The sequence below is a fragment of the Ostrea edulis genome, chromosome 2 (assembly GCF_947568905.1).
Source record: "Ostrea edulis chromosome 2, xbOstEdul1.1, whole genome shotgun sequence".
In the NCBI taxonomy this organism is placed as follows: domain Eukaryota; kingdom Metazoa; phylum Mollusca; class Bivalvia; order Ostreida; family Ostreidae; genus Ostrea; species Ostrea edulis.
In genome coordinates this window covers 77,989,669-78,061,757 of record NC_079165.1, presented here as the reverse complement: position 1 = coordinate 78,061,757, position 72,089 = coordinate 77,989,669, and the positions used below count along the sequence as shown (strand labels likewise).

Here is a 72,089-nt window from a genome sequence, read left to right as displayed (position 1 = left end):
AGAAATGGTGCCATTCCTTTTGGGTTATTTTTTTTCCATTGGGGATGGTACCATAGGGCCTACTATTATTATTACAGACAAAAATACCGGTTCCTGTGAATATTCACACCTGACGACCTGTAAAGGGTTGTAAATAGTGAATGTGAACAGCTGCATGTAAATAAGTTAGTGTTCTAACTGCATAATTTAATACCGTTCAATTTTATTTTGATATTTTTGTGATAGGGTTATATGTATACAATTAAAATTGCATGGGAAAGAGTTTAGTAATGCAGAGCTCTAATATAATTTAATTTCTCATGTTGTTTAGACATTTATCCATTAACACATGTATAGGTCTACATAATTTAGGAGTGTAATTACTAGATATAAAGTTAATGTCATTCCTTAGCTTGCAAGTACATTCTTAAGAATCATGACAAACAACACTCTTTAAGATACAATTTTCTGCTTTATTACTATATGCATGGGATAAAAGTCCCCATCCTGTGTTTTATTTGGGATATTTATTCCCATTCATGCTCAAATAGGATATTCACTGCCATTTCATGTTCATTATGGGACATTTCCTCCTATGGGACATTGTATCCCATTTTAAATTTAAATACAGGAGTTAAAATCCTATGGGAGAAATTATATTTTTTTTCCCATGGGATTTTTGGTGGGAGTGAAAATCCCCCAAGTGGGATTAAAAATCCCTCCAAAATCCCATGGGATTTTTTGATTTCAGGTGAAATATCTTAAAAACTGCAATAGTTACAAGTGTAAATGTTGGTGCATGTCTTGTGGACATAAAATCCCATCTTTTTTTGTAAAGGATTTATTTGTATCCTTAATAAAAGGGTTGGCGAAACTCCGGACTTTTGTAAACAGATCAGTATTGTTAAGCGGTACTAGGTTTGGAAAGGTTTTTAATATCTTATTAAAAAATTCTCCCCTAGGATTATTATATAGTGGACATTCAAGTAGAAAATGCAATTCATCCTCTGGTGAACTTGAGATACAGTGTTGACAGACTCTTTCACATCTAGGAAGAATTTCATATTTACCATGGTTATCAATTTTTCTTTCATATCTGCCAGTTTCTATCCGTAGACAATGATTACTAATTCTAAATTTAGTGAGAATTACCCGATTGTCTCAAGTTTTTAAATTCAGGTATTTTACAAAATTGAACAACCTTTTGTACTAAAAGCATAGGCCTAAATTTGAAGCCCCCTCATCGGTCTTGGTGACGTCTCCATATGAGTGAAAAATTCTCGAGCGAGACGTTAAACAAGATATAATCAATCATTAAAATCATCAAACGAAAGATCAACTTCTTGAATACACTTACGTATTTGTTATCACGAGGTTTCACCTTAGAAACCTGTTAAGTACGCAGATTTTTTCATATGGATTTTTTTTGCATATTTATTCTTTAATAAAATGTTCATGGTCCTATTTAGGGAAGGGCGATATTTTTGTATTGCTTCAAATCATGATTTGATTTTGCAGAGTATGACTTGATTTTGCAGCGTGTTATTCAATTATACAAAGTGCGATTTAATTCTAAGAGTGTGATTTCATTTTACAGAGTGATTTCATTTTATAAAGTGTAATTTGATTGTACAGAGTGTGATTTGATCTTACAGAGTTTGATTTGATCTTACAGTGTGATTTGATTTAACAGAGTGTGATTTGATTTTGCAGGGTGTGATTTCATCTTACAGAGAGTGATTTGATCTTAGCAGAGTGTGATTTGATTTTACAGAGCATGATTTGATTTTACGGAGTGACTTGATTTTACAGAGTATGACTTGATTGTACAGAGCATGATTTGATTTTACAGAGTATGATTCTATTTTGCAGAGTGTCATTTGCTTTTTCAGAGTGTGGTCTCATATCACAAAATGTGATATGATTTTACAAAGTGCGATTTGATTTAACAGAGTGTGATTTGATTTAACAAAGTGTAATTTAATTTTTTAGAGTTTGACTTGATTTTACAGATTGTAATTTGATTTTACAGAGTGTGATTTGTACATAGTGACTTAATCTTACAGAGTGTGATTAGAGTTTAAAGAGTGTGATGTGAATTCACAGAGTATGATATGATTTTACAGATTATGATTTGAGTTTACAAAACGTGTTTAGATTTTACAGAGTTACTTGATTTTAAAAAGTGTGATTGATTTTACAGAGTGTAATTTGATTCTACAAAGTGTGACTTGATTTTACAGTGTGTGATTTCATTTTACAAAGTGTGATTTAATTTCAGAGTGTGATTTCACAGAGTGTGACTTCATTGTAAAGTTTGTGACTAGATTTTACTAGGTGCTATTTAATTTTACAGAGTGTTATTTGATTTTACAGAGCGTGACTAGATATTTTAGAGTGTGATTATGTATAATATGACTTGATTTTACAGAATGTTATTTGATTTAAAAGTGTCTGATTTTATTTCACTGTGTGTGATTTGATTTTGAAGAGTACGATTTGATTTTACAGAGTGACTTGAATTGACAAAGTTCGATTTGATCATACAGAATATCATTTTATATTGCAGATATTGATCTGATCTTTCAGAATTTAAGTTTGCCTCACTGTGGGAGGAATTGTAATTTAATTCGAAATAAATGTTATTCAATTCATTTCAAATAGCTGTAATTGTAGATAACTCAAAATCAGTTGTAGATATTTATAGTAGAAGTAAAACACACAAAGTTACATTATAGAGATGTGTAAAACAAACTTAGCACGGGCCCCTAAACATAGCCGATGATTGCATGAGTGTGCTACACAATTGCACAATATAAAGAATTTCCTCCAATAGTTGGAGTGCGTCATGAATAAAAATCCTATGTGTGTTCTATCTAAATATTCACCATCAGTTGGGAAAATCCAGTGAATGATGAGACGATTTAACACAATGCCCGAATTATATTACTAATGCATTAAATGTCGAGATCCATTTTGATCGAAAAATTGAAGTATATAGATGAAACATTTCAATATATCTTGAGTTAGATATACATTGTGTGCTGTCTTTGTCATATTGTAACAATTTCCTGTGTACATCTTCTGTTTGGACACAGTAACTTCCTATCGGAGGATGTTCTGAAATATTTACATTATGCATTTCTTATCATATCGATTATTTGTATACATGAGCACGGCTGCTGATGAATTAATGAACCATTCTGTCCAGTGTAAGATGAGATATAATAATTTCAATACAGGGTTAAATGTACAAATGTAGTATGATATCAATTACGTTTAAAGCTCTGTTCTTCTATCTTTCTTGGTGCATTTATTTCAACAATTAGATATTCGATTTGAAGTTAGCTATAAAGTGTTCTGTCTGGGGTCTAGAAAGTATTCTTAAACCAATTAAATCCATCAAAAGTAATTAAATCCGCTAAAACGACTTTCATACTAGATTGATTGTTGAAATGAAAATGAAGTACGACCGATACAAGTCATTAAAAATGTGATCTCTATGGAAAAGACATTGATATACTGTAACGTTGTGTCATTAAACGACACCATAGACATCACTTGTGTATATTCAAATATTCCACATAGTCCTCGTTACTTATATTGCTTAAATGACTTGATTGACTATTCCATTTAAAGTACAATTGTTGGTTGTTGTTTATCAAAATTGTATGTACAGTGCAATAATATGGGGAAAGGTCTCCTCAGAGAACCCCTCACATAATCTTCGCCAGGGGTACCAGGAACCCGCTGAATTAGACACGTGCATTATCCATAGAACATTTGATAGCTTCAATCCACTTAATTGAAGCGAACAGCAGTGTCACCTAAGTGCACATTTTAAAATTGCTAGAACTGGCTGAAGCTGAAAGTAAATTTCCGGACATGAATTATGAAGGACTGCTCCGAGATTCGGTGAAGGCGTCATTCGAAATATTCAGCCAAGTCGAATCTCAGCAGAGATTAGACTTGATTATACAGAGTGTGACTTGATTTTACAGACTGTGATTTGATTATACAAAGTGTAACTTGATTATATAGAATGTGAATTGTTTATAATGAGTGTGACTTGATTATATAGAATGTGAATTGATTATACAGAGTGTGAATTGATTATACAGGGTGTGACTTGATTATACAGAGTGTGAATTGATTATACAGAGTGTGAATTGATTATACAGAGTGTGACTTGATTATACAGAGTGTGAATTTATTATACAGAGTGTGACTTGAATATACAGACTGTGACTTGATTTCACAGAGTGTGACTTTATTATACAGACTGTGACTTGATTATACAGATTGTAACTTGATTTTACAGAGAGTGACTTGATTATACAGACTGTGACTTGATTATACAGAGTGTGACTTGATTATACAGAGTGTGACTTGATTATACAGAGTGTGAATTTATTATACAGAGTGTGACTTGAATATACAGACTGTGACTTGATTTCACAGAGTGTGACTTGATTATACAGACTGTGACTTGATTATACAGATTGTAACTTGATTTTACAGAGAATGACTTGATTATACAGACTGTGACTTGATTATACAGAGTGTGACTTGATTGTACAGAGTGTGTCATTTAATTGTATAGAGTGTGACTTGATTTTACAGAGTGTGACTTGATTATACAGAGTGTGACTTGATTTACAGAGCGTGACTTGATTATACAGAGTGTGACTTGATTATACAGAGTGTTACTTGATTTTACAGAGTGTGTCATTTAATTGTATAGAGTGTGACTTGATTTTACAGAGTGTGAATTGATTATACAGAGTGTGACTTGATTATATAGAATGTGAATTGATTATACAGAGTGTGAATTGATTATACAGAGTGTGACTTGATTATACAGAGTGTGAATTGATTATACAGAGTGTGAATTGATTATACAGAGTGTGACTTGATTATACAGAGTGTGAATTTATTATACAGAGTGTGACTTGAATATACAGACTGTGACTTGATTTCACAGAGTGTGACTTTATTATACAGACTGTGACTTGATTATACAGATTGTAACTTGATTTTACAGAGAGTGACTTGATTATACAGACTGTGACTTGATTATACAGAGTGTGACTTGATTATACAGAGTGTGACTTGATTATACAGAGTGTGAATTTATTATACAGAGTGTGACTTGAATATACAGACTGTGACTTGATTTCACAGAGTGTGACTTGATTATACAGACTGTGACTTGATTATACAGATTGTAACTTGATTTTACAGAGAATGACTTGATTATACAGACTGTGACTTGATTATACAGAGTGTGACTTGATTGTACAGAGTGTGTCATTTAATTGTATAGAGTGTGACTTGATTTTACAGAGTGTGACTTGATTATACAGAGTGTGACTTGATTTACAGAGCGTGACTTGATTATACAGAGTGTGACTTGATTATACAGAGTGTTACTTGATTTTACAGAGTGTGTCATTTAATTGTATAGAGTGTGACTTGATTTTACAGAGTGTGACTTGATTATACAGAGTGTGACTTGATTATACAGACTGTGACTTGATTGTACAGAGTGTGACTTGATTATACAGAGTGTTACTTGATTTTACAGAGTGTGTCATTTAATTGTATAGAGTGTGACTTGATTTTACAGAGTGTGACTTGATTATACAGAGTGTGACTTGATTGTACATAGTGTGACTTGATTATACAGAGTGTTACTTGATTTTACACAGTGTGACTTGATTTTATAGAGTGTGACTTAATTTTACAGACTGTGATTTGATTATACACAGTTTGACCTGACTATAGAGAATGTGACTTGATTATACAGAGTGTGACCTGATTATTCAAACTGTGACTTGATTATACAGACTATGACTTGATTTTACAGACTATGACTTGATTGTACAGACTGTGACTTGATTATACAGACTATGACTTGATTATACAGACTATGACTTGATTATACAGAGTGTTACTTGATTATATAGAGTGTGAATTGATTATACAGAGTGTGACTTGATTTTACAGAGTGTGACTTGATTTTACAGAGTGTGACTTGATTATACAGACTGTGACTTGATTGTACAGACTGTGACTTGATTATACAGAGTGTGACTTGATTGTACAGAGTGTGACTTGATTATAGAGAGTGTGCATTGATTATACAGAGTGTGACTTGATTTTACAGAGTGTGACTTAGTTATACAGAGTGTGATTTGATTGTACAGAGTGTGACTTGATTATACAAAGTATGACTTGAGTATACAGAGTGTGACTTGATTGTACATATTGTGACTTGATTATAGAGAGCGTGGCTTGATTTTTACAGAGTGTGACTTGATTTTACAGAGTGTGACTTGATTATACAGAGTGTGACTTGATTATACAGAGTGTGACTTGATTACACAAAGTGTGACTTGATTATACAAAGTGTGACTTGAGTATACAGAATGTGACTTGATTGTACATATTTTGATTTGATTATACAAAGTGTGACTTGATTTTTACAGAGTGTGACTTGATTTTACAGAGTAACCTAGTTATACAGAGTGTGACTTGATTATACAGAGTGTGACTTGATTATACAGAGTGTGACTTGATTATACAGAGTGTGACTTGATTTTACAGAGTGTGTCATTTAATTGTATAGAGTGTGACTTGATTTTACAGAGTGTGACTTGATTATACAGAGTGTGACTTGATTTACAGAGCGTGACTTGATTATACAGAGTGTGACTTGATTGTACAGAGTGTGACTTGATTATACAGAGTGTTACTTGATTTTACACAGTGTGACTTGATTTTATAGAGTGTGACTTAATTTTACAGACTGTGATTTGATTATACACAGTTTGACCTGACTATAGAGAGTGTGACTTGATTATACAGAGTGTGACTTGATTATAGAGTATGACTTAATTTTACACAATGTGACTTGATTTTACAGAGTGTGACTTGATTATACAGAGTGTGACTTGATTTTACAGAGTGTGACTTGATTGTACAGAGTGTGACTTGATTTTACAGAGTGTCATTTGATCATGCAGATATGGATTTATATTGCAGATAATGATCTGACCTTGCAGAATCTTAACTGGCTTCACTGTGGGACAAATTGTAATTCAATTCTAAATAACTGGGATTCAATTTATTTCAGATAGCTGTAATTGTAGATAGCTGCAAATTAGTTGTATATATTTGTAGTAAAAGTAAAACACAAAGTTGCATCATAGCGGTGCGTAAAAAACCTAACACGGACTCAGAAACATATCTACACAATTGCACGATATCAAGTTGGGGTCTGTTGTAAATAAAAATCTTATGTGTGTATATAGGTATTCACAATCGGTTAAGAAAACCCAGAGAATGATGATATTATCTAACACATTGGCCGAAACATTTTAATAATACATGAAAAGTCGAAATCGAATTTGATAGGACAAACAAAGACAGAGATGATAGTCTTTGAGGTGTAGAGATGAAACATCCCAATGTCTCTTGTGTGCCGTATTTATCATTTTATGACAATTTCCCGTGTATATCTTCTGATAGAACAAAGAAGTTTCCTATCTGTTGATGTTCGAAGATTGTCACAATATGTATTGTTTTTCACGTCAATCATTCGTATTTATGAACACGGCTGGTTAGGAATTGATTAACAATTCTTTCTAGTGTTGGATGAAATATATTTATTTCTATGCGGTATTCACTCTAGTAAGACATCAATTACATTGAAAATACTGTTTTTCCCTATCTTTGTTTTGTAGTTACCTTAATTTTCTATGGAGGTCTTGAAAGTATTCAACATGGCGAATTTTATAATTAATCCAATTAAATCCACCAAAACTAATTAGATTCGTTAAAACTACATTTATACAAGATCAATTATTGAAATAAAATTGAATTATGACCGATACAAGTACTCTCCATGGAAAATTCATTGAAGTACTATAACACTTCGTCAATAATCCACACCATATATTTCACTGGTACACATTCAAAGATCACATTCACTCCGTTGTTATGGTGTTTAAGTGACTTGATTGACCATTTTCTTTTAAAGAACAAATATTTCAGTTTTCCAAATTGTATGTAGAGTACAATAATCAGGTGTAAAGTTTCCTTACAGATCCCCTTACATAGTCTTCTCCCCTTACCTAGTCTTCACCCCTTACATAGTCTTCTCCCCTTACATAGTCTTCTCCCCTTACCTAGTCTTCACCAGGGGTACCAGGGGCCCGCCGAATTATACATATATCTGTAGAACGTTTTACACCTCTGTCTAATACTGCATAAATTTTTAAGGAACGTCAGGCGTACAAAGTAATCCGACATACATACATCTGTATGAAAAAGTAAAGATAACGAACAATTGATCAATCTCATCACTCCCACAAGGAATACAAAATAAATACTTGGACAAACACGGACCCCTCGAAGAATATTTTGATGGTATAGAGGGTAATATAATTCTTTATATTCTAAGAAGAAAAACATAAAAATATCGATCTATAATCGTATTTTTGACATTTTTGAATAACCCGTATATATACAAGACATTATATAAGTTAACGCAAGAGTCCAAGAGAGTACCCTCTCCTTCTTCCACCGAGGGACGGTTCCCCTCAGAGGATACCAATACGAAGAATCTAGACCATGGGCTAGAGAAGGTAATGGGGGACCCCCCCCCTAGGGATTTTTCCAAACAAGTATTTTTTGAAAGTACATAGTACCTTGATTATAATTCAGGTTGTTTAACATTTCTACGTGGGGGCGTTTACGAATTTTGGGGCAAAAAACATGAAATTTGTAAAAATGATAGCCGAAAACTGGAAAAACTCTTCAAATTCGATATAGATGTCATTGACATTTTCATACAAGTATTTTGTGAACATGTGTAACCCTTTGAATATATATAAAGTTGTTTGACATAAATAGAGGGATTTACCAGGTTTAGGACTAGAACATGAATTTTCCTTTAAAAATCGCCCAAAAATGTAAAACTTCTTCAGATCCTATATAGATGACAAGGGCCTTTGAAAACAATTATTTTCTGACAGTATGTAATCCTTTAACTATACATCAGATTGTTCGCATGGAAACCTTTTCAATATTTGTGTCAAAAACCTCAAATTTGTATTGAAAAAAATAAAAATGATAGGCGAAAACTGACAAAACCTCTTCAAATTCGATATAGATGTCATTGGTATTTGCAAACAAATATTATGTGCTCTTATGTAACCCTCTGATTGAAAAGATGTTCGACATAAATATTTGGGGACATCAATCCAATTAAAATTAGATCTTCCATCCGCTCCCCGGTTTTCGATACGTAGCGAAGTATCGGAAACCTGGGAGCGGATGGAAGATCCAATTTTTATTAGATCGTGGGGACATGTCTATATGACTATATATCATTAGATATATATTCTGTATGTATTCTGTCTCTTTGCTCTCTTTCATTTTTCTTCTATACCTCTCATTCAAGCCGATATTTGAAGCGTGTTATTTTTTTATGTTTAGGAAGGTTTTTCAAATACACGCACTTCAGCGCACTTCACTCTTTACTAAAGATTGAATTACTTAGGGGTACTGGTCAGTCTCGGTTAATTCCCTACGACAATGGTTAATCAAACATATGCATATGAATTAAAAATTCTCACAGTAAACTGTCAAGGTCTAGGAGACACGAACAAACGAAGAGATGTTCTAAAATATTTAAAAAATAAAAACTACAATATATATTTTATTCAAGACACACATTTTATTGACATAGATGAAAATATGATAAAGACACAATGGGGATATAAGGCCTTCTTTAGCTCCTTTAGACCAAATTCAAGAGGAGTTGCTATATTTTTTAATAATAACTGTGAGATAGAAATTCACAATCAATACAAAGATGATAGTGGGAATTATATCATTTTGGATGCCACAGTAGTTCCTGTTTAGTTTATAATGTAGAAAGCATTCCTTCAATTGATAATGATTTAATACAGTTTACGGTTAGTGACCAGACATTTCTTGATATTTTACGTATGGAAATTAGAGGAAAATCTATTTCATATTTAACATTTAAGAAAAAGAAAATTTGTGAAAAAGAATTACAGTTAGAAAGAGAAATTTCCAATCTGGAACAAAATACTAGTATGACACAACAATCAGTTGAGGAACTTACTATCAAACAGAAGAAATTGAAGATATAAAAATGAAAAAACTTAAAGGTCAATGTATAAGGTCAAAAGTCAAATGGATAGAAGAAGGAGAAAAACTTTCTAGGTACTTTGTAAGTTTAGAATCAAGAAATTATATTAGTAAGCTAATACCAAAAATTGAAAAAGAAGATGGTACAATTTGTACTGATCAATTTCATATACTAAATGAATCCAAACTTTTTTATGAAAAGCTATATAAAAAAGAGAAACTATAGAAAAAGAAAATATTCACAAAAGATTAAAGGATTATAATATCCCAAAACTTACTAAGAAAGAATCAGATAGTCGCGAAGGTCCAGTAACAAAATTGGAAGTTTTAAATTTTTTAAAACAAATGAAAAATGATAAGAGTCCAGGGCCAGATGGCTTCTCGTGCGAGTTTTTAAAGTTCTTTTGGAAAGATTTAAGCTGCTTTATCACAAGAGCCATTAATAATTCTGCAGATATTATGCAGTTTACAGAACCTAATAAACTTGGCATAATTACATGCATACCAAAAACTGGAAAGCCTAAACAGTATTTGAAAAACTGGCGTCCAGTAAGCCTCCTAAATGTTCTATACAAAATAGCTTCAGGATTAAACATATTTTTAGACAAATTAATCAATAGGGATCAATCAGGGTTTTTTTAAAAGGAAGATTTATAGTGGGAAATATTAGGCTGGTGTATGATTTAATGCAATATACAGAATATAATCAAATTCCTGGTTTGTTAATGTTGATAGACTTTGAAAAAGCCTTTGACTCAATCTCCTGGGACTTTTTCAATTTTGGTATATCAATAAAAAAAAAACTGGATAAAAAACTTCTATAATGACATAAAATCTTGTGTCATACAAAATGGAATAACCTCAGAGTATTTTCACCCCAAAACAGGCTGTAGGCAAGTTGACCCCATATCACCTTATCTTTTCTTACTCTGTGCAGAAGTCCTTGGAATAATCAAAAGAAATAATAAAGATATAAAAGGAATAACAATTGAGGGTGAGGAATACAAATTATCACAGTATGCTGATGATACCTCATTGTTCTCAGATGGATCACCTGAATCCATGGACGGTATCCTCAGAGAACTAGATTACTTTGCCAATATCTCTGGTCTTAAAATAAATTTCTCTAAAACTAAAATGGTATGGATTGGCAGTAAAAAAAATTTCAGATGACGTTTTCCATCATTCCAGATGGAAACTTGACTGGAAAAATACAACCTTCGAGTTTTTGGGGATTAAATTTTCTGTATACCTTAATGAAGTAGTTGAAATGAACTATAACACAAAACTATCTGAAATTAAGCACCTCATAAATCAATTGAAATTAAGAAAGTTAACTCCTATTGGAAGACTAGTTGCGATAAAAACTTTGATTATACCAAGTTGAACCATTTGGTACTTACTATACCAAACCCTGACCCAGAATATATCAAGAAATTTGAAATAGAAATCTTCAGCTACCCATGAGATTAGAAAAATTCTTCACTCAAATTCAAAATGGGTACAATTACTTGAGGCAGAGTTGAAAAAAAAATATTAGTAATATATGGTCAAGAGGGACTGACTACGTCCTCACAATATGTAAAACAATAAATAATAATTTCTGGAAAGAAGTGTTTTCTAGTTGGATCAAAATTATTGAGCCCCTAACAAAGTGTTAGATCTCTTTGAGCATATATGGTATAACCCAAACATCAAAATAAACAATAGTTCCATTTTCTTGAAGAGTTATTTTAAAGCTGGTATGATATATGTAATTGATCTTTTTGTAAATATACTGAATATGAGAAATACTGGCAGAATATATGTGATTTGCTATAATTATGTACAGTTAACAGATAACAATTGCTTTATATGAAATGATTGAGACTGATCAGTAGACCAGGCAAAATTCTTCCCCTTACTCCCTTTATCTCTCTCTCCCTGTCTCTCCTTCTCTCTCTCCATCTTTCCGAAATTGAATACCTTTCACATTATACATGTACATATGCACTCCAAATATACACATATATGTTTGTACTTGCATGAAATATGTATATACTATATTATCATGTATTGTAAATATGTAAATGTCTATTTATTGTGAAAGTAAAAAAATAAATGAATTACAAAAAAGATTGTGGGGACATTTACGACTACTGGGGCTAAAACATGATTTTTTCCTTTAAAAATTGCCGAAAAATGGAAAACTTCTTCAGGTGATATATAGATAATATGGAACTTTGAAAACAATTATTTTTTGAAAGTATATAACCCTTAAATTGTAAATCAGATTGTTTAATATTAATGCGCGGGGACCTTTTAAATTTTAGGGGGCAAAAACAACCCTTAAATTGTAAATCAGATTGTTTAATATTAATGCGCGGAGAGCTTTTAAATTTTAGGCGGCAAAAACATGACATTTGTCATTTCAGTATCGTTAAAAGTGGAGAAACTTCTAGAATCTTACAAATATAATATAGACATTTGCAAACATATATTTTGCTTTGTAGAACTTAAACCCTTGTTTAATATATCAAGTTGTTTGACATTAAGGCGAGATGTATATATGAGTTACTGAGTTATTTGTAAGAAATATGCTTGCGGGCAGTATTAATCCATAATTTGTAATCGCATTGCAGATAACAGTTTCAAGCTCCAGCGTCTGTGAGTAAGTTCTACAGTGACTTAACATGTTTGATAGTGTAATTAATTCAGTACTTTTTGTCAGATTGTGCAGAGTCATTTCAAACATGAGGTGCCTAGGTAATATATATTTGCTATTTATCGCTGAAGCACATATGTCCCGAGAATACGATTTGGCAAACCTTTTTGACCTTGAAAAATAGATGGGTTGTCTGATTTGACCTGAGAGAGAAATGCAATAAAATGTTCTATACACATGTATTCAGAGATGATGAAGAGTTGGTCATGATAGGTTATTGTATGACAATTTTATGGCAGCCAAAAATCAGCCTTTTGATTATCTTAGCAGATTCTCTTACTTATCGTTTGGCTGAAAGGGCTAACGCAAACACAGACTCAATTATTTGTTCAGTAGCAACACAATGACATGCAGAATATATCAGTTTTCCAAAAGAACTTTTTTTCTACCAAATTTCTTTCTGTTTTTGATTTCAGATTTCATGTCTTGTAATCCCTGCTATATGAGTCGGGATAAGGTATCTCTCTCTCTCTCTCTCTCTCTCTCTCTCTCTCTCTCTCTCAGCATTGTCATATTCTCAACCAAGTAATTCTACACAATATCCATCTCCATATATTCGGATAAAGTCAAATGCCTGTCCTTGATGCTCAAGAATTATATCATCTTTAGTTTCTGTCTTGTTTTAATTGGTCATCGGACCTAGTTTAGGTTTTCCTACAGGTTGGATAAACATCACCACTTAACAACCAAATCAATATATCGAATTTTACTTACAGGTCTCCCGTGGGGACCCGGGTTAGAATTGGTCCTTGGTACCCCTTGCTTGGCGTAAGAGGCGACTAAATGGGGCCATCCTTCGGATGAGACCGCAATTATCGACGTCTCTTTCACAGTGTGGCACGATAAAGATCCCTCTCTGCTCAAAGACCGAGCATAGGCCTACATTTCGCAGCCCTTCACCGCCAATGGTGACTTTTCCATATGAGTGAAAAATTCTCGAGCGTGACGTTAATCAATATACAATCAACCAAACAACTATTGTGTCATAGTCAGTTGTTCTTTGCAGGTTTTTTAAAGGCTTCTTCTACTGTTTATGTCGCATACTTTACTGGTCTGTTTTTCCCTTGAACCTGAGTTTCATTATTACAGAACAGACATTTATGGGTGGGGAAAAGAGCTGATAGTGAACACAGGTTGAGTGAACGTCTCTTTCAGTTCACTTAAACGTAGAAAAATCCCTAGAGGGGGAGGTAATGTGTTACTGGCCCATGATCTAATTACAGTTTTGGAAACAAATCTTTGAAGTAATATTTTCTTCGGTTCTATATAAAAGCAATATAATTAATAATAATAATAATTAATAATAATACCATATTTATATAGCACCCTTTTCATACACTATGTACGCTCAAAGGTGCTTTACAATGCATATATACCTTACAAGGGAATGTTATACACATAATACATAGAAAATAAATAAAACATTAAAAGCTGTACCTATCCTCATTGTACATATAAAACATGAAAACACAAGATACCATAAATATGCTAGATAAGAATAAACATCAATTAAACACTTTGATGTCATGAATTTCTTAACAGAAAAAACAAAACCTCGTGTTTCATCAATATCTATAATTCTACAATACATTTTCAAACATTTATGAATGTTAAAAGCAATAAAAGACAGAAAGTGGTTGTTCATCTGTGTCAATTCAGTATTATCTAAATAGAATCAAACAACATCTTTCTAATTAATGATATTCACACAAATTCCTCCAGTCATCCATGTATGCTGAACATTGATGCTATAAACTATGTGGTGTTTAGTGTTTTCGATCTGTTTAGCTGTTATAAAGTTTAGATTTATTACTTACTTTATCACTCCATTTCCTAATATGAAGATTATTGCTCAGTAGGTTGTTTATTAGTTGATGATTAAACTCTGCTTAGAATTTGTCTTCAATATGTTTAATTTTCATTAAAAATATTGATTCTCAGTTCCTTTTGTCTGGTATTTGGAACTCCCTATTTCACTTTGTAAGCGAGGGTTTTTGCAATCTATATTTTATTAAAGTTGAATAAAACGTGTTGTTTTTTTTTATTTCCTGTGAAAACAAACCTTTGGATTTATTGGGATTTTAAAAAATTCATATATGAATTCAATTTTTTAAAAACATATGTTGCATCATTTCATACACACACATCCAATTCGTTTTTCTGTGTAAGGCTATCATGAATATGTTTACCAGATTTTAACAACCTAACCTTATTAAAATTGTCTTTAGCATGTACATGTAAGATGTCACGTTTCATCCAATCATCAAAACATCGATTTGCCTCTACAAAGGAGATTGTTTTACTTTAATGGTTACAGGAGGAGAGTTTCTGTGAAATTTAGAATTTGATTTTTATTGTTGTCACGACATAGGTTGAAAGAAAAAAAAACCTGTTTATAAAACATTGAAAATATGAAATACCGTAATCATCAGCTCATATTTAAGAAGTTTTTATTACATGTCAATATTCAAAACTTTGTCGAAGGTCTATATATACTGTTCAATGATATGATTAATTGTGAGAAGGTGTGGAATCCACATTGCTTTTAAGGCTTTCAGTTTAGACTCTAGATCAACTATACCTATACCGCCAACCTTTATATCACCTTTTGTATCTCATATCAATGTGTTTCTTTTAATTCTATCTGTTTCATTCCATGAAAATGTAAATAACCTGTCCATGTCTTTTATAAACTTAATATTGGATATTTTGCAGCATAAATCAGTTTTTGATAAAGCCAGTTACAACTGTCTTGGGCTCACTAGTTACCGACCAGGAGGCACGTTCCATCGAACATATAAACACTATTCCATATAAACTGGCCAACAATGGATCTATTAAAACCTGTCTATTTAAAGTACATAGACCATTTTGGATCTACTATGAATTGTCAATTGCGATTAGAAATATAATAGAAGATTTAAAATGCGTCAAGAGTTACACTCGCCGTGGGTCTAAAACATTTTAGATGACATTGGCCTTGTACAGGTTCTGAGAGGAATTCCAAAAATAAATGCGTGAAATTGTTAATGTAGGACGCACACTGTCCTCAGAGAGTTTCTGGATAACTGCATAAACGAATTCAAGTTACTAAATTAAACCATTAAATTCAAAATTATCTCTGATACTTACGTTTACTTCCCGAGCGCTGATTTAATCTCTTCACTCTGTAACGTCCCATGGTCGATTGCTTTATTTGAGTTTTTTGTCAATAATTTAACGTAACTGGCAATAGCTGTGTAGCCTAAAACCCAACTGTGAATGCATCGACCGGAAAGAAATTAACCTGTTGTGGAAAACTATCTATTTCTCTACATTATGCCTTTAGAAATATATTTGCAGATACACCATGAAACTGTGATGTAGAAATTCTTGAACTATCATAAACGATACTGTAATACCACTGGTAATGAATAAACGGATGTCTCGTTTGTGTGTATTATGGAGATATATAAATGATATTGATTCATTGAATATTGTTTTACGTCCCTCTCGAGAATATTTCACTCATATGGAGACGTCACCACTGCCGGTGAAGGGCTGCAAAATTTAGGCCTATGCTCGGCGCTTATGGTCATTGAGCTTGGAGGGATCTTTATCGTGCCAAACTTGTTGTGACACGGGATGAATGATCTGCATGGTTCACAATCACAATTTTAAAGTATATCATGTACAATAATGATAGCGGTAGTGATAAAAAGGTGAAGATAGCTAACGGTGATCATTCTCAAAACGATATGTAGGACAAACATGGTCCCCTGGATATCAGAGGTGGGATCAGGTGCCTAGGAGGAATAAGCAAGATACTAATGCAAGGTGAAGATAACGAACAGTGATCAATCTCATAACTCCTACAGGCAATACAAAATAGATAGTTGGGCAAACACGGACCCCTGGACACACCAGAGGTGGGATCAGGTGCCTAGGAGGAGTAAGCATCCCCTGTTAGTTTTCAAAACAATTTATTGAAACAACCTTTGTAGTCGTTGTTTCTTTTAAAGCGACCCTGTGGTCGCTATTTTGTCTTTTGTAACTATAGCGACCTTTGATGTCGTTGTGGTGGATTCTCAAAAATTCTAAAGAACTTTTATGATAGTAAATTTGAAGAATTTTTTTTTTAAAAATCAACATCAAAACGTCCTAAGAATCAACATTTTACACACCATTTCTCATGATGAATAGAAACCCTTTTCCTTTAAGATCAGAAAGCTGTTTCTTCGATAAGAATGGACATGAGGTCTTGTGATCAGTTACTAGTATCTTATCATTACTTTTTAAACACCACTCTAATTTTACGCACAATTACCCTAAAATTGATATAAGAAAGATGCTGGAGTTACGTAGTGTTTGGTGTTCAGGCCCGAAGACCATAAACTGAGAATAGACTTAAGTCTAAATTTCAAATTCAGCTAACATTTGAAATGATTTTCATCAAGAAATATAATTTTCAGTATATTTTTGCATTTTATTTTTTTATAAGACTGCCGTTTTTAAACACCTGTGATAGTCAAAGTATTAAGATATAAGTAATAAAAATTTTGACTTAAGTCTACTCTCAGTTCATGGTCTTTAGGCCAGGTCTTCCTACAGTTTACTGGAATTCGCATGAACACGAATTGTGCTCCTTCCCTTTATGATTTGACCTGTTTTTGCTTTCTTATGAGACGAAATTTATTTAAAAGCTTCTACATGAGAAGAAAAAAATATATTGCTGTAGCCTTGAACTCGACATTTAGATACATCAACGACGTTTTATCTATATGTATCAACGATGCATATTTTAATTCATGTGTCGATTCTATATACTCCAATGAACTCGGGGGAAAAAACCACCCAGACACCACATAGTCTTCCATATCTGCTTTATATGTAGATATTTTATTGAACATGAATGTCAATGGCAAACTAACAAAACTTTATGACAAACAATATTTCAGCTTCTTCATCGTCAACTTCATATATGTATGTAGTAATATTCCATTATCGCCTGCATATCATGTTTATGTCTCTCATCTGACTCGATATGCGAGAGCATGTTTTATGTATGATAAGTTTCTAAATTGAGGCAAGTTACTGACAAACAAGTTGATGTTACAGGAGTTTGAACAGTCTCGTTTAAAGTCAGCATTTCGCAAATTATCTGGTCCTCAACATCTTCGCAAGCCAAGTGTCTCTCATATCCCCTTTGGCGGATTTAGTTGTATTTCTAAGCCTTCAAAATATCGCGCTTTGACTTTCCAAGGCATCCAATCAAATCGCTCCATACATACAGTTTGGTTTGAGTAATGGCGACCCCGTGTCTAGCTCGTGTAGTCGCCTTTGTCTTGACATTTTGTCTAAAAAACAAAGACGGACGATTTTCGGAGAAAGTTTTGGGGTTTACGATCAACTTCAAGAGATAATCGATCTTGTACATGTACCTTATCCAAATAACGATAAAGGATGGTATGTGCTGGAATAAGGTGAACAAACTCAGCAAAATGGAGTACGTTATCAAAACAAAAATCTGAAAGGCATGCTTTCATACATGATTTACGCCTTAAACACAAAGGTGACATTGACGTACATCAAGACTTAGTATGCACATATAAATAACAAACAATTTCATTGTTTTCATCTGTCAACTCCATTTGGTTAACATACATTTGTACACAAATAAATGAAATTATAATGCGTTATCTGATTGGGTAGACTTTGTTTTCGTCAAGAACGATAACTCGCTCGATCCGTTAGGTGGCAGTTCAGTCGCAACTAAATCCGCCAAGGGGGATGCGAGAGTAAGCGAATCGGACACTTGGCTTGCGAAGATGGGTCCTCAAATGACTTAATTTAAAATGATTTATTTTACATTGCTCTTTAACGTGTGTCATACCAATTGTTAGGCTTTATACTGATTGCTCCATTTTCCTGATCAAGATAAAGAACTCACGGAGGTTGTGATCGGTCAACAGGAAATGATTGATCCTCCTAGGCACCTGATCCCTTCTCTGGTATATCCATTGGTCAGTGTTTGGTCGATTCTTAATTCTGTATTCTTTATAGGAATAATGAGATAGATCGCTGATCGTCATCTTCATATTTTCATTCATTTTATCTAGAACATACGTACATGTATACCATGGCATAGGAAGCTGAAATTTTCAAAAGTCTTTTGTAGAGGACTATTGAAAAATCATTCAAACAAAAAAAATGTTCAAGGGATAAAAGTCAAATCAGCTTTTTGTTGTTTTATTTCATGGAAAATTTTAGGACATTTACCTAAAAACAAAACGATTGAGATGAATAAGACAAAATATACAATTGTACATTTTTTAAAACTTCATACCGTTTACAACATACAATCATAATCATAAAAAAAAAGTTGAACTTTGATCTTACAAATTCTGAAAACATACTTTAACAGCTAAAATACAATAAAGTATAAACATTATAATTAAAAATATGTGGCATACACAAACATATTGTAGTAAAGTAAGACATTAATACACATGATTCTTTACATATAAGATACAGCTGATGCAGGCTGCAGAGATCTTCAATAAAATGAAAATGTACACTGTTCTGTTTGAACGATAACTTGCAGTGTATACTTAAAAGTAAATCAGGATTACTGGATAGTACTAAATAAATTACAATGTTGCAAAAATCAACTCAATCCAATGTGCATAAGAAAATCAACTAAGTCCAGTAGAAATCCAATTGAATCTTTTTAGAAAATTTAGGATATTAAATATTTACGATACTTAAATAATAATCATCCGAAAACGATAAAATACATAAGAAATATATAAGAATAGATTTGTACTACCACATTATTGCGTTGATTTCACACACATATTTTTGAAAGTTTAATATTAGTAATACAGTTCTCAGTTTACAAAATGAAAAAAGACACATCGTAAAAGAAATATTGACCATCTTCATTTGAGATGATTGGTTGGTTGGTTGTATAATGTTTAACGTCCCTCTTGAAAATCTTTCACTCATATGGATACGTGCAGGTGAAGGGCTGCAAAATTTAGGACTATGCTCGGCGCTTACGGTCTTTGAGCAGAGATGTATCTTTATCGTGCTACTCCTGCTGTGACACGGAACCTCGGTTTTTGCGATCCCATCCAAAGGACAGCCCCAATAAAGTCGCCTCTTATGACAAGCAAAGGGTATTGAGGATATACTCTAACCCGGATCCCCATTAGAATATGAAACCAATCCAGAAATACAATGTGCATGTCGTAAATGATTTTAGTTCTGTAAGCATACTTAAACACAAAATACAATGATTGTTCTCCTATTATGGTGGTTGATTTTTTCGCCGAAGAAAACAATATGAAGTACATTATATATAAAAGGAATTAGTGCGTCTATCCTTAAATGTATGACTTAATAAATGTACAGCTTAATAAATGAAGTAAATTAAACCAGAACCTACAAGTTTAGGCCATACATATCTTGTCGTTCCCAAGGATCATATCAACTGTATGTAAATACTTTTCAATGTCGACCAGAGCCACGTTTGGGAGCAGTATTCTCATTGGCGTTTTCATATTACTTCGTAATCTTATAATAATGATAAACGTACATACAGCGCCCTATCTAAACTCTAAAGCGCTTAACACAAGTACAACAATAACATACAGAAACAGAATTAAGAAAACTTAATTATCTATAAAAAGAGTCAGAGTCCTTTAATACAATTACTCAATAAAACCCTTAACGTATATTCATCTCATCTTTGCATTGAATTTGGCGCTCAAAATCCATTTTCGCAGTTCCTCTTTTGTTGTAAACTTCGCGAACCGAGTTTCTATTCCCCCCAATAAAACTATGTCCATTGCTCCTATCATACATTTAGGAATACTAGTATTCAATGTAACCATAAAAGAGTAAAATCCGCTATGAAGTGCATCTATAATGTTCCCAGGTCAAATAATCATTATATTAAAGATTTAAGAAAGGAGATGAAGCAGAACAAGTCACTAGCTACTAACGCTGTGATCAGTATGATTATCAGACAGATTCCTAGAACTCCCATGCCTGCAGAGGATGTTCTACTGTCTGGTGCCGACGTTTTCTTCCGTACTGTTGATGATAGGGAGGTTTTGTTAACGGTCAGTGTTCTCTTGATCTCGCTAATTTTCTGATTTAACGCTTCCGTTGTGATATTCCCTGAATTAGTTGAACAAATACAGTGACATTGGGAAGGATTGTCTGTGGTTGTGTTGTAAAACATCGGTGTATTTGCTGTGTGATTTGTAACTTTTTTCACCCCTGTAGTCGTCGTGTCGATAGTCGAGAATACTATTGGTGTGTTGGTAGTAGTGCTTTCGTACACACAGGGATATTGATCCGAGATGGTAGATGACTTAGTTGACACAATGTGATTGATAGAAACTGTAATAAGTTAAAAAAAATTCTAATTTGAAAGGCGAAGATAAGGAACAGTGATCAATCTCATAAATATACATTGTATGGAAAAGCACATACTGTAGAATCATTAGATTTCATGGAGGCTCAATTTTTGTGGATACCTGTGTCCCACGAATTTCAAACCTCAACGAAATGCACAATTCATACACATTTTCAATGTTTTGAAATCATATCCACGAATTTACATCCAAACGAAAAGGTAAAATATCCACAATTCATCAAAAAACTTTTATGAATTTTGAAGAAAAAAAAATTCCCGTTTTTTTTTTTTTTTTATCAAGTGCGCCTGATTTTATGATGTTTTACATTTTCTGGATCTTTGTACAAGAGGGGATACTAGTGGTATAGAAACTACATAATGCAAACTTATGAGGTAAAAAGGTAGTCGAATTTTTCAAGAGTATTATCTATCAAATTATACTATTCGGTAAAGAAATTTTTATTTGAAACACAAAAATAGCATATCATATATCTTGAATAAAATCTAAATTGGTAGACATGATAATAAAAATGTATATTGAGCAGCTTTACAAGGACTACTTCAGAAAAATTTCCCTTCTAACTATCATATTTGGATCATAAACATTCATAAAAACGAATGAAATGACTACTTACCAGGCGTTGTTTCCATGGCAACAGATTAAGAAAATATTTCATTTATGCGCCTTGTCACTTCATTTTAAAATTGTACAACTTTTGAAGGATGCATTGAACATTTTCATGAACAAAATGTGAGTCCAATCCAGAAATTATAAACTAGCTGTCTAACCCTGATTCATCGAAACAATTTTACCATCAATGGATCAAGCTGACAATCAGACCGATGAAGGTGAAATTTGAAGTTTATGAACTGATATTGAATAATATAATTGGACACAAAAACAAACATGATGAATACCTATGGTTGGTTGGTTGTACATGCATCCTCCACTCATATGGAGACGTCACCATTGCAGGTGAAGGGTTGTGAAATTTAGGCCTATGCTCGGCGCCTACAGCCTTTGAGCAGTGAGGAATCTTTATCGTGCCACGCCTGCTGTTACGCGGGACATCGGTTTTTAAAGTTTCATCTGAAGGACCGCCCATTTACATGTAGTAGCCTCTTACGACAAGCAATGGGTACTGAGGACCTATTCTAATACATGTGTATGTCTTTCTTAAAAATGAATTATTTAAGTCAATCAAGCTATTTTTAATTCAATATCGTAAGGACACCAATGAAATATCTATAATTTCAAATACCAGGTTTTCCACGGTCCCGTTTCGTCATAAATTCCGTGTTTCATTTGCCGGAAACTGTTTTACGTATTACATTTTTTAAAATAAATTTGCTCTTCTTATAAGGGACCTCCGTGGGCGAGTGGTTAGAGCATCGAGCTCAAAATCACACAGCCTCTCACCTCTGTCAGCGCTGGTTCGAATCCTGCTCGCGCCGGTAAGTGAGAAAGTTTCCCAGTTTACTTTCGGAAGGTCAGTGGTCTCTTCCCAGGTACATTGCATCTGGGTTCTCTCTTCCACCAATAAAAACTGGGCGCCACCAGATAACTGAAAAATTGTTGAGTGTGGCGGAAAACATCAATCAATCAACCAATCTTATCCATAGATTAATGTTTATTCACATGATTTGAAAGGTGACAGCAATGTTAATTAAAGCCCGGTCAGTGACGGATCTAGAGGGGGTGGGAATTAACGTAAAGTTAGTAAAAATGACAGTTAACAAATTAATTTTTATGTCGACAAGTTCTATGCCGTTAGGCAGATTAGGAATTCACTGATAAAACTCGAAAACCTTCTGTAACACTCACTTGTGCACCTGGAAGCCGTGACAACCCTCAAGAGAACTCTACCTGGCATCCCACATCTTGATTATGCACGTGTCCCACGCTTTCCGTTAGTACCGACATCAAACTTTGCACTTAATTCCAGTTCCAATCAATAAATGCCACCAATTTTCTCTCAACAGGACTTATCCCTAATTCATCCTTTTAAAACTGCATTCTTCAGTCCACAAGAAACCCGTTTGCTCAACAGTAAACAACAGTTCGTGAAGTCGCCATTAACGATTCATTTCTTTTTTTAAAGTTGTGTAATCACAAATCACAGCGCTAATCTCGAAATGACGTAGAATGTAGTCCAAGAATACTCGTTAATTCAACTCAAATCATATCATGTTTTATCATATATAGACTCAATGTTTTAAGATATTAAATGATAAGAATAAATTCATTATTTTTTGTTCGATGAAGGTATACCACAAAAATAAAGACGGAAAACATTTGCATTATACGCTAAGCGCAATGATGCAGTTTTCCGTCTTTGTTTTCGTGGTATACCTGCATACAACGAAAAAATAATAAATTAATTCTTTAAAGAGAAACATTTGTCAAGCAGATTTACACATACACCACTAAAGTCTTTACACTTGAAACACACTTTTCATTGTGACGTCATAATGTATGACGTACAATGAGGTACATTTCTGTACAGCAAGAGCTATCTCCCTGTTGTTGCAAACCTTACCTTAAAATGTGAAAAATAAATTCAAAGGATAAAGATGAAAGATGAAATCGTATGATTTTTTTAGCGTTGTCATTCACTTCAGCATACCATAACTACCTTTATTGTGGGTACGGAGGAGAACTGTGGAGTTGATAGAAGAGTTGACTAGGATAACCGTTTCCGGAATACTGGTCATCTGTGTACACTCAGCAACACAATATTCATCTTCCGGAAAATAAGTGGCAGCATAACAGTGAAAGACAGAAAACGAATTGATGGCACATTCTTCCTCCGATGATACATTCCAGCGCTTTCTTTTATATCCTTTCTCTACCACTTTCGACATGGGATAAACATCCACATCTACATCATCAAAAACATATGGTCCCTATTACTATGACTATCGTTATCTTAGTTTCTTCTCAATATTTGAAATTGCGTGTCATCACAATTCACATTTGTTACATGTACAAATATTATCAATTGTACAAACTGAAGTCCAGTGTAGTAATATGCGTTGGTGTGATAAGAAAACCTCATTGGTATGACCGTAAGCGTCATGTATAAAACAAAATTTGTGACACTTCACCTTAAGCTAGTGGTGTCCCTAAATGAATGGAAAAATTCAAACGAAGCGTAAAACAACATACAAAGTAAACATTAGATTTGAATGGAAAAAGTAAATATAACGGTGATATTGATATTGCAATTTTTATACGCCTGTCAAAGACGGGATATATAGCGTCGTCCGTCTGTATGTCCGGGCCTTGTAGGCAAAATTCAGAATGAACCGTACAAGCTCCAGGATCTTACAACTTGATGAGAGAGAAATGCTTGTAGTTTTTCAAGGTCAGATGTTAAAGGTCATGGTCGTAGTATCAGTTAAGAGGAACACCTTGTAGGCAGAATACAGACCGAACTATTGGGACTAGGATCTTACAATATGGTACATTTAATCCTTATAATGAGAGAAAGATGTCTATTATTTTTCAAAGTAAGAGTTTAAAGGTCAAGGTCGTGATATCGGTTTTAGGAGGACATTGTAGGAGGAATACAAACGGAACTCTTGGGTCTTGGATCTTACAACTTGGTAAATTTAATCCCAATGATGTCTATAATTTTTCATGGTCAGAAGTTAAAGGTCAAGGTCGCAGTATCAGTTAATAGGAAAACAATTTAGGCAGAATACATACCAAACTGTTGGGGCTAGGACTATCAAACTTGATATGCGTACTCTTCATGCCAAGTGGAGGACGTCTTTTGTTCTTCAAGATCAGAGGTCGAAGGTCAAGATCGTAGTATCACTTAGTAGGAAACCCTTGTAGGCAGGATGCAGACCAAACTGTTCGGGCTAGGACCGTCATATTTGGTACATATACACCGTGTCCCAAGGGGAGGCTACCTATTGTTTCTTAAGGTCTAAGGTCAAGGTCGCATTATCACCAAGTAGAAAAACCTTTTTTTCATTTTCCAGATTTTTTGTTATGAATATAGGTATTGCCCTGAAATTTGTCACAACCTCCCTCTTAAAGAAATGCATAGTCTGTTAACATTTCATCTTGATTGGTGCACTTTATGACTAAAAGTAGGTCAAATAATTTTCTGGATTCATAGATTCAGATATTGCACTGAAGGTCTATGAAAAGACGAGTGTTGTACCGTTTGCGGTACTCTTGTTTATAAAGTTGATAAGGACACATTCTTAAACCCTGCAAAGAATACAAATCGAGAGCAGGGTATATACAGACAGGTGTCAAAGAGGAGTAAGTATCACCTATTGACCAGTCACACTCGTCGTGAACTGTCTGTCTTGATCAAGTAAATGGAGTAGTCCATAGTCAAAATCAGTGAGTAAGGAACGGCCTAACAATTTGTATGAAACAGTAAGAAAATATTGACCTCATGACAAGTTGCATTTTAAATAAGTATATATTATTGGTACCGTATAAGTTTTACATTATATATTGCATTATAATGACCATAGAATTTGCGAAATATAGCGTAAAATCAGAAACCCCTGCAACATTAACTTATTTGTCAGTAGTCTGCCTTGGTTTAGAAATTGATCATACCCAAAACATGCTTTCGGGCATCAAATCAATTGTGAGATATAAACACCAGTGACAGGTGATAAAGGAAGACAGGTGATGTTGGAATATTGATGCATAAAAACGGGTTGTTGACGATGCAGAAGCTGAAGTTATTCCATTTGTCATAGTGTCATTTTTGTTGAAAGGTCGTGCGACTTGATACATTTAATTTTTGAAAAGTTTTGTGATATAAGATTTACTTAAAGTCTTCGTAATGTTCGAGAATTCACATTCGATTTACACGATTTCTCACATTCATTGTCTGGAAAGACGTGTCTAGTTTTTCCTTCACAGCAGTTCATATTCTAAGAGGACCAAAATGGGATCTGGTAGAGCATTTCCTGGATCCTACAATATATCTGTTTGTAAAAGAAACAGGGAAATTTTTGGACAAAAATTTGGTATCCAATAAAGGTAGGGTAACTCCAATTCCTTCCTCCATTGACTGGACTACTGAATGTGTTTAAAACTGGAACATGATTGTGAAGAATGAAAAGGTAAAGATAAAGAACAGAGATCAAACTCATAACTCTTATGAGGATTACAAAATTAAAACTCGGGCAAACACAAACCCCTGGACATACAAGAGGAGATGGAATTAGGTACTTAAGAGGTGTAAGCATACCATGTCAAATCTCATCATTTGAAAGCGAACTTTTAATATATAAGTTGGAATACCAAACACATTCTTGTATTGTTCACATTATTTCATCACTTCTGGTTTACTAAATACAGGATAGGTGTTAATTTTTGTTTTGCTTTGATATTTTTCTAACATTCGTTATCCATTCTGACAAAGTATTCCGTTCATCTTTAGTTCATTATCTGGCATTTTCTTCGACAGCGTTCATTATAAAGATGAAATTTATCATTGATTGAGAGATTGGAACGCCATGCATTTTGAGTCATAAAAAGTAGTGATTCCAGGTCTTTAATTACCCTCTAAATACGTAATCAGTAATGACTCGTCCAACTGGAAATGATTGGAAAAAGGCCAAGAACACACTGGAAATTTTTATAGAAGTTGGTGCATACCTAGAGTGTTCAAATTTGCAATTAGATGTATACACGTGCAAACATATAGCAACACCTTTCTTTTCTCTTAGCCTAAGTGTGATGGTTAATTACACACTATAAGACGAATAACAGATTTCATGTTTGACGTCTTCTTTCTAGTGATGTCACTTGATCTCAGAAAATGTAAAAACGCCATCCGTAAATGTATTCACAGCCCAACACCATGACTTATCTGCCACCAAACGGATTCGTCTCTACAATAGTTCGCTTTGCATATGCAGTGCTGGGTTGCCGCCATACATGCATTCGTCCATCTGCAATATATAGCAAACAACTACTTTCGTCCGACCAATGGACTTTCCTTCCAAGGGTTAGCTATAGGGTTCAAAGTTAGCGAGCTTGACACCATTACATACGTGCTGCTTCGTGGTTGCGTGTAAATAAAGGTTTCTGTATGATGATTCTTGCTCGATAGCCAAATGACTGGAGTCAATTATGCAATTTTCCCGTTGAAAGCAGACAATATGACAACAATTTCCCTTTCAGACGGAAATATTCCACAAAACCTTTCGTCTAACCATCCTTCTGATGGCATTGTCCTCCTAAACATATGTTTTACGAGGTCTTCTAGATCTTGTACGATCTTTGATATCATTTATTAACTGGTACTTTTTGAAAACTCTACAATTAGTTGACAGGTGATGACCCACATGATGATCAAATTGTCTCAATGACATACTAGCTTCTTTTATTCCAATGATATGCCAAAGAATTGTATTTGAAACTTGCGGAGGATCCATCATGTTGATGTTCTATGAAAGTAAACATAATATGTCAAACTGTTCAAGTCAGATAAAGAGCTAAAGCAATGTGTAAAAACTCACAATTATGTTGGAAGAGTGCAATGGTCGCATGGGTGATTATCGGCCAACATAGTGGACAATAGACAATTGAAAGTGAGTATATGGTAAAGAAATATGTTACTGAATTCAAATTTATTGCTGTTTTCAACAATTTCATTAAGGAGTATATTTGTTATTGCAATCCTTTTTTCTATGTGTACATATTTTTATTAAATACAGGATGTAGACATGCACTTAAAATTTGATGGAATACAAGACTAACAATAATATCACAAAGGATGTAGTTTATATCAAAAGTGTATATTCATTTGCTGGTAGATATCAAATTAAAGGCACGAAGGCGTGATTCGGAAGCATTTCCAATCTCAACCCGTGGTAGATTTTCTTTGATCTTTATTTATACGTCTTGTCAATATTTCGAATGAAAAGACGACGATTGTATCAATTTAAATATACAGACGGAAAAGTAAAATAAAATATGGGATGAACAGAACACGCGGAGAGGAAAGGAAGAACACCTTTGTAACATTTCGTATTTCTACATTTTCTTTTGACGGGAAGGATTGACCTGATATTAGTTTGTTTCACATCAATCTTGATGTTCTCCTTACCTTTTGGTATTCGTCCTTTAGGAACCAGACACGCGAATCCCAACAGCTGTGCATCACATGAATCAGCATAAATCATGTTGTCTGTGTCAGCGTGGGAGCTCACGGACATGTTCAGGATGGCACACTGTCTTTCAGAGTGATTATGTCCGGAAATTGTGAAGTTTCGTTCTATACATTTAGTGCTTCTGACCGTGTACCATATTTCACTGTTCTTGTCTTTTGTCATACCCAACCAAATATCATGGTTAGTTGGCCTTTGAAATGGAAAAGTGTTTATCACTGACATCTACTGCATATCAAGTTTGGAAATTTCTTGAAGTATGGATTAACATTCTTACCGACACACGATAATTCCCAATTATCGTGAATCGTCAACAAACTGTGTTGATGTGATTTGAATAAAAGTAGACATAAAAACGGGTTGTGTAATTTCATAAAGACTTGTTATAAGCATAATTTTTGTACTATATTGAATTATTATTGATCCAAAATTAATATTTCAGCCTCTAGATCGTTTTTAGTACTTTAATCTGCTATGGGTAATTAGTAGCACCTTTGTGTAATGGTTGTGATAAGTGAAGACGGTTCCACAATTTCAGTCAATCGGAGTTATTACCGGCTTCAATGTATGAATTGGGGTAAGCAATTCAGCTTAAAAATAATATCAAATGTTGCAAATTATATGTAATTGCAATTTTGTTCAGTGCTACAGTGCAGGAACCCAGGTAAAATTCGTGTAAAAAAGATAGTAGGCATTTTTCTGAGTTCTTTTCTGCATATCTTGGGAATTATATGGAATTTCGGGATGGACTTTTGTTGTAATGAAAGGTGAAGATAGCGAACAGTGATCAATCTCATAACTCCCACAAGCAATACAAAATAGATAGTTGGGCAAACACGGACCCCTGGACACTCCAGAGGTGGGATCAGGTGCCTGTCGACCGGTCACACCCGGTAGATAGATTAAGTATGTTTGTAAAGTAGACTTTTATGTCATTTTCTTGATTGTTGTTTATCGGTAAACTTGGATACCTTTTCTTTAGAGTTATTAGCCTTTACTCTTCAATAGTAGATTTTAACCCAAGAGATATAATTTAGGGTTGTCAAATTGATCAAAAATTAGTAACCGGTTAATCGGTTGTCTTTCCGATCGAGTACTCGGTCGTCATTCAAGAGAACATTCAAAATCTTAAACATAGTTGATACTACTTAATAAAACAGACTATATCCATCATCCTGCTGTTTATGGATATGTTTTAACTTTTCAGCTATATTTTCTCCCGTATGTCTCTCCGGCATCTCGCGAGTGACAAGTACATTTGATGTTAGCTTCCAGTCATGGTCAATGTGGTATTCAGTTACTGTCATGTAACTTTTTGTTGCATGTGATGTCCATGTATCTGTTGTTAGGGAGACAGTATCAACTTTATCAAGTTCCGATTGCAAAGTAGCCTTCCGTTCGTCGTAGGTCTTTTCAATTCTTGCCTTAATCGTGTTTCTGGATGGTATTTTATAGCTAGGCAACACGGTCGACATTAGCCTCTGAAATCCCTTCCCTTCGACTATTCGCAGCGGCATATAATCCAGAACAACCATGTCAACAATTGCCTGTGTTATGTCTTCCGATTGTTTACCTGATATATTTCTTGTACGCGGAGAATTTAGAAAATTAACCACAGACGGTTGTTTCTCTGGAGTTCCTTCAATATCACCATGTTTTATGCGCAAATGATTCAGCGTATTTGTTGTACCTTCCGTGAACGTTAATTCAACCTCGCAGAGTTGACATTTTATAGATTTTGAATCGCCAGTCCGTTTAAAGTATTTCCATACTTTAGAGGACGGAGGCATTTTTGCTACTAACAATTGTACGAGTCCACGCTTTTTTTATTATTGAATTAATTTGAACTGTATTTAAGTTGAATTCAAATGATGGTATGCCCCTGGCTATAAACAAAGCGATGTACTGCCACCGACAGAGGTGCTAATAACTATAATTGTTGTCAAAACAGGACAGGCCTTTAATTCAGGCTACATGTATACATTGTAGGTAATTGAGAGAACGGTACTTGAGATAACGTACGATGATCTGCGAAAATATAATGAGTGAAACAAAACAAAAAATACAAGAAAAAAACTTCTTTTTTTTCAAGTACTCGGTTACTGATTTTGGTAATCGATACTCGGACCTTCCGACGAGTACTCGAGTAACCGGTTACTCGTTGACAACCCTAAATTATAATTGCATGTAATCAAAACTGTATGCTATCTTCAAGGATCGCAAATCTTAGTTTTCGCAAAACATTTATATGCGCGGGTACACTAAGGCAGGTTATGAAAATCTTGCTGGAATAAAATCCGCGAATCAATGTGACGTCATAATTGAAATATGTGTAACTACATGTATTTTACAGAGAATACATTTATATATATATATTTAAATCCGATTTTATCTTCATCAAGTTTTATTTATGCATAAAATAAACCATGCAGCTACTATGATCTTAAGAAATGCTAAATGTCAAATTGCTGTCGTGTGATCAACATGAAAGTAAATTGATGACGTCATAACTACACATTGAATGATGATGGCACATAACTGTACCATATACAATAATATCGACTACTTGCGGAGCATTTGAAATATATGCCATGAGATATATGGAATATATATGTAAAACACTGAAAATGTATTGATATCATGAAGGTACCGGTATTTTGAATTCATTCATTAACAATCTTTTTAACGGAAAAAACATTCAATTTAACAAAATCTATTCAATTTTCCTCAGTCACACACTGAAATAAAGCTGCAAAAATAACGTATTACGTCTCATACTTTTAAAACCTTTTCATAAACCGTGTGAAATGTCATAAACTAATGCACAATACATGTCAATTACTGCTAGAATCGTCTGTTATGAAAACTTTCAAAGAAAACTGTAGAACATCAACGTAAAACCTAGGCTATATGGTTTCGTGTTTAGATGTTTAAAAATCATTTCCTACTGAAAGCGGTAGGATTCTAGCAGCACTTTTGATAAACTATGAGTGTTTTACCGTCATCATCTCCAGATAGGTCAATGCTTAAATCATAAAGTAGTGTTGTACTTTTCAATTTTCTATTAAGGTACATTCGTGATCTATTTATAATAGCCATGTAATGACGTCATACGGAAGCGCATGTATGCCATGATGTTATGATACAAAATGTTCTAATGTAAACATTCAAAATAGTATTTAATAGTTAGTAGCTCCCTCCCTCTGTGTAGGACAGATTCTAAACATTGTGCAGTTTAAATGGACTATGATCGACCTTTAAGCTAACATGCCCGTGTGCTCTTATTGCTGGGTTTTTTCTTCATGAAATAGCAATAAAAGTTATCAAAATTAACTGTGAACATTTACCACAAAATGAAATGCCGGTACAGTATTGCGTAATTAAATATATTGTGAACACATTTCTTATTTTACCAGCCAGCTCTTCCCGCCTTTGTCTTTATATACCAGTTCACACTATTCCATTTGTAAAACTGTAGAACACCATTAACAGATCTACAAACGTCTCTCGCCTCCAACCAAGTCTTCAGCTCCGAAAACACGATGTAATGTTGTAACCACTGTAAACCCATGTAGGCTAAAACAAATTTGCAAAGTTCCTTTGACAAATGTTCTCTTTTTAGGTTATTTCACTTGAATTTCTACTTTGCATGACCCTTTGATGACAAAAGTAATTATTTTTCTAGTGCATGTATTATAAAGAATATACTGTACAAATGCATCTTCAAAATCACAACATATCTTAGTTTACCAGAGGGTCCATTTAAAGTATCTAATCCATAAAAGCATAAATTTTCACAAAAAGTACAAATTCTGATAATAAGTAGCTCTTCTAATATCAAAACAAAAAGTGTAATTTTCACTGTATAGAAATATGCCTAGGTATATCAATAGTGATTTCATCTTTTCTAGGAGGTATCTCGTTTTGTTGAAATTTAGGGGAAATGGGATAGCTTCATACTTCAACCGTGATCCATCTCATAACTCCTATAAAGAATACAAAATGGAGAGTTGGGCAAACATGGACCTCTGGGTATACCAGAGGTGGGATCAGGTGCCTAGGAGGAGTAAGTATTCCTTATCGACCGGCCACACCCGCCGTGAGCCCCACATCCCGATAAGGCAAAAGGAGCAATCCGCAGTCAAATTCAATGTGCTAAGAACGGTTCAACAATCGGTATTAAACACGCCAGACAACACCCGACCCTATGATACATGTAGGCTGCACTGGCAAACACTGAGATACACAAACATCATATGCAGGCGACAATGGAATATTGCCACATAAACATGGGAAGCCGACAAATGAAGAAGCTGAAAACAGCCCGCTTGTCATTAAGCTGAGTTGTTAGCTTGCCGTTAATATTCATTTACAACAAAATATTTTAAATACGAAGCAGATGTGGAAGACTCTGTGGTGTCTTTAGGTAGGGTTAGAGTTGCAGTTGGGGCTACATCTAGGATTTGGGTTGCAGTTAGATTTAGAGCTAGATGTTAGGGTTGAAATTAGGGTTACAGGGATATAACGAATCGACGTATGAATGAAAATAATTGTTTTTCACAGATAAAACGTTGTCGATGTTTCTAAATGTTGAGTTGAAGGCCACAGCCATTGATTTTTTCTTCTTCTAATGTTGAAGCCTGTGAACAAATTCTGCTTCATAAGAATATAAAAACAGGTTTGTTAACAAAGGAGCACAAAAAAATCGCGCCCATGGGAATTCCAACAGACTTTCAGAAGACCCGATCACCAAATACCACGAAAACATTGTCAATGAAAAACTCCAGTATACTTTTTATTTCAATTTCAGAGTACCTGCACGTGGAATCAGGGCAACCCCCTGGACTACTGACCAGTAGACACGAATACTTCCTCTATTCACCTCTGCCGAAGAAGCAACTGTTGACGATTTCAAAAAGTGAAGTCTATAATTAATCGTTGTAATATGATCACCATGTTTTTTTTAATTATTTCTCTATTGGCTTTACATGTTAGAAATGTGTTTTCTTCATAGGAAATAATGTTGACGACTATTTGTTATATTTCTGAACCATTTTGAAAATGCTTTTTGTTTAATTATTGGTACTTAACATGTTGATAATCTTTCATTTAATACCAAATTTTGGATTACCCATCTTTCAATTCTTGAAAAAAAAAACATTGAGGTGCTGTAGGATTTTAATTTAATACCATGAGTATTTTGAATTTCACTAATCAAATTATCATTACTAGACATTCAATATGATGGTGCCTCGTTATTTTGTTTGTTTAGTAATGAAGTTCAGAAGTAGTAATTTTGCTTCGTTCATTGTGTTATTTATCCATGCCATCATTCATTCCTTATTCCGAAGAAGGGACAGGTTGAATAAAAATCTGGCAAGATTTTTTATGTCGTTGGTCATTTTTGTGTTTTATATAGTTAATAATCGCACCTGTTTCATAGATCCGACACTGTTCTACATAGCTATATATATATATATATATTCCTATTATTAAGATTAGCCATAATCTGGGGTACATTTTTCACATCCTTTAATTGCATATTTGGTATATTGTCTAAACCATGTATGCTGTATATGGAGCCTGAAAATGCTATGATTTGAAAATAAAGCTGTTTCATTTCTTGCATTTTGTTCCTAATTACAGTTTTTAGATCATGTGAATATCGAAAAACTAAGAATTCTCAAGGCTTTACTTAGTGTGAGAAAATTTTAAAGCCGTTAAATTTTAAGGGAAGTCCAGAGATACTATTTTAATCTGTCAAGCAGATATGACGTTCCGTTCTCTACACAAAATCACGGGGAAACACGGGGGAAATTAATTCCCTTCTATTTTCTTCGTCCGTTTGCATACCCATGATGGTCTGCCCCCCCCCCCCCCCCCCCCCTTACGCACAAGAGGGACTGTTGACCTTTAATCATTGCCTTGTTATATCAGTAAATGAAAGGTGAAGATAACGAACAATGATCAATCTCACAACTCCCACAAACAATACAAAATAGAAAGGTGAATATAACGAACAGTGATCAATCTCACAACTCCCACAAGCAATACAAAATAGAAAGTTGGGCAAACGCGGACCCCTGGATATACCAGAGCTTGGATCAGGTGCCTAGGAGGAGTAAACATCCCCTGTCCACTGGTCACACCCGCCGGGAACCCAATATCTTGATCAAGTAAACGGAGTCACCCGTAGTCAAAAGCAGGTCCCATGAACGGCCTAACAATCGGTATGAAATACTTCAGACAGCATTTGACCCAATGATAGGTTATATGGGAAAACAAAATCAATAAGATATTTGTGGAAAAAGTAATAAAAAAAATAATCGGAGTTTACAGTGAAACAGAATACACAGGTATCAGATTGAAATGGTTTAACTGTATATAGATAACTTGCCAAATAACATATGACAGATCAGTCGGACACAAAATGTTTGTTGATACTTGTAAGAAATCTGAGAAGTATTCGTATCTTACCTGGCTTTGATAATGTGCCGTTTTCATTGGATGTTAATCCTAGAACACGAGGAATAAGATTATCCTTTTGAATGTAGAATTTTGATTTGCATTTATAATCATACCTATATACACAAACATTAAAGCAATACATTAGAAATAAAACATCATGTTGCTGTGGGAAGAATATGTTTATGAATATCATATAGGATAGATTCAAGAATGTTACTTTCAGGGCGTTTAGTACATGTGTATATTGCAAATGTATATGTATATATTTTTTGTATTAGAAAAGGAATGTGATTTAGAAAAATATACTAACCATTACGAAGACTGGGTAAAACAACTATAATAGGCAGAAACATCTCGGTGATGATCGTTATCGACATGGTGATTTTATCTATCTGAAAGAGTATAAATTTATATATATATATATATATATATATACATGTGTGTGTATATATATATATATATATATATATATATATATATATATATATATATATATATATATATTATCAATTATATTACCAATAAAGATTATAAACCTTGTCAAAATACAAAGTATGAGAGGAATATCAAAATCACGTATTAGACATATCAAAACAAAGTGTACCATCTATCCGTGTTTAGTAAACCGGAAGTGATGAAAGAATTAGAAAGGCTACTTGAGGGTAATGTTTTAGTTTCAGCTGACAAAGCTTGTAACATCATTGTCTTTGTTTGTAAGGCTCATTATTACAACTGCATTTTAAACGAACTTTGCTTTAATTCCACTTTTAGTAATCGTACTTTTACTTCAGACACATTTAATATCCCAGTCAATGGGAAGGATGAATATTAGTTACTGTACCTATACTGGATTCCTAAACTTGACAAAAACCCTTACAAAGGTCATTCACTGCTGGATACGGTAAATGTTTTACCAGGGTATGGTAACTCAAATATATAGTCCCATTGACTGGCATACCAAAATGTATGGTACTCATATCTGATATCACAACGGCCGAAAGTCCAAAACATTCACATTACAAAATATGCATTGCATCGATAGTTCCTGTGCTAATGATGACTGTTGAGGAGGAGGAAATCGTTAGCAGTCCGCTTTTAATGGAAGCTTTATACAAGTTATATAATGCACTGTTTAAATGTCTGTGTGGGACTGTTGGAAACCTGTAGTTGTTTGTATATTACGGTAGATGATATTCCCCAGGTACAGATTCATTTATAATGAAACACGCCATTCAAGTACATTGTATAATTGAGAGAATTGTTATTCTATCACCAGGGTTACGGATAGTGTAGTTGAAAGTATCTAGGACGCGGATGCAGGTGGCAAATTAGAAGCAGCTACATCAAATGTGTGACTACTACGCAGTTTTGGACAAAGTTTTTAAAAATTTATGTATGATCTTTTTAAAAAATGTTAAACGTGAAGGTGGTCCGTGGTAAAGACAAATAAATAACAATGTAGCAGCGAACCTACAAGTGTTTACTTACATTAGAACAGGTAGATGATAGAGTAACTGTAAAATGCGAAACGAAATTGAATCGAAACGAAACGAAATCTGCCGAAACGAAACAGAATGTAGAACAGAATTGTGTAATCATGACAATTTAAAATGGAATTTCAGATCCCTGTGAAAGTTACCACCTATAAATGAAATTATCTTCCCTGTTGATATGGTCTTTCAGGTTGACTGATACATTTTCAATCGGTTAGCATCAAGCATTGTTTGAAAAAGCTGGTGTCTGATCAAGTTAAAAGCAGGGAGACGTTTAACCTCTTCTTTCATGTCTAACTGCTGAGGTGCGAGTACTTTCAATAATGTAAAAAATAAAATAACTATAGTATATTATATTATATGAATACATTTCGGTAATATATATATATGCATGTATTATTAAAAAATATTATTGATATGCAATAAGTTTAACGATAACTCTATGTACAATGTATTTGGGGTGTTGCCAAACGGGGAATTGAAAACGGAAAGGAAAACAGAAAATATTGTATGCATTAATATCAGGAGGATGTCAGAATTTTGTAAAATCAAAAGGCTTATGAACAAGGGAAGTAAAAATTACAAAGAGAACGGAAAACATAATCAAAATTCACAATATCCACATGCATACATATATTTGTCTTTAGAGCAAAAAATACTGAAACATGTATTTATGTTCAAAGGCGGATCCAACGCCAGCAACACCACCCTCGTTTAGTGTGTTTCCCCAGACCTCCGACCGTTGAGACTGTAACTGCCCCTCCCTTCTGAAATTTCTGGATCCGAAACTGATTGCACATAGTATCTATAATTTAATCAATTTTGGATATGTAATTTGTGCTTACTCACCCCCCCCCCCTTTCCAACTTTTAAAACTTTGTATCAGTCAACCCGAAAGCCTACATCAAAGGGGAGGCGAATTATATTGCTATGTGGTAACTTTCACAGGGGCCTGAGATACCATATTTGATTATTAGAATTAAAAGAGTTCGGTTACACAATCTGTTTCTTTTCGTTTCGCTGGGTTTCGTTTCGGTAGATTTCGTTTCGTTTTGATTTCGTTTCGCATTTTACAGTTACCCGTAGATAACAATGTAGCGGTGAATCTACAACTGATTCTCATTATTTGATATTCTTGATTAGATAAAATAAACTATCACAAAATTTCTCAAATTTCAAATCTATTTGGGTTTTTTATACATGTATTTAAGAAATTTCATTTTTGACAATACATAAGTGTATAAATTAAAACATAGGCCGTGGTGAAGTGTTGCGGTTCATACGCTCACGGGTTTTTTTCCCAAGAAAATTATTTCTTATATTTATGATAAAGGGAAGATAACGAACAGTGATCAACCTCATAACTCCTGTAAGGAAAACTAAATAGAGAGTTGGGCAAACACGGACTCATTTTAGGCTTTACTTTCTGTCGAAAATCTTAGTTTTTGAAACAAATGCAGTACTTTTATCAAATAGTTATGTACTAGTATTCATGATCACATTGTGTCACAGGAAATTATATCTTTGGATTCCAATTTAAGAGTAAAGGTATACAATTCTAATGATAGGGTATCGCGGATGAAAAACTAATAAACCAATTTGTAAAGGTCTCAATTCTGTATTCTGATAGATTTATACATTAATCGATCTACATTACTACCTAAAGTCCGTATACTTGTCGAGATATGCAGCAATCAATTCCGATTTTTTTTTTAATTATTCTTTTTACTAGAAATTAGCCCTGACACTGTACTACTCAACAGAATGTTTGTAAATTGCAACAAGCATGCTAGCTACAGTACATATTACGTAGAACGTTAAATATCATCTTAAGTTGAATTTCTTACCCCAATTCATAAATTAAGGCCCGTATCATTCCAAGTTCATGAAAAGTGTCAATACTTTCACATATCACGGCCATTGGGACGGATGTCACTAATCAACCAAATGGATTTCATCTTTACAAAATGTTAAGCACCTGTATTATTGCAGTTTGGATGAAAACAGGCATAATAATTGCTATGTATCTTTATAAAGACCTGTCATTTGCATGAATTATTTACTCTATTGAATTATCATTAATTGAGTCCTTAAATCGTTTGGGGTCCTTGTTTCCATTTTGGATAAATAAAGAAACCGGCATTGTTTTGAATTGATTTCTGAATATCTTGGGAAGTATACGGACTTTCGGAATGAACTTTGTTAGTGATGAAAATTGATTATGCATGAATAAACATATATTAGAATGTAGAGGTTTAAATCTTGCAGTTTAATAAATCTTATAAGCGAACTTATGTACCCTATATTTAGAGTTATTTAAGGAATACATTGAAAGTCATTCCTTATAATTTAATGCAAGAGACAAAGATGCTAACCTTAGTTTTTCAAAATGTACATAAACTCGGAAAAATACAAGTCAACTGAGCCGCGCAATGATTCACTTAGCAACAACGACACGAAGCGTCTAGCTGGGAAGGTCGCCATCTTCAATCTTAGTTCTACGGAGCCTAGCCATTTATCAAACTATTGCATCGAAAGTAAAGTTTGTCATGATAGCAAATATATGTAGATTATGCATGTAATGCGTATTGCGTTGCCCTTTAGAGATAGAGATCGACTTTGAACAGGGGCGGATCCAGGAATTGTGGTTACGGGGGGCGCCACTTTATGAAGCAGTGGGTCCAGGGTGAAGCCCTAGGTGGGGGTCCAGGGGGCAAAGTTCCTGGATTTTACAGTTTTTATGGGGCTTGAAATATTTCTCTTATCAAGTCGTTTGTATTATTTTCAATCATTTTAATAACGTGAAATTAATAAAATGACCCAAATTTTAAGGGGTTTTGGGGGGAAATTAAGTTCTCCCAATAAAGTAATTCAAAAAATCAAAGAATTTTGTCATATAATTCTCCGGGAGTGGAAGAAATTATTGCTTCTTTTATAGTTTAGTACATTTTCCGAAACATGATACCGCGATTTACCTTAAATTTGAAAATTTTAGCCGCTGTTGAAGTTACTTATAACCGATAGATTGAGAAAATACGGGAAATTGCATTGTTTAGGCCTACCCAAAATAAATCTTCAAATATCAGAAAATGCAATAATTTGCGGCTTTTAACTCTGTGAAAACTTCTACTACATGAAAACTTACCTTTGTATGCAACGTTGTCGCTAATAATAAATCAGACACAAAAAATATGTAAGCAAGTGACAAATCGCAATCCACATGTTAATGTGTCTGACGTCATGTGATAAAATGTGACGTATGAATTTTTGTTTGCTTTGTTAAAAGATGAATCAAGCAATGAAACACCCCCACCCCCTTTTTCCCCAGTGATAAATGTATTTCAAAATGAACAGGGTAATGCTTACTTGGCAAATCATTAATTCGAATATAATATCCTTGTTTTAATCTATTATTCGACCATACATACAGAGAAAGATGTTTTACAACAGTGATTTGCGTACTTGTAAGTAGATGCTAATATTGACAACGAGAAAACAATATGTGTATCAAACCGAAGTATCTTATTGTACACGGTGTCCCCATACCAAACCAAGTTATACAAAAATAACTTGCGTTCCTCAATTGGAATTTGACCAATCAGAGATAAGGATACAATAAGAATTAAATTATATACCTTTACTCGTTAATAATAAATTCGATGCCAGGTGATAAAGTTGCCGGTATGTCGTCTACAAATGTAGCGCGTTCAGATGTTAAATACAAAAACGTTGGAACTGCTAATACTTGGTAGTATGGACAGATCCAAAGCAAGATATGGTATGTTACGGTGTTTCCGGGTATGTTACGGTGTTTCCGGGTATGTTACGGTGTTTCCGGGTAGCGTAGTAGTTAACACATTCCAATTTCACCCCGTGCTCGCAGTGGTTGTACATGGGAAAAGGTGTGGTGGTCACCCGTTCGGACAAGTGGGTTCCCTCCCCCAAAATGACCCCATAGAGGCCTCTAAAACTAAGATTTCCTTAAATCGCAATGGTTAGTACTGGAGCCTACAACTGTTATTCCGTGTAACCTTACACATAATAAATTCAACTAATAAGGAAACAGACAACCAATAACGGACTTCAATTAATATAGAAGAAGGTATACCCTGTAAAGATATCAAACAATCATAAATCTCAGAATTGTTAAACTGTACTTTAAATACTTAATTTGACTTTAGATTCCTGTTTTTATCAAATCAAGATAAAGGGCTCAAGGTGGGTGTGACCGGTCAATAGGAATACTTACTCCTCCTTAGATCCTGACCCCACCTCTGGTATGCCCAGAGGTCCGTGTTTGTTGCACTTTAGATTTTATATTCTTTATGGGAATCATGCGATTGATCACTGTTCGTTATCTTCACTTTTCATTTAACCATCGAACATGTATCTCTGCTGGTGGACACTCTGCCCCTCATGATACTTGTCGCTTGATGTATGTTCTTCAATGAATATATACATGCAAGAGCGATTCAATACTGATACTGGCTGACACGTCGCCCAGTATAAAAAGTGTCGCTCTGTTGAGTATACAATGGGTAAAGGCTATAACAGAACAGTTCGTGCCACTCAGATTATTCTTTGAGATACCAAAGATTTGCGATATGCCCAGTCGTCAAATAACCAGTCTTGGTACAAGAATGAAAAGTCATATAATCACTTTAAAGACTGTCGTGTTTCATTAAGATACATTTTGATGATTCTTTTATAAACTACTTGTGTTTCATCTCCAAATGTTCTGTCAAAAACTATAAAATCTGTGATATCTTCATCACCAGGAATACTAAAAGTTAGGAAAATTTGATTTGTAATTCATCTAATGTTCTCTACGCAATGGAATGTAACCTTTGTGGACTAATTTACGTCAGGGAAATTAAGGAGTCACTAAATAAAGGAATATCGGGACATAGATTTCTAATCAATAACGGTGGTCATCAACTTCTCCATCAACACTTCAATTCCCTAGATCATTCCATTCTTTCCATGAGAGTCAGAATTCTGGAAAAAATTACCATCATACCAACAACACATATATAAGTACACATTTCGTAGACAACGAGAAGATCAAGACACTGGACGCTGCTTTTCCATATGGGTGAAGTTATATTATAAATAATGTGAGAAATCTGATTAGGTCACAAGGGAATAATGTTAATGTCGTGGGGCTTTTCCCTAGAAACAAAAAACGTAAACGTAGCCATGGGAAGTGAACTCGAAATAAGAAATATCACTGAATCTTACATATCTGCATATATGGATATTGTACTGAACATGGGTTTTAATAGCAAACCGACAACTCACCTTTATGACAAACGGGTCTTCTGTAATTATGAGGCAATATTCCATTATTAGCGGTATATGGTATTTGTATCGTCAACGATATTGTAAACTTTCCGGAAATATTATAGTTGGCCACTATTTTGTTACTTATTTTACCGGAAGTGTGTTTGTTTTGGAACGGCATGCATGGATAGATAATCCCACGTTTTGTTTAGTACGTTATAGCTCAATAATGTTGGACCCATCAATGTGTGAGTAAATTCATGTACATTTATTAAGTATTAGTTCTATGTTATCAGATGTAGACTGTTATGCGTTTTGAGGAAATATTGAATGACTGTTTTTTAGGATTTATCTTGATGTGAAAACTACTTAACAAAGTTTTGTCATGAATTTGGTAATTTTTGTACTTTCATTTGTAGGTTGAAACACTGGAATAAATGGTTACAACAGATGGTGTATTGTTTTATTGTTGAGCTATACATTTCAACACATCGGATATTATGGCAGAGGAAATTCGGAAGGGATTAAAGAAAAAACGAAGTACCGCGAAGGGAAGATTTCACAGAATATACGGACGTCTTCTGGAGAAAATTCAGGATGAAGAAGAATCAGAGGTAATCAAACAGATGTTAGATGATCTAGAACAGTCATACAAGGGCATGGAAGTTCGGCATTGTGAGTATCTAGAGAACTTTGATTCAGACAATGAAGACGACAAAACTAAAGTGGACGAAGTGAACCACGATATGAACACTTTATACAAAGAGTTGTGTAAAGCGAGATCCCTTTGTTTCAAATTAATAACACAAAAGAATGCATTGAAAGAAAAGTGCGGTAAAAACCAATCTTTAAAGGTGAAAAAATTGGATCCACCACACTTTAGTGGCAAGATACGGGACTATCCTAGCTTTAGATTGGATTATATTACCCACATGATTCCGACTTATGGAGAAGATCCTTTCGCTTTGAAAAGTTCTTTGTCTGGAGAACCCTTGGAAATTATTAAGGGAGTGGACAATAACTTTGAGGAGATGTTGAAGCGTCTTGATCTAAAATATGGAAGGCCAGAAAAGTTAACAGACACTGTTTTGACTGACATAAAAGCACTGGAAACAGTTCCGGAAGGAGACAGTATGAAGTTTATAGAAATGGTGGAAACTGTGGAGGGATGTTGGCTAATTCTAAAGCGTATGGGCTTGGAAAGGGAAATGAATACTGCTACCATGATATGTGAGATTGAAAAGTTATTACCATCTATTCAGAAGAGAGAATGGGCCTTACGGAAGCTTAAGATAAAGTCTACAGACTTCTCTGAATTCTTGAGATTTCTTTTGGACGAGAAGACCGCGATTGAATACATGACTTCAGATATTAGAGGTAGTGAAACGGACAGTGTTTCCCGTAAGGGACGAATACATACCATGACAAATTTACAAGAGGAGAAAAATGACAAAGTTGACAATGCATTTGTTAATGTTATACAGAGTCAAATGCAACAAAATGAACAGAAAATGCAACAGGTGATTGATGGACTAGCACAAGTAACGGATGCTCTTCTTAACGGCAAACAAAAGGGTGTGACACATAACACTACCAGAAATGACATTCCTTTAAGAAAAAAATGCTGGTATCATGAGACAGATAATCACTTCATCGGAGACTGTACAGGTTTTTCTGCCTTGGATGGAGAAACAAAGATGGAATTATTAAGAAGAAATGGCGCTTGTTTTAGTTGTTTGAAAAGTGGTCATCTTTCAAAACGGTGTGTAAACAGAAAACCTTGTGATATCTCAGACTTTCATCAACAAAAATGTGGTAGATTTCACCACCCATTCTTACACGGGGCAATCTTAAATGCAAGTGCGCATCATCATAATGTGAACATAGTTAATGAAGAGCAAGGAAAGAAGGGAGTCATTCTCATGATCAGTAAAGTGAAAAGCAACAGTGTGTCACTAACTACTTTATGGGATCCCGGAGCTAATATATCACTTCTGACGTACGAATCGGCTAGAAAGCTTGGACTGAAGGGACGTGAAGTAAATTTGTCAATAACAAAGGTGGAAAATACATCTGAGTGTATTCAAAGTAAGGAATATTTGCTGCCACTGACAGACATGAATGGCAAGGTCTGGCAAGTCAAAGTATATGGAATTAACAAAATTACAGCAGATATTTCAAAGGTGGATGTCCATGGAGTAGTGAAATTCTTTAAAGGGGTCAAAGAGGGAGACATCTTGAGACCTGAAGGAAAAGTGGATCTGCTTATAGGAGCCGATTGTTGCATTTTATTACCGGAGAAAGTTGATCAGATTGGAAATCTCCAATTGATGCGGAACCAATTTGGATATTGTATTAGAGGAAGTCATGACAATTTACGAGTACCTGTTACAGCAGATTCAAATCTTGTGTGCATTCATCATACTTCAGGAAGGATAATTGAGCCTATTCGGTTAAACATAGGCAACTTTAAGACTGTTGTTGATTACTTTTTCGACATAGAAAGTCTAGGAACTTATTGTGTGCCAAAATGTGGAAGTTGCAGGTGCGGGAAATGCCCACCAGGTAATGGAAGTTATACTCTGAAGGAAGAACGTGAGCTACACCTTATAAAGGATGGACTTCAGTATGACAAATTGGGTAAATACTGGACCGCTACATATCCGTGGGTTAAAGATCCAAAGTATCTCCCTAACAATGTGAACGCAGCAATGTATCGATTGAGATCCACAGAAAGACGTTTGGAAAGAGCAGGACCAGATTACAGTAAAGCATATGGTGACCAGATTATGGATATGGTGGAAAGGAGCGTGGCAAGAAAATTAACCGATGAAGAGATGGATACATACGATGGGCCTATTCACTACATTCCACACCACGAGGTCTTAAAACCAAATTCCAAATCAACACCTGTGCGGATCGTATTTGATTCATCATCGTCGTATATGGGTCATGTATTGAATGAATATTGGGCAAAGGGACCAAATGTTCTGAATGACCTTTTAGGGGTCATCATCAGATTTAGACAAAGGAAAATAGCTATTGCAGGAGACATCACCAAGATGTATAATGCAATCAAACTATCTGAAAGAGATCAGCATACACACAGATTTGTATGGAGAGACTTGCAGTTAGACAAACTACCTGATCAATATGTATTAACATCAGTGACATTTGGAGACAGACCCAGCGGAGCAATTTCCACTATGGCCTTGCGGATGACAGCAGAAATGCATCAAACTGAATACCCAAAGGCAGCAGAATTAGTCATTAAAAACAGTTATGTGGATGACTTACTTATCTCAGTGAATACTGTTTGTGAGGCCAAGGAAATAATTCAGGATACTGAAATGATGTTAAGTCATGGAGGATTTCGCGTTAAACATTGGATAATCTCTGGTGATCAAAGTGAGCATTTTACAGGAATGAATGTGTTGTGTGCAGAACAGGAAAACATTCTTGGAATGTGTTGGTTACCCAAAGATGACGTTTGGACATTCAAGGCAAAATTGAACTTTTCGTCGAAAAGACGTGGAATACATTTAGAAGATGATCTCAAGGAAGAACAATTGCATCTTATTCCTGATAATTTAACTCACAGGATGGTCCTTAGTCAGGTAGCAGGCATTTATGATCCTCTAGGACTTATTGCTTCATACGTATTATATGCGAAAATTCTCATGAGAAGCATGTGTTCCAAAGAAATTCAGAATGGATGGGATGAACCTATGAATGAAGAAATCAGGGTTAAATGGATGCAATTCTTTAGGGGATTGTATGAATTACAATCAATAACATTCAAAAGATGTATTATGCCAGAAAACGCGGAAGGTGATCCAATTCTTGTCATATTCTCAGATGGAAGTCAACAAGCCTACGGTGCATGTGCCTACATTAGATGGCATACTAACGACAACACATATGAATCAAATCTAGTTATCGCAAAAAATCGAATTGCACCAGCGAAGCAGTTGTCAACTCCTCGTCTCGAATTGTGTGGAGCAGTGCTTGCATCTAGACTTCATCAAAAACTTGTGACAGAACTGGACTTTAGATTCAGCAAGATTGTACATATCGTTGATTCGATGATTGTCAGAGCACAAATACGAGAGAGCTATGGTTTTGGAACATTTGTGGCAACACGGGTTGCTGAAATACAAAGCAAAACGGATCCTACTGAGTGGTGGTGGGTTCAAGGAGATCAGAATCCTGCAGACATGACTACAAGGGTTGCATCAGCAAGTGCTCTAGGGGCTAATTCCAAGTGGCAAAGGGGTCCAGATTTCTTAAAGATGCCGTTCGAATTATGGCCAATAACTCAAGAAACTACCCTGGATAGTGATCAGATACCTAATGTTGTTGGAATAACCATGTCGATCACATCTGATGATTGCTCAACTATTAGTGACATTGCCATTGATATTGATCGGTTCGCCGGTTTGAAGAAACTACTTGGAGTTACCAGCATTGTCTTATCCATATTTAAATGGAAGACTTTTAAGGGCATTTGTGACAAGATCACTATGGAGACATTAATTGAAGCAGAGATGAGTTGGGTTAAGCATGCACAGAAAGATTTACCAAAGGACTGGATGAAGAAGTTTCAAAGACTTGGACCATTCCTTAATCAAGATGGAGTTGTGTGTGTTGGACAACGAATGGCTGAGTGGATCAAACAATCATGGAATCAAAGAGAATTTGTTTGTTACCAAGAAAGGGACGTTTTACCGAGTTAGTTGTTCGCAGTGTTCACAGTGAAGATCATGCAGGATTGGAAGTGACATTAGCAAAGATGCGAAGTAAATACTGGATTCCTGGAGTTCACAAAATCATTAAACGAGTTAAGGAGAATTGTGTGGTATGCAGAAAGCGGGATAAGGTGTTAGTGCAACAACAAATGGGTGTCTTACCTTCTTTTAGACTGAGCCCAGCACCTCCATTCTACAACTGTGCCGTTGACATGTTCGGACCATATACCATACGTGACACAGTCAAGAAGCGGACACACGGAAAGGCATATGGTGTATTGTTTAACTGTCTTAACTGCAGAGGTGTTTATGTTGACCTGGCTGAAGGTTACGACACGGGAAGTTTCCTTGTTGTGTTCAGGAGATTCATATCTCTTCGTGGCAACCCGAAACGAATGATTTCTGATGCAGGCACACAATTAGTAGCTGCGGGAAAGGAACTAAAGAAGTATGGAATAGAATGGAATGTCATTAAATCTGCGGATGCACCGTGGGAAAATGGGTGCAGTGAATCGTTGATCAAGTCTGTGAAGAGGTGTCTTGAAATTGCTGTTGGTGATTCGATTTTGACATTTTCGGAATTGCAAGCTGTGTTTTTTGAGGTTGCAAATTTGGTGAATGAGAGACCTATTGGAACCAAGGTGTGTGATCCAAATGAAGGAACGTACTTATGCCCAAATGACTTGTTATTGGGTAGATCCAGTGCACGAGTTCCTCAGATTGAAATGGATGAACGTTGCAACCCACGGCTCAGGTGGAAGTTTATTCAACAGCTGGTTGATGCTTTTTGGAAGAGATGGATCAGAGATTATTTCCCCACTCTAATTGTTAGACAGAAGTGGCATACAAACAGGAGGAATCTGAAACGGGGTGATCTGGTTTTAGTTCAGGACGCCAACTTGATTCGGGGGAAATGGAAGCTTGCCCAAGTTGCTGAGGCAGAGCCAGGAACAGACGGAAAGGTTCGAGATGTTACAGTGCGATACAAAAATGTAGGTCCCGGCGCAAGCTATACTGGATGTACTGACACTATCATTCGTAGATCCGTCCATCGACTTGTTGTAATACTACCTACTGATGAATGTGATTAGTTGTGGACTGATTAAGAAACTAGTTGGGGTAGTGTATCGTCAACGATATTGTAAACTTTCCGGAAATATTATAGTTGGCCACTATTTTGTTACTTATTTTACCGGAAGTGTGTTTGTTTTGGAACGGCATGCATGGATAGATAATCCCACGTTTTGTTTAGTACGTTATAGCTCAATAATGTTGGACCCATCAATGTGTGAGTAAATTCATGTACATTTATTAAGTATTAGTTCTATGTTATCAGATGTAGACTGTTATACGTTTTGAGGAAATATTGAATGACTGTTTTTTAGGATTTATCTTGATGTGAAAACTACTTAACAAAGTTTTGTCATGAATTTGGTAATTTTTGTACTTTCATTTGTAGGTTGAAACACTGGAATAAATGGTTACAACAGATGGTGTATTGTTTTATTGTTGAGCTATACAGTATTTATGTCTCTCGCCTGATTCGATACCCGAGAACATGTTCTGCCTATGATCAATTTTTTAATCAATGAAAGCTACTGACAATTAAGTCACTGTTCGTTGTCTTGAAAAAGTGAAGATGAAGAAATGTGATCAATCTCATAGTTCCTATAAAGAATACAACATTAGGAGAAGGACAAACTCGGATCCTGGACATACCAGAGGTGGGATCAGGTGCCAAGAAGGAGTAAGCATTCTCTGTTTATCTGTCATACCCGCCATGGGCCCGATATCTTGATCGTGTAAACAAAGTATTCCATAGTCAAAATAAATATTTACAGAATGGCCTGACAACATAATCCGAACATATATCCTACATGTATATGATATTCAAAATTGAGAACTAGTGGGAAAATCGGACCCCTTCAAGCGCTAGAGGTGGGATCAGTTGCCTAAGAGGATTAAGCATCCGTTGTTGATCGGTCACACCCGTCGTGATCATACTTGGGTAAAATTAATTCAAATCTGTCTCTTAATCATAGATGAAGATATTATGATGATAAATTACGGTCATCAGCAGAAAAATGAGCCTTTTGATATCCAGCAATTTCCTTTTACTAAAAACGTTTTGCTCTCAGAACTACGTTAGAACATTGAAAGAGTTAAATAATTCACATACATTTACGTTAAGTCGAATGCTGCTTGACGTGTTTCATGCTGATTATTTAACTGTTCGTTACATATTGATTTTGAGTGCGGGTTACATCGTTAACCTGGCTCATGTTGGATGTAACCGATCAACAGGGAACTCTTACTCCTCCTCAGCACCTAACCCAACTATAAGTTTTTTTTTCAGGTTGTCCATCTTTATCTTGCTCTATTATATATAGGGTCAATTGCAAAAGCGTGTTGGCGCGTAAGCCACAACACGCCGTCACGCCAACAAGCAACGCGCCTTCGCACCAACAAGCAACGCGCCCTCACGCCAACAAGCAATGCGCATTCGCACCTACAAGCAACGCTCCGTCACGCTAACACAACTTTACACAATGCGCTTTCGCGCCAACAAACAACGCGCTTTCGCCTGTTGGTATGACGGCGCGAAGCCGTGTTATTTGTTGGCACAAAGGCGCGTTGTGTAAAGTTGTGTTATCGTGACGGCGTGAAGGCGCGTTGTGTAAAGTTGTGTTATCGTGAAGGCGAGTTGTGTAAAGTTGTGTTAGCGTGAAGGCGAGTTGCTTGTCGGCGCGAAGACGCGTTGCTTGTTGTCGTGGCGGTGTGTTGTGACTAACGCGCAGTCACGCTTTTGTAAATGGCCCTATCTGGACACCATATAAAATTATATGGCATCCATCATTGTGCGTTATCTTTATCTATTTCCATATGCATCTTTGAGGGGGAAAATTGATAAATTTCAACATGACGAGATCATATACAAGTTTACGAAAACAAAACATATGCAAAGGTCCCTGTAATGCGGACTTTAATATTCACGTTGCCACCCCACAGCAGATCACAATATATAGAATATTGTTAGTTTTATTACATATATGAATTTTAAGAAACACGGGGGGAAACAGATATAGTTGTGAATTTTATTCATTGAATGCAATTTTTTCAAAACAGAAAAAATAAAAATTTAAAATTATTATTTGATATCTAAAACAAATATTTGAGTATTTTCCTTTCATGGAAAATAAGAGTGAATTATCCATTTTTTTTTTAAAACAAATAAGCTAGATTCTAATTCAATTAAGATTGTGGTGTACTTACGATTCCAGTCTGCCTCATGGTACTTTGGGATTCTGGAATTTTTATCTCGTTAGTTTGGAATATCCGAATAACAATTCCGATTTTATTTTTACTGCTATCATAAAGCAAATGAAATGACTGGAAAGGATGTTTATACGCTCATAGCCTGCTGTCCAATGCTTTTCTGTATTGAATAAAATATCTATACACCAAATGCAGCAGAAAATTGTTTTAATTGAACTTTTGCCATAAAGCATAGCTTTAACTCCGATGGGAGCCTCGAGCAGTATATCGACCGTGTTTAATACACTACATCGTCGTACAAATGAATCCGTATTGTTTTATTGCTGACTTGAAATCATTTGATGATTCAGCATTGAACATAAGAAAGGGATTAAAAGGGTAGTTGAATGGGTGATAAAAGAATATTAATGTTTACATGATTTTAGGTACATCAATCAAGGCAATATTAATAAGTTTGGAATAATGAAGCACTTTATTAATATCCGGTTATAGTAAAGACTAATAATGCATGATTTACGTTAAAAATTGATGAATGCTATGTTAATATCATTATTGTATGTAAACAGTTTAAAGTTTTTAAAGGGGTTCTAAAAGTATAATATAAAACGTGTTTTATTCACTTGAATAGAAAGGTTAAGACGAAGAAGAGTGATCAGTCTCAAAGCTCCTAAACATAGATTAGGGCAAACACGGATCTCTAGACATACATGTACAGATGTGGAATCAGGTGCCTAGAAGTAGTAAACGGATTAAATAAAAAAAAATTAAGAAAGGTATCCCAGATATCTAAAAAAGCAGTCTTGAGATATTTTTGTTCATTATTCACATTGCTTTTCACAAATTCTATAGTCGTTATAACGATCTAGTTCGTCAATACAACCTATCATTGGGTCAAATGCTGTCTGATATCTTTCATACAGATTGTTAGGCCGTTCTTGGCACACTGATGTTGACTGCGGATAACTCCGTTTACCTGATCTGGATATAGGACTCACGGCGGGTGTGACCGGTCGACAGGGGATATTTAGTCCTCCTATGCACCTGATCCCACCTCTGGTCTGTCCAGAGGTCCGTGTTTGCCCAACTATCTACTTTGTATTGTTTATAGGAGTTATATAAATTCAAAGCATGCATCTTGAAATAAAACACACACAGTTATCTGTCTATAGTTTTAAATTTTTATAACAATAGGGCGTTATCGAAGTTCAATAAAATATATCAGTGTGGGTAGGTATTCTTATTCACGATCGTTATAATGATCTAGTTTGCGAATACAACCTATCTTTGGGTCAATTGCCGTCAGATTGTTAGACCGTTCTTGACGCACTGATTTTGACTATGGATTACTCCGTTTACCTGATCGATACATAGGGCTTTCAGTGGGTGCGACCGAACGACAGGTGATGCTGACTCCCCTGGTCACCTGATCCCATCTTTAGTATATCCAGGGATCTGTGTTTGTCCAACTCTCTCTTTTTGTGTTCCTCAATTATAGGAGTTATGAGATTGATCACTGTTCGTTATATTCACCTTTCATTCAATACACAAGAGCATGTTCTGCATATGATCAATCTTTAAACCGAGGCGGGCTAGTGAAAAATAAGTTGATGTTACTTGTGTTTTAATAGTTCTATTCTATGTCAGTATTTCGCAAATTATATGATCGCTGTATTGATCTCACTTGCAAATACTATACTTGTCATTAGTTCAAATGCTGTCTGACGTGTTTCATTAGAAATGATGGACTGTTCTTGACATGTTGATCTGGACTACGGAATACTCCGTTTACCTGATCAAGGGATAGGATTCACGTCGAGTACGATTGGTCAACAGTGGATACTTACTCCTCTTAGGAACTAGATACTACCTCTATTGTTTCTAGGGGTTTGTGTTTGTTCTGTTCTCAATTGGGTTTTCTTTACGGGGATTCATGAGATTGATCTAAAACTTCATTGTTATTTCGGATTTCAAACATTTCGGTTGAGCATGACTGAAGAGACATAATTTGTCGAAATGCGCATCTGGTGCATCAAAATTGGTACTGTATAAGTTTTACATTATGACTCCTGGGTCGAGGCCTCTGCTGGTGGACTGTTAGTCCCCGAGGGTCTCTACAGCCCAGTAGCTAAGTACTTCGTTACTAGCTTGAAAATATGGATGTATATTTAATTGCTGTTATAAAATTTAGAAATTCATTTCAAAATTAAGGATTATCTCCTTTACGCATAGCTCTTATCCTTAAACGAATTTGACTCCACTTTTTTGGCACACTGTTTTTGCCTATAATAGCTCAAAAACTTCATTGTTATTTCGGATTTCAAACATTTCGGTTGAGCATCACTGAAGAGACATGATTTGTCGAAATGCGCATCTGGTGCATCAAAATGGGTACCGTATAAGTTTTACATTGATCAACAAACTAAAAACAGTAGGACATTATATTCACCTACACGTGTGTTCGAAGTGAAACCAAAATGCTTGAAAAATCAAAAATTTATACGATTGATTATAATTTCTTCGGTTGCCCAATGAAAACATGTTTCTCTAATCAATTTCTGCTTGGTCATTTCGTCAACTGAGATAAAACGGAAAGGGGCGATCGATCTTCCGATGGTAGGTCTTGCAGATGATGTAAAACAAGGTCACACAGGAATGTAAAACATGTTGAGATTCACATCAGACGACCTGCAATTCGGCTTCCTGAAAACACTCAAACTGTAAAAATATTTCGATTTATTGATTGTATCTTGTTAAACGTCCGGAGAATTTTTCACTTATATGGGGAAGTCACTAATACTGGTGAAGGGCTTCAAATTTTGGCATATTCTCGGTGCTTACGGTCATTGAGCAGTGACTGCGAGGGTTCTTTAGCGTGCAAAATGTACCGTGACACGGGACATCCGTTTTCAAGTTAATTTCCAAGGACCCGTGACATTCACACCTGATGACGAGCGTTTGACTATGGAATGATCGTCACTACCTGTTTTAACGACTTCGGTCTGTCGCGGCCGAGATTCGAATCCCGACCTTCCGCAAGTGTGGCGAACGCTGTACCTCTAGACCACAGCGGCGGTTAAAAATAATTTCGAAGCAATTTGGTGGAGAAAAGACTTCCCCTGATTTCTAACTTCAGTATTTGATCATCTTTGTCGCATTTGACTAAAACAAATTCATTAAATGTTACAATCAAAGGAGAATGAGCCATCATCATAATGGCGGTAATTCCGGTGAAACTCCGTTGTCTTCTGGTAAGAAACTTATTTACTCGTGTAACAAATAGCTTAGGAACCCACGAACAGAAATCTTCTTTTCATGAAGGTAAGTTTAGTTGAGTTCTTTTCACCGCTTTATTGAAGGGGATATATCTGACGGAGATACGAGCGGCGCTACAATAAATGTTTATAAACAAAGCGATCTCGTTAGAAGCGCAGGGAAAACGTGAAGTACCATGGGCCTAGTGCCAAGTTTCTTTATCATGCCAACGTCTGCGGTGACACGGGACATCCGCTTTCTGTTTAAGGTCATATCCTAAAGACCCGTGGCAATCGCTTCTAAATGCCGAGAATTTGGTGAAGGAGTAATAGATCGAACTATCAAAAGTTTACATCTTATGTTTGAGGAGGCCTGGACATCAGCAGGGCTCGAACATACAACCTCTAAGTCACGAAGCGAGCGTTCTATCACTCAGCTACCGCTACAGTTCAAGAAACGAAGATGAGTTCACATGATTTTATAATGCCGTGTATTTCAAGTAAACCTTTTATTGTATATATAGAATCGTCTCTACACGAATGGTTATCACCAATTCATCATCAATATTAGTATTGAATTGTATTTTTAAAATATACATACACGTACCATGTGTAAGGAAAGGATAACATATAAAGCTACATGTATGTCCGTCACCTTATCCTTATTATTGAAAGTACTTGCATATTAAATAGTTTTTTGATTTTGAAAGATATATTTTGTATATGCATATATACGAATTTGAATTCTGCTAATTTTTTTAAAGGAAAGAGATAATGTGATGACAGATTAAGGTTCTAAATCCTGTTTCATTGGTCCTGACCATTTTTATTTAAGTTAATGGCATAACATCTAAACCAGGTAAATAGAAATGCTGTAAAATAAAATATTGCAGTCACTAAAAGTTTCCATTAAGTAGTCTTTGCTTTTTTGTTAAAAATATTTGTTGCCTGCATATATATTTCTATTTCCTCAAATTATTTTAAGAATATTTATCCTACTGTTGTGGCCTGTTATATTATACTCCTTTGCAACATATGCATTTTATTTTACTGATTTGCTCATGTATGCATACATTAATCCAGGTGCGCACTAAATTCCTGTACAAAAAGTTTATTCTTACAATAACATTGTACATTTTCTTCTTGTATCATTTCTCACTTATCTCAGAAAGATAGATTGTATGACTTTTGGCAAGTCTCGCTAATAAATACACCATATCAACTCGTTGGATAAACGAAATATCAAAACACGCAATATAGATATCCTCTATAATTTATTACACGGTATCCTTTTCTCTCTCGCTGTAATCAGCAACTTGGGATTTTTTAATGTGTGATTGTTCGCAATCCATTGTTTTTTATTAGAAGATTCTGTGCTGATATTGAAATTGAACGCTAAGATCCAAGCGGTCAAAGAAATATTTATTCAGCGTTACGTGTCATAGAATTAATCTAAACAAGTTAAGGAAACGAACATGTTCATCAACAGGAAATAAAAAAAGAAAAAAAATCCTGAAATTTGTACTTTCAAAGTATCAATAAATAATGATGTTTTTGAGATTCAAGGATCAAAGGATTTGATCGGATTTCATAAGGTAATATAAATTTTATGATCACTGAAGCTTTTATCAATCGATTCCAGAAAGTGTATGTCTATTGTTATTTGTAACTGTATTTATTTATCATCATCTTACATAAACAGTATTCCAACAGAAGTATCCTTACATAACTATAACACAAGGTTTAAAGAATAAATAAATTCCCAGAGAGTGAGCCCGTTCTACAGGTATAAGGCTCGAGCATCTGCCATAAAATACTTCTTATGCTTCAGATTCATAGACCTGATTTTACATCGTGTGACACCTAATCTGTCCAGTCTGTGATCTCCAAAACTTACGTCACATGGTCACAATATAGATTCCCACTTCAGATTGATTAATTGATGGTATATTATTTAACGTCCCTCTCGATCATCTTTCACTCATATGGATACATGGTGAAGACCTATTAGAGGCATGCCATGTTTCTAGATTTCAACCTTGAAACAAACGAGATTTTAGAGGCGACAATGCCAAATATTTTCAGAAATATGATAATATTTTTCAAAGGTGACTTTTCATTGCATGTAATTCTCTGATTTTCCAGTACCTTACAGCCAGAATTCGGAAATATATGATAACTTCACCACGTATGATAACTTCATTAGACATTAGACTAGCTATTTGTCTGAAACTGTTACTATCAAACCTTCTCAAATTAAACATGAAGGAAAGAAGATCATTGTAAACAGATAGATGTGTTTGTCTCGGAGCTAATTACCAGATTTTAACTATCAGTTAAGTACTCGGTAATATTCAAATCAGGAAAGGTGGTCATGTTCTTCCATTTATCAAGATCCGTGCAGCGGTATAGTAACAAAAACAATCGTGATTTAAAATATCTCCGAGTGACAAAAGTAAACCCAATTTGCTAGATATAGATTTGAAACAGCGATAGTTCGAATTTTTTTTTAAATGTTTACCAATGCAAATAGATCATATTTGAGAATAAAAGATAGAAATAAATTCCTTTCGATACAAATCCCACTTGAATTAAGCTGCATGTAATTTACCTCTTTGAATGAATGAGCAACTCCTTCTAGTTGAGATAAGGAAAGATAAATTCAATACATTACAAAATTATCATCAAGAATATAAATTTCATTAAAGGTAATGTCGTATCTATAATTAAAGAGGTATATCAATGAAAGGTAAAGATAACGACCAGTGATCAATCTCATAACTCCTACAAGCAATACAAAATAGATAGTTGGGCAAACACGGACCTCTGGACACACCAGAGGTGGGATCAGGTGCCCAGGAGGAGTAAGCATCCCCTGTTGACCGGTCACACCCGCCGGGAGCCCCATATCCTGATCAGGTAAACGGAGTTATCCGCAGTCAAAATCAGTGTGCCAAGAACGGCTTAACAATCCGTATGAAACACGTCAGACAGCATTTGACCCAATGCGAGGTTGTATTGACGAACTAGATCGTTATAACGACCATAGAATTTGCGAAATGCTGACTTCAATCGAGACTGTACCATCAACTTGTTTGTCAGTAGCTTACCTCGATTTAAAAACTGACTATACCCAGAACAAGCTCTTGTATATCGAATCAGTTGAGATACATAAACACCATATGCAGGTGATAATGGAATATTGCTACATAAATGTGGGAAGTTGACGATGGAGAAGCTGAAATCATCCCGTTTGTCATACAGTTGAGTTGTCAGTTTGCCGTTAATGTCTACTTTCAATAAAATATCTAAGTATGAAGCAGAAGTGGACGACTCTGTGGTGTCCTTTATTTCAAGCTCAAAGGGATATATCAAATCGACATATGAATGAAAGCTATCATTGTTAATAGACAAAACGTCATCGATATATCTAAAAGTCGAATTGAAGGTCACAGCGAGAGATTTTTTCTTCTCACGTAGAAGTTTTTGAATAAATTCTGCTTCATATGAATATAAAAACAGGTCACCTAACAAAGGAGCAAAATTCGTGCCCATGGGAATTCCTACAGACTGTTGGAAGACCTGATCACCAAAGACCACGAAGATATTGTCAATGAGGAACTCTAGCATATTTTTTATTTCAACTTCAGAGTACTTGTACGTGGAATTAGAGTGGTGTTCAACAAAGTAAGTTTTTGAATGACTGATCACTAGATATGAATATTTCCGTTTTCCATTTTTGTTGAAGAAGCAACTGTCTATGATGTCAAAAAGTCTAGTCTTTAATTTATCGTGAGGAATGGTCGTGTATAGTGTTGAAAAGTCATAGGTTTTAATGCTATTGATTTGGGGAAAATTCTGTGATTTCAAGTTTACTAAAAGTTCTTTAGAATTTTTTAGAATCCACATTTCATTAACACCACTTCTGGCATATGTAGTCTCACAGTAAGTTTGAAGTTTCTCCTTCACAGCTGTTAACATTTTCGTGAGGAGCAAAGATAGGGGCTTGGTAGAGCACTTACTGGATCCAGCAATGTATCTTTGTTTGTTAGGATTTTTATGTAGTTTAGGAATCCAGTATAGGTACGGTAACTCATATTCATTCGACCCATTGACTGGAGTATTAAATGTGTCTAAAACTGAAGCATGGTTTTGAAGAATTTCGTCTTTTGAAAGGGCAGTTGGAGTATAAGTATGATTACCAAAAGTGGAATTAATGCCAAGTTCGTTTAAAATACAGTTGTAATAATGAGCCTTACAAACAAAGACAATGTTGTTACTAGCTTTGTCAGCTGGAACCAAAACATATTCCTCATGTAACCTATCTAACTCATTTATCACTTCTGGTTTACTAAACACAGAAGGATAGATGGTACGTACTTTTGTTTTCGTGTATCTAATGCGGGATTTTAATATCCCTCATATGCTTTTAACCCATTCTGACAATGTATCAAGTTCTTCCTTTTCATATTTAGCCCATCGTCTGGCATAATCTTCGACAGAACTCATAATAGAGATGAAGTTCTGTCGCCAATTAAAAGACCGAGGTTCTATTAACGAGGTTCTATTGCAACGTATGGACAACATGTTTCTTGTCACTGGATCTGCATTGAAATGGATTAAATCCTATCTTAGTGATAGATATCAACGTGTTGCCGTGGGTTTATCGTTGTCCGATGCTTGTTCCCTTGAATATGGTGTACCACATGGCTCAGTCCTGGGTCGGAGACTCTACTGTCTTTTTTCAAAACCCTTAGCGGAAGTATGCAGACGTCATGATATGAAGTATCATATTTACGCCGATGACACCCAGATCTATATCATCGTTGAACCTGGTGACAATTGGACCGGTATGTCTCAAAGATTCTCAAGTTGTCTATATGTCAGTATATGTGAATATTCGCAGAATTGGCTGTATCCGTCCATTTATCAATGATGAAGCATGTGAACTCTAGTAATCTCGTTAGTTACATCCAGATTAGATTACGGAAATACATTGCTTTATGGTGTTCATTCTCAACACACCAGCAAACTTCAGAGAGCACAAAACACAGCTGCAAGATTGATAACACGCTAAAAAAATCCGACCATACTACTCCTGTTCTAATATATCTTCACTGGCTTCCAGTTGAATACATAATTTAATATAAGATCCTTCTTCATATTTTCATATCTCTCAACAACCTATCTCCAGTTTACATAAAGGATATCTTTACATTTTACAATCCCACACGATCACTAAGATCCGAATCTCTGCATTTTCTCCAGGTACCTCGGACACGTACGAAAACATATAAGGATTGACGTTTGGATAAGATAATGTCTATCTTTTCACATTTTCGTCTTCGCCAGACCTACTGCGCCATTTAATAATACTTAATACAACTTATCTCTGGGTAAAGGGAATCACATTTGTTCAAATGATGGACCATATCCCCTTTAAGGAGAAGAAAATCCAAAATAGATGTGCCATTTAAAAACCATCTCTGTGCCAGAAAAATTGTAATTTACATAAAAGCTTCTTTGCATAGTGTAGCTTCAAGTTTGTTCAAACCATGGTCCCAGGGGCGAGGTGGGGCCACCATATGGGATAAAAGTTTTACACGGGAAACATAGGGAAATATTTTTTTAGATATTAGTCTCAAGAACAGAATCTCACCATTAGTCTGACGTGTTTCATTCCAATTCTTAGGCCGTTCTCTTTACACATTGTTTCTTTTTACTGCGGATTGTTCCGTTAATCTGATCAGGATATAGGGCTTAAGACGGGAGCTACCGATCAACAGTGGATTCTCACTCCTCCTGGGCACTTGATCCCACATCTAGTATGCCCAGGGGTCGTGTTTGTCCAACTCTCAATTTTGTATTGTTGTACACTACTTGCATTCAATTGACACCTGTGACATAGATTGTTCTAGAGCTCAATGTTTACTTCTTGCTGTGTACTGTTTGCACGCAATTGACACCTGTGACCTAGATTGTTCTAGAGCTCGATTTTTACTTCTTTAGTAGAAAGATGATGTAATGGCTGCATGATTGTCCTGTAAGATTTTACTAGAAAATTAATTTTTATGATAAATAGTGAATTTTCATGATAAAAAAAATAGTAGATTATGGTGTGCTATCAAAACGGTTTGTTTTGACCCATAACAGTATTCTTTATTGGAGTTTTGAGACTGATCACTATTCGTTAACTTCACCTTTTCGTATCAATATAAAAGCATATTAAGTTACATTCAAATTCAAGTTTGCTAGATTTAGGGGATCCGTGGGGATAATTTGGGGTATTCATTATCATTAGGAATCCAAACAATTGTTCAAATGTAGAATTAAACTTTCACGCTAACTGTCTAAGTTATTTGAAGGAAGGAATTTCAAAATATGACGTTTTGCGATAGGAATACAATTTTGCGGGGGAAAATAACATCAAGTTTAATGGTTGCAATTCTATTCAAATTAAAAACATATATACTCGTTCAAATGTTTTTCTCGTTTGGAATATGATATATAATTTTGTTCCTAATTACGGATTTTGCCTCGTTTGAAAAATGGTCTATAATTTTGTTCATAATCATGGATTTAGAAGAACTACACCTCATTCCAACAAATTCAACACTTTCAACTTTTGGGCTGTGGTTATGTATAAAATCTAACTTATTTGATATATACTTTTCAGAAGAAGACATGATGAAATACATGATTGTTTTCTGTGGTTTGCAGGGATTCGGATTTGGTTGCAGTAAGTAATATCATAATGATATCACTGCAATGGAAATGGATAAATAAAGAAAAGAAAACTTTACATACAGAACTTGTAGTGAAGGGAATATAAAGAAAATTGCATATCATAATATAATCACGACATCTGTTTTGTTTAGATCTGTTATTAAAAAAATAATGCATGCCGTTGTTGAGGGTAACATTGAAAATTGTCACCTATAAAATGCTGTTGTCAATTTTTCTCGACACCATAAAATATTTGAAAACATAAATTCACAAAAATGTGAGATGTATTGATGTATAATTTATGTTTTAACAGATTTAGCTCTAAAACTTCATAGTTATTTCGGATTTCAAACATTTCGGTTGAGCATCACTGAAGAGACATTATTTGTCGAAATGCGCATCTGGTGCATCAAAATTGGTACCGTATAAGTTTTACATAGTACAGGATATGGAAATGTTGCCTTCACAGGCATGGTGTCCAAAGACATAACAGCTAGTAGCTTCTATGGCTGCAGTAAAGTATGATCACGTGGTGACAAATTTGGGAGGAGCCTATCAACCAAACACCGGCGTTTTCACCGCGCCCTATAACGGTACCTATACCATCTCCTGTAGCTTACTGAGTCATCCAGCTAACTACGTTCATCTAGACATCATGAAAAACAAAGCTGTATTGTCTACGTTGTTTGCTGCAGCCAAAACTGACCCCCACTCCAGCCACACCTTGCAGCTGGTACTTATGGAAGGTGACAAGATATGGGTTAGGAACGGTAACAAAAAACCAAGAATGCTTCATGACCGTAAAGTGTATAATATGTTTTCTGGTGTTCTAATCCAAGAGTGTTTTGACGATCAATAAAACAAAACTATGATAGAAAAAGCATTTTGAATTTGTCCATTTTTTGTTGTTTATTGATACATCTAATTATGCATTGGAGTACATGTACTTAGTTCGATGTGATCTTTCTAAAATTGTTACTACAATCCAACATATTGATAGGGAACATAAGATGACAAATAAGTTACAGGAGTTTCAAATAAAGTTTCCGTGTTTGTCCAACTCTTACTTTGAATTCGTTGTAGGATTTAGGAGATTGCTGTTGTTAGTTTTCACCTTATAACCCTTTACATTGGCAGTTGTCCTGTAATTACTTATTTATGGTGCTACATTTACCCAAATATCTGCCACCATGCAAGTCTCATTTTGACGAAGGAACGTAAGGTTTTTGGTACAATGTATTTATCATTGTAAAAATCATTAAAGCTTTAAAAGAGCTCCAATTCCTTTTCCTGCAAATGCCCTAGTCATTCGAAATGAAATTAGACATATTTCTGATTTTCTCAAAACACTTGAACAGAACTTTTGAACTTTTCCCTTGTTGGTGATTAACAGAAATGCCATAAAGTTATATTGAGCATAGTTTCTGAATATGTAACTTTTACTCTAGTTTTCGGTGCCAATTCAGTGCGTAACTTCTAAATAGCAACAAATGTACTATTAACAGTGACGGATTTAGAGAGGGTAAAAGAAGATGCAAACTTCAACCCCCTCCCAAACAGAGGCAAATATTGCCACTGTCACGTAGTCTCTGGACAAAATTAAAGGAGAAAAAATACATTTGTATTTTAGATAAATATAGAATCTCTCATGGTTTGTGGTTTGATATGATTTATATTAAACGAGAAAACGCATGAGTTGGATATAAATCATATAAAACACAAACCATGGGAGATTCTTTTAATCACATGTCCGTAACCGCAAATGAACCTCGTATGTGGATCGATGACATTAGAGTCGGTTGCCATGTGTACACAATTGTAACTATGACGTCACAGTCGTACGTCACAATATGAAATGTGATCTTTCAAATGCATCTAAGATATGACACAAATCTAAGGTATTCTACTACTATCAATTTCCACTTATATCTTTATGTATTACATTGAATAAGACGTTAATCAGACTTAAATCTGGTCAAAACAATATATTGATCTGTCCAAAGTCCTTCATACGGAATCAGATACACATGACATTCACAAAGTAGAAGGTCAACTGGTTATCTAACCCCAAACTAAGCCAAATAAAATTACTACTAATCAAAGTTGGGTAGATGCATTTTTGATATTTTCAGGCATTTATCTCGCTAGGCACCCGTCAGACATTCAGTGAATATTAAAATACATACACACGGTACAACTAGGCTGCAGTAGGAATACTAATGGGAACTGGCTGGAATATGACAGACAGTTCCGCCTTAAAATGTCAAGAAACTCTTCCCTATCATTCGGATCCATCGACGCAAAAGTATTGCTTTTATACATGCAGGCTCAATCCTATCCCACTGATAATCAGTCTAAATCATCATCATTCAAGTGTATTGACTACAACCTGAAAGGTTCATGTTCCAAACCTCAGTATTCTTTCCAACATACGTGCACGCACTGTAACAAGTCCCATCCGCCTATACACTGCTGATCTTGCCAACCATCTTAATTTCCTAGGTCAAACCCATCCCATACAAACTCGGGACAGCAAAGTAATACTAAAAGCCTTAACTTTAGATCGAATTCCAGTCATTTCAATACAGGTCAGCAAAGTTATACCCAACAACCTAACGCTAATTTTTCACCCTATCGCCCAAAGCAGTACCAATCAACTCCGTTCAAACCTTTCGGTCAAAGTATAACTTTTATTTAATTTGGCCTCCACCAGTCAGTCAGATCATTAACTACATCACATACCTCCGAGCAAGTCATCTTCATACTCAACAGTAAGATGCTATTTAAGCACTATTAGCTACAAAATTTAGTTAGAGGGGGGTATTGACAACACTAAAACCTTCATAGTTAAGAAAATGCTGGAAGGTTTCCTTAGGCTAAATCCAGCAAAAGACCTACGATCCCCAATTTCCTTGCCAATGTTGAATTGGATCTCTATTTTACCCAGTGTGCTCTAACTCGTACGAAGCTACAATGTTCTCAATTGCCTTTCAATTAGCATTTTTTGCATTATTGCGCATTAGTGAATTTACTTATACCAGTAACTTTAAGCCCACGTTATTCTTCCAAGATGTCACCATTGATGATGTGCTAATTAGTTTGCTTATCAATGGCTCAGAAACCGACCAATTTCATAGGGGTGCCACGATACAGATTACACTCAATTCTCAAACGAACATCCACAATTTTTGTCAATTGGGCCTCAAATTCAAGGCCCCCTTTTCTGCCACCTGAATCCTAAGCCTCTCACTAAATATCAATTCACATCACTGCTACACAAGGCTCCAAAATTCATTGGCCTAGACACATTTGTAATTAAATCACACTCATTCAGAATAGGTGGGGCTACTCACTTGTACTTGCAAGGCGTTTCGGACGAGGACATCAATTCTAAAGCAAGAGGGAAATCACGTGTATTCCATTCTTATATTAGATTTTAATGGTAACGCTTACGACCGCAACATTATCATATTCTGAGTACTAAGTTTGGAGGTCATACTACTCTTTGGATTATCGGATCCTCAATAATTTATTACGCTGCCCTTTACGCAGACAAGCAATTTGGAAACACTCACGTAGATCTCCAATAGAATATATTTTGGTCTGGTAAGAGTGGAACGGTTTGGGACCATGTCTAACCCAGTCAATCATCTCGTTGGACAAATGGGTCATCTAGATTTGGTAATGATACATTGTGGGGGTAACAGTATAGGCACTAAGCCATTGCGTAGGCTCCAAACATATATGAAATTGAATATAAACTTCCAAGCCCTTCTACCAAACAATCCCTTGTATGGTCACAAATACTCCCAGGAAACTATTATAGACACATACTATCAAACATTGCAGACGAGAAAGCCCGGATAAGAATTAACAAGTCTATAGCCCCATTCATAGTACACTGTACAACGTAAGGGTGCATACATTAAATACCCAGACCTCCAGCAATGTACCCCAATTTTATTTCATGATGGAACATATCTGTCCAATACTGCTCAGGTTATATTTAAGGATTATCTCCCTCATGCATAGATCTTATCCTTGGACGAATTTGGCTCCACTTGTTTTGCACGCTGTTTTTGGCTATATTTAGATCTAAAACTTCATAGTTATTTCGGATTTCAAACATTTCGGTTGAGCATCACTGAAGAGACATTATTTGTCGAAATGCGCATCTGGTGCATCAAAATTGGTACCGTATAAGTTTTACATTTGTAAACACCATACGTGAGTGATTGCTCAATATTGTACATAGCAACGCCAAAGTTTACCTCCAGCTAGATGCGCAGTCTCCTTGTCATGGCATTGGTGCAAAATTTTGCCCGCTTTTGGCGGATGTCTTCATGTATGCATATTCTTGATCATACATGAAGAAATATGACCGAATTTTGCTTAAGCTTTCCCGGATTCTGTTTTCTTCCAGGTCCATGGCCAATAACTGGGCTTATTTTGATTGACACATTGATTGAATATATTGACTGATTGAAAACATTGATACACTGGTTGATTGTTATATTGAGTGATTGAAACATTCATTGATTGAAAACATTCATTCATATGTTGATTGTTGTTTGATTGATTGAATATTGATTGATTGAAATATTGATTGATTTGAAGTGTTGTTGGATTGAAATATTGATTGATTGATCACTTTATTGATCATTGATCTTACGTCATAATTACCAAAGTCAATGTAGATAATGCATTGTAGTATCATGACTTATTATATAATACAATAAGATAGTGAACTGGAATAGTGATTGTGAAATGAATTTAACTTGTATTACTTAAGTAAAGCCATGACAAAGACTGCCAGCACTGTATTGTTGATCTATGCTATTGAAATAATGATACCAAACCTTAATGTGTAGTGAAAATCTAATTAACACAGCAGACATAGCTTGTAACAACATTGTCTTTGTAAGGTTCATTATCACAACTGCATTCTAAACGAACTTGGCATTACTTCCACTTTTGGTAATCGTACCTATACTCCAACTGCTCCTTCAAAAGACGAAATTTTTCAAAACCATGCTTCAGTTTTAGACACATTTAATATCCCAGTTAATGGGTCGAATGAATATGAGTTACCGTACCTATACCGATATTCCTAAACATCATAAAACCCTTACAAACAAATATACATTGCTGGATCCAGTAAATGTTCTAATAAGCCCCTATCTTTGCTCCTCACGAAAAATTTTTTTTTTAGTTTTAACAACATTTATTCAGGTTTAATGTTGTATAGTCAGGCTTTTACACAACCCTTACAACCCAACCTGACCAGGGGGTACAGGTTTTAAGAATACCAACTCTTTCACTCACACATTCCCACGGACAGACATTCATACTAAACGAAGGCTAGAAGTAAAGAAAGTAGAAAAAATTGACAATGTACTCTGGCTGAGTTCATAAATATCATACTATAGCATACTAAAATAATTAACAATCAGATATATGATGTAATACCAAAGTTGCTATTAAAAAAATACTACTTTAAACACACTATTGAATATACATTTACCGCACTTCTTACGAAGAATTTTTTTTATAACAAATGTATATAATACTAAAAAAGAGGCATTTTAGGATGTTTTTGTTTTAACATAGTTTACGTTGTACTTGGGCTACTGTAATGTTTCAAATAATTTCCATTTCTTTTCAAACTGATCTGTACAATTATATTTACTTGCAATTTGTTTTTCCACTCTGTATACATTTGTCCAAGTGGCTTTAAATTTACTCTATGACAAATAATCTCCTGTACATTTTGTTAAATATGTATAATGTTTCAAATAGTAATTTACAAAGTTTACCAATTTGATTTTCGAACATCCAAGGATATAAGTTTTCTTATCAGTTATAGTATTGAATGAAAAAGTTTCAGTAAACCAACATTGCACATTTCTTTTAAAAATACTGACTTTTTCACAATCATATATAATGTGTTCCAATGATTCTCTCTCCTCTAAACAAAAAGTACATAAATCGTTGTCTGATTAATATTTCCCAATCATTTTCAAAAAAGTGTTTGGAGTTAAAAGTCTATGATTTGCTCGATATTGTAGCCATTGTAATTACTATGTTTTGTGTTCATAAAAACATCCTTATGAATTACTCTCCATTCTTCACTAGATATTTCAAATTGTTTATCCCTTCTTCTTTTTTTGTCCAGTTGGTTTTCCTTTGCTAGAATTCAATATTTTGTAATTTTTTCTATTGTTGGTTTTATTATCTACTAAAGGTAAAATGTGTAAGGGAATAGTTGGTTCTTGTTCTTTAATTAGATGATCAATATTAAAATCTTTCATCATTTTCTTCACTGCTTGTGTTACTCCAAAAAATCAGTTTTAATATCAAATATTGTTTTGAATTGAGCATAAGTCATTATATTCCCCTCCTCATCCAGTAACGAATTTATTAATAAATATTGTTTTTACACCATTCCTTCAAAGACATTAATTTTTTATTATGCTTTAAGATTTTCATTGTACCAGAAAACAGTTTTACCCATTTATTCTAGTGTCAATTTATTTTCAAAACAATTCTCCGTTTTTTTTCCAAGAATTAAAAATGCCAAAATTTGTTTTTTGATTTTTCAATATTCTTTAATGCCTATGTTAGGACATATCTAATGACCTGACTAATATTGATATCTTCGCCTATGACAAATTGCCATTTTGCTGAACCCTGTAGCAATTTCTTAACCGAAGATATTTTCATACTTGTAATCAAATTTTCTATATTTATCATGTTTAAACCACCCTTTTCATATTCCTGGGTAACTATAGACTTTTTTACTTTATGAACAGGACTTTTTCCACAGGAATTTAAAAAATAGACAATTTAACTGGTCAATAGTATCTTTTGATGGATTCGGTAGGGAAGTAAACAAATGTACAATTTTTGAGATTGCTAGAGATTTTATAACAGTTATGCGACCAATTGGAGTCTGGTTTCTTCTTTTCCATTGTTTTAATAAATTCTTAATAGAAGCAATTTTTTGTCATAATTTATCTTCACCATTTGACTTAAATTAGTATCAAACTCAATTCCTAATACTTTAAATTTTGTTTCATTCCATGATAATTCTGTATCATCCACTAATTTTCCTATTGCATTCCTTTTTACTTCCAATCCATATTACTTGGCTTTTAGTAAGTATACAGACAAAGAAACATTACTGGACCCATTAAGTGTTCTACCAAGCCTCTATCATTGCTCCTCACGAAAATGTTAACAGCTGTTAAGGAGAAACTTCAAACTTACTGTGCGACTACATATGCCAGTAGTGGTGTTAATTAAATGTGGATTCTAAAACATTCTAAAGAACTTTTAGCAAAATTGAAATCGCAAAACTTTTTCCAAATCAAAACTTATGACTTTTCAACACTTTACATGACCATTCCTCACGATAAATTAAAGACATTTTTGATATCATAGACAGTTGCTTCTTCAACAAAAATGGAAAAAGGAAATACTCATATCTAGTGATCAGTCATCCAAAAACTTACTTTGTTAAACACCACTCTGATTCCACGCACAAGTATACTCTGAAGTTGAAATTAAAAAAAATATGCTAGAATTCCTCATTGACAATATCTTCGTGGTATTTAGTGATCAAGTCTTCCAACAGTGTGTTGGAATTCCCATGGGCACGAATTGTGCTCCTTTGTTGGCTGACCTTTTTCTACATGTATATTCATATGAAGCAGAATTTATTCAAAAACTTCTACGTCAGACGAAAAAATCTTTTGCTGTGGCCTTCAATTCGACATTTAGATATATCGACGACGTTTTGTCTATTAACAAAAATAACTTCTGTATGTCGATTCGATATATCCCTGTGAGCTCGAAATAAAAAACACCACAGAGTCGTCCACTTATGCTTCATACTTAGATATTTTATTGAAAGTAGACATTAACGGCACACTGACAACTCAACTGTATGACAAACGGAATGATTTAAGGAATGAATATATTATCCTTTCGGTGGATGGAGGGATCCACGAACAAAAAAGACGGGAAACTGCATCATTGCGCGTAGCGCATGATGCAAAGTTTTCCGTCTTTTTTTTTTTTTTTCGTGGAATCCCTCCATCCACCGAAAAGATAATATATTCATTCCTTATCATTTAGATATATAGAGCATTGAGTTTGAATGATAAAACATAATATGATTTGAGTTCAATTAAAGAGCTATTCTTGAACTACATTATATGACGCTTCGAATTTGGTGTAGTGATTAATTATGAAAACACCAACTGAAAATCGGAAAAGGCGGCTTCCACGAACTGTTTACTTTTGACTCATAAACGGGTTCCCTGTGAACTGAAAGGTGCAGCTTTGAAAGGATGAATTAGAGATGAATCCTGTGGATAGAAAACTGCTGGAACTTTGTTGAGTGGAACTGGCATTCACCTCAATGTTCAATGTCGGTACGAATGGTAAGCGTGGGACATGTGCATGATGTGTCATGCGATCAGAGACCAGGCAAGTAAGGTTCTCTTGAGGGTTTCTACGGTTTCCAGGGGGACGAGTGAGTGTTGTAGAGGGTCTTGCAAGTTTTACTAGTGAATTACTAAGGCATTGCTTTTGATGGTCACTGCAATCACTGTTATAACTGCGTACGGATGCCTCGTTCCGGTGCCCACTCATGAACATAATATGTCGGAGTTCAAAACCATCGTCGTTAAGGGTTTGAATTGCAGTCGCTCTGAGAGAGTGTGCGGTGTCATTTTGAGAGCATCCAGAATTTCTAAATATGTCAGACATTAATTTCGAAAACTGGTACGCTTTGACAGGCTTTGCTGTGAACCACACTTTCTCTGATTGTGGAAACGCCATTGCAGCTTTCGAAAAGTGATTGAATAATGATGTGGCATTCGGGTCTGTGACATGAAGAAGTTGTCGTAGGGTGCGAACTGAACAATTGTCATCCCCGGTTGAGTATATTCGCTTATTCTGTGGATCATCAGATGTGTCGAGACCATCCTGCCAATTTCTTTTGTTTGGTTTCATGGGAGTCATATTTATTTTATTTTGTATAATTGTTTATTTATCATTTATTTTTAATACATTAATGTTTTTGTTGAATGAATTTATTTTGATCGATGGAGTTTTTTTCTTCAGGATTCCCAATCTATAAATAGAACATTCAGGGGAATCCCCAACATTCCAATAGAAAGTAGTTCCGGCCATTTATTATTTTATTTTTCGGGGTATACGATATTCATTTGATAATTCAACCAATGAAAATGCTTGTAAACATGTAAAATTAAATGATTTCAGCTTCTCCATCGTCAACTTCCAATATTTATGTAGCAATGTTCCATTATCACCTGCATATGGTGTTTATATCTCTCAACCGATTCGATACGCAAGAGCTTGTTCTGCGTATAGTCAGTTTTTGAATCGAGACAAGCTACTGACAAACAAGTTGATGGTACAGGGGTTTCAACAGTCTCGATTGAAGTCAGCATGTCGCAAATTCTATCGTCGTTATAACGATCTAGTTCGTCAATAAAACCTATCATTGGGTCAAATGCTGTCTGAATTGTTTCATACCAATTGTTAGACCGTTCTTGGCACACCCGATTTTGACTACCAGGGCCGTAACTGCCGATGAGGCAGACGAGGCAACTGCCTCGTCTGATTTTTTGGCAAAAAAGAAAATAAAATTATATAAATGTTATATTATAGGATATATGTTTAAAATGAAGACAAGCACCTTTGTCTTTGACACCATATTACGATTCTTTACATAGTACAAATGAAACACAAACATGATAAATTGGGATTTAAAAAGTGTCATTTTCAGTCGTAAAGTCAATCGGCGGCCCCCAATCCCCTGCCTCCCCTGATTTAGAACCCTACTTACGGCCCTGACTACGGATAACTCCGTTTACCTGATCAGGATATAGGGCTCACGGCGGGTGTGACCGGTCGACAGGGGATGCTTACTCCTCCTAGGCTCCTGATATCACCTCTGGTGTGTCCAGTGGTCCGTGTTTGCCCAACAATCTATTTTGTATTGATTTTAGGAGCTATGAGATTGATCACTGTTCGTTATCTTCACCTTTCACCTTTCATAAAGCAATATACAAATGAACAAATAAAACAGAGTGATGTAAAGTTTATATTTACATCTCGAATTGTTTTTCTTTTAAATACATGGGCAACCAGGGTAAAAGAGGGAGGGAGGTGGGAGAAAGAGAGAAGGGAGGAAAGAGAGAAGGGAGGGAAGAAGAGATGGACCTCCTGTCCTTAACCTTATGTCTGTTTGACCATTCCAGAGACAGTGAATAATAACAAAGAATGATATTCAACTGAATTTAATCCAATACAGTTTTAAGTTAATCATGTTTGGTAATTACTACAAATCTGATTTTGTGAAATATTAAAACAACCACCATTTCTAAGGAGATACAGTTAAACAACAACAAAATCAAGACAAGATTCTCCAGGTCATTGCTTCTGATACATTGTATTCCCTCAGTAAAATTTATTTTAAAAATCATTAATGTCAGTAAGAATGAAACATTGTCCTGTTGCTAGGAATAGTCATCATCATTGCTGTCAGGTTGCTGGGGCAGCTGAAGTTGCTGTTGTTGCAGGGCTTGTTGAGTCTGCAGCCATTGCTGTTGTTCCAGAAGAGCCTGCTCCTGCTTCGCCTGTAACCATAGTAACAGAAGTCACACACTCATATCAATTCTGCAGCACTAATATCAAGAGATTGATCACTGTTCGTTATCTTCACATTGTGATTACTGCATTAAATTTTTCTCAAACTTGTGCTCCCTATTTAGAGCATTTGTGAAAATACACAGAGAGAGAGAGAGAGAGAGAGAGAGAGAGAGAGAGAAAACTAGAATGCTTTATGCCAGCATACTTCTGGAGGCGTGTTAGCACTTCCTGAAACTGGCACCAAGTGCTGCTGTCCATACCTTCATGTATTTAAAAAAATATTGACATTTGCTTTCATTTCTATAAGGATTTTCAGCAGTTAGAATGGCTGAACTAAATGAAGATTCATAAGCATATTGTTCACATTCATGAGGAAATAAATAGCTATTTAATAGGTAAAGATATCGAAGGCAAAAACATTGGAAAAATGAAATACTTATAGAATGAATGGGAGCTTGCGAACACCTTTAGCAATGATGCGCATGTTGTGGAATTAGTTATACAATCTAAGAATAATTGTATCATCACGACAGACATTACAGATTGGATGTGTATTAGCAATGACTAGAGATATCTATCCTCTGGTGACTTCCCTTGCTGGAATAATGTATCAACATCATCTACTAGTTTTGTGTATATTTTGCCCTTTACATCACCAATGTCAACTTGTCATGTTACTATAAAAGTGGTTATTTACACTAGGGGTTAAATACGCATTTTTTCATGTCCAACATTACACAAGGGGGCAAAGCACGCGGTAACTGAATATAATATTACTATATCAAATATTTATAACTTCAATGTTCTATGTACATGCTTACAATATTTTTTAACACTCTATATATGCTTCCATCATTCTATGTACTACGCTTTTAACACTCTATACATGCTTTCATCATTTTACGTACTACGCTTTTAACACTCTATACACGCTTCCATCATTCTATGTACTACGCTTTTAACACTCTATATACGCTTTCATCATTCTATGTACTACACTTTTAACATTCTATATACGCTTCCATCATTCTATGTACTACGCTTTTAACACTCTATATATCCGCTTCCATTATTCTACGTACTACGCTTTTAACATTCTATATACGCTTCCATCATTCTATGTAATACGCTTTTAACAATCTATATATGCTTCCATCATTCTATGTACTGCACTTTTAACATTCTATATACGCTTCCATCATTCTATGTACTACGCTTTTAACATTCTATATACGCTTCCATCATTCTATGTACTACGCTTTTAACACTCTATATATCTGCTTCCATTATTCTACGTACTACGCTTTTAACACTCTATATACGCTTCCATCATTCTATGTACTACGCTTTTAACACTCTATATACGCTTTCATCATTCTACATACTATGCTTTTAACACTCTATATATGCTTTCATCATTCTATGTACTACGCTTTTAACATTCTATATACGCTTCCATCATTAATATTATATATATGCTTTCATCATTTTATGTACAACACTTTTAACATTCAACATTTCCAACAGAAAGGTTACAAACAAATTTACATTAACAGGGATTTGACAGGGGTCAAAGGTTGCAGATAGAGAACATAAAAAACCGACACTATATAAGTTGGTCTAAGGACATTGCAAGCAGTGAACATCAAAGTTATTGGACTGTCGGACAAAACCGACAAATTTGTAATTGGTCCGATTCACTCTCGTAGGTCGGACCAACTG

General features: G+C 35.0%; 5 protein-coding genes and 1 long non-coding RNA gene across 9 annotated transcripts in view; 4 read left to right on the top strand and 2 right to left on the bottom strand.

The window, feature by feature from the left end:
- Positions 1 to 19,104: 19,104 nt before the first annotated feature.
- LOC125680071 (uncharacterized) lies at positions 19,105 to 35,943 on the bottom strand. The gene is made up of 7 exons (XM_048919513.2): positions 35,746 to 35,943; positions 35,215 to 35,296; positions 34,914 to 34,952; positions 31,850 to 32,012; positions 28,376 to 28,629; positions 23,912 to 24,157; positions 19,105 to 21,259 (listed from the first exon to the last, which is right to left on the bottom strand). Exons 2-7 carry the CDS (start codon positions 35,279 to 35,281, stop codon positions 20,802 to 20,804), a joined length of 1,227 nt encoding a protein of 408 aa, XP_048775470.2. The 5' UTR covers positions 35,282 to 35,296; positions 35,746 to 35,943; the 3' UTR covers positions 19,105 to 20,801.
- A 5,827-nt stretch (positions 35,944 to 41,770) lies between these two features.
- On the top strand, positions 41,771 to 42,133 carry LOC130051853 (uncharacterized). The gene is made up of 2 exons (XR_008800123.1): positions 41,771 to 41,928; positions 42,100 to 42,133. It is a non-coding gene; the product is annotated as an uncharacterized LOC130051853 (long non-coding RNA).
- A 47-nt stretch (positions 42,134 to 42,180) lies between these two features.
- Positions 42,181 to 44,119, top strand: LOC130051504 (uncharacterized). The gene is made up of 2 exons (XM_056153472.1): positions 42,181 to 43,719; positions 44,111 to 44,119. Exons 1-2 carry the CDS (start codon positions 42,181 to 42,183, stop codon positions 44,117 to 44,119), a joined length of 1,548 nt encoding a protein of 515 aa, XP_056009447.1.
- Positions 44,120 to 44,339: 220 nt separating this feature from the next.
- On the top strand, positions 44,340 to 47,919 carry LOC130051848 (uncharacterized). Its single transcript, XM_056154799.1, has 2 exons — positions 44,340 to 47,716; positions 47,888 to 47,919. Exon 1 carries the CDS (start codon positions 44,392 to 44,394, stop codon positions 46,414 to 46,416), a length of 2,025 nt encoding a protein of 674 aa, XP_056010774.1. The 5' UTR covers positions 44,340 to 44,391; the 3' UTR covers positions 46,417 to 47,716; positions 47,888 to 47,919.
- Positions 46,473 to 47,519, top strand: LOC130051503 (uncharacterized). The gene has a single exon (XM_056153471.1). The coding sequence runs from the start codon at positions 46,473 to 46,475 to the stop codon at positions 47,517 to 47,519; it is 1,047 nt and encodes a 348-aa protein (XP_056009446.1).
- Positions 47,920 to 69,999: 22,080 nt separating the features above from the next.
- LOC125678845 (protein Dr1-like) overlaps positions 70,000 to 72,089 on the bottom strand; it is a 12,926-nt gene continuing 10,836 nt past the window's right edge. For 2 of the 4 annotated variants that reach the window (XM_056154813.1, XM_048917566.2), the window contains exon 4: positions 70,000 to 70,354. In XM_056154813.1, coding sequence (XP_056010788.1) covers positions 70,235 to 70,354 — 120 coding nt within the window. In that variant the 3' untranslated portion in view covers positions 70,000 to 70,234. Of the gene's footprint in view, positions 70,355 to 70,572 lie in introns of all 4 variants that reach the window. The other 2 variants (XR_008800121.1, XM_048917567.2) reach the window with 2 other exon arrangements.

Coding starts and splice junctions, on each gene's coding strand:
- LOC130051503 (XM_056153471.1), top strand. CDS start 46,473: ATGCGAAGTAAATACTGGATTCCTGGAGTTCACAAAATCATTAAACGA.
- LOC125680071 (XM_048919513.2), bottom strand. CDS start 35,281: ATGTCGATAACGATCATCACCGAGATGTTTCTGCCTATTATAGTTGTT. Junction 34,953..35,214: donor TTTACCCAGTCTTCGTAATG/GTTAGTATATTT, acceptor CTCGTGTTCTAG/GATTAACATCCAATGAAAAC. Junction 21,260..23,911: donor CCTCCGTACCCACAATAAAG/GTAGTTATGGTA, acceptor AACTTATTACAG/TTTCTATCAATCACATTGTG.
- LOC130051504 (XM_056153472.1), top strand. CDS start 42,181: ATGGCAGAGGAAATTCGGAAGGGATTAAAGAAAAAACGAAGTACCGCG.
- LOC130051848 (XM_056154799.1), top strand. CDS start 44,392: ATGTATCGATTGAGATCCACAGAAAGACGTTTGGAAAGAGCAGGACCA.